Source organism: Somniosus microcephalus, chromosome 13, assembly GCF_052327205.1.
Source record: "Somniosus microcephalus isolate GS21.2 chromosome 13, FLI_Smic_1.0, whole genome shotgun sequence".
NCBI lineage: Eukaryota > Metazoa > Chordata > Chondrichthyes > Squaliformes > Somniosidae > Somniosus > Somniosus microcephalus.
In genome coordinates, this window is record NC_140999.1 from 66,069,003 (window position 1) to 66,141,091 (window position 72,089).

Here is a 72,089-nt window from a genome sequence, read left to right on the forward strand (position 1 = left end):
GCCTCTAAGTACAGTGTGTAGCCCTGATCTTGTGTGCACTGCCTCCCATGGTGGAATAGCCTGGCCAGTGTGTAGCCCTGATCTTGTGTGCACTGCCTCCCATGGTGGAATAGCCTGGCCAGTGTGTTAAGTGCAGAATGTGCAATTGATGTTCATGACTGTCCCATAGCTGCTGCATGAGGGCTGGCCATTAGGGCTTTCAGGTCCCTTTGCCCATAATGTGAGGTGCACATGCAAGGATGAGGAGGACACTGGAAAGGGTACTCACCCTGACAATCCTGGCGAGGTCATTTAGCTTTTTGCGGCATTGTACAGCGCTCCTGGGGACCTCACTGTTGGATGTCACCCTGGTGGCGACATGCCTCCAGGCTTTCTGGTAGACGCGGGCCGCCGGCTTCTTCCCATTGTCCGGAAACAAAATATGGCGTCTCTTCGCCACAGCGCCAACCAGCACCCTCAGATCATGCTCTGAGAAGCGCTGCGCTCGTTCACGGGCCTTCTCCATCTTTTCAGGCGCTATTTGGGTCCAGCAGCAGTGTTCAGGCTTAGCTGGAGGGCTGCAGTGTCCAGGGCGTGGCAGCAGACCAACTCGACCCTTCCCCCTTAAGAGCTGGCCGGCGCCAGGGTGTCTGCTGTCAATCAAGAAATGGCCGCACCTGCGCTGCGCCCGGCCTCGGCGGTATCGCTCAGCACCGCCGGCTTAGCGCCTAAAGAGAGCCGTGCATCGCCAGTTTTAGCGCTCGAGCAAACTCTTAGGGCAAAGCTAATGAATATCGGCGAAGTGGCCTCGAATTTGCGCCGGGCGCAAACTTTAGCGGCCGCCCGACTTTACCGCCCCAAAAGTGGCTATAATGAATTTCTAGGTCTTAGACTCTTATTTTCCAAGGAGCAAGTCACCTCCTTATTGCTCCTACCAAAATGCACCACCTCACTAATCTATATTGAAATTAATTTGTTGTTATTTACATGCTCATTCTGCAAGTTTATGGTAGAATTAAAAGCTCTATTTAAAAGAATTGTCAGAAATGGCTGGGATATAAAAACTGCATAATAATTCAATTACACATCGACAAACAATCCAAAAGCCCAAGGTGAGCTGAAAGAGGCATATCTATTCGTGCAATTAGTATTTAAAGTTTTCAATTTTGTATTAGCCCATCCCTCAGGTCACTATAGCAGTGGCTGCACAAGCAGCGGCTTCCTATGGTGCGGACGTGCACAGAAGTTATAATGCAACCAGACAACCAACAAATAGTGCTGTAGTTCACAGTATTAAAAAACCCAAGAACAAAACCAGGTATCCATATTGCCAACTTCAATAATTTCCATTAACAAACAAACATTGGGCCGTATTTTGCGACCCTTACGGGTGCGTATGAGATGTGTACGCGCCCGTAGGGGCCGCGCAAGCTCCGGGTTTAAGCATGCAAAGCGCGTGCGCTGAAACCTGGAACTTGCGAGCGGTCAAGAATATTCTTGACAGATCCTTCGCATTCCTGGGAGATGGGCCTCTGCGGGTGGAGAGTTGTGCCATTTGCCCAACTTCTGCCTGCTGAATGCCTGTGAAATTTTAACGCCTGGTAAAAGCAGGCATAAGGCTTCCTTTTATCATAGATCATAAAAATCATAGAAAGTTACAGCACGGAAGGAGGCCATTTTGGCCCATTGTGTCCGCGCCGGCCAACAAAGAGCGATCCAGCCTAATCCCACTTCCCAGCTCTTGGTCCGTTGCCCTGCAGGTTACAGCATCCCAAGTGCACATTCAAGTACTTTTTAAATGTGGTTAGGGTTCCTGCCTCTACCACCCTTTCAGGCAATGAGTTCCAGACCCCCACAACCCTCTGGGTGAAGAAATTTCCCCTCAAATCCCCTCTAAACCTTCCACCAATTACTTTAAATCTGTGCCCCTGGTTCTTACCAGGAGAAGAGTTTTAAATAAAAAGACATTTTAATCACTCATTTATGCATTGAAAACCCTATCCAATAAGGCAAATTTGTTTTTAGCCCCATTAACAAATTAAATTGAGAATTTGTTTAAAATATTTAATTAAATGGCATTTTAATTTTAAATATGTAATTTTATTTCATGTGTTCATGTGTTCAAGTGATCCCCATTCATACTTATAGGAGTTCTGCACGTACTGAACTCCCATAAGTATGAATGGGGATTCCCTTTGGGCTGGCCCACGTGATCCCAGGGGTGCTTGCGAACCGCATGCATACCTGGGCCTTTGCCTGCCTGTACCCAGAGGCGCCCAGGATCACAATCCTCCATACCTCCCGGGCCACCAGGTAAATGTGTAGATTTTTTTTTAAAAACCGGTCGGAGGCATCTGCCCACGGGAAGCCTCCGATGGCCCAATGTCTTCTTGAACCAACACAACCCCTCCACCATCCCCATAACATGTCAGAAATGCAGCACTTCATAAGTGCAGAAAAACAGTGAGTCACCGAATTAAACAAAAAAAAAACTGGAAAGGCTATGATTTAACAGAAATAAACATTCTTCTTCCTTCCTGGACAGAAGAGCCAATCAGACTGACTTGGAAATGTTTAATATGTCAACATAAAGATGTTAATTTTGCTTCTAATGTTTTTCCTAAAACATTCTCCACAATAATAAATCCCTGCTCTTATCACAAAAAAAAGTGTTGAATTATTATAGGTAATCCCAATTAAGTAGCAGGAAACAAACTTCATTGTACTCAATTTTTAATCTCCTATTGCAAATGTTTATACCAAATCAGAAATATGAAAGAAAGAAACAAAGTTAAGGCACATCATACCAAAGTGCGGAGTCTATGCTGGACTCCACATTCCCTTTCCAATTAATGCAAAGATATTGGGTGACCCTGTAGCAAAGAGTCATGTGCCTCTCTAAAGAATCAGGGGCAACAAAGACTTGATTAAACAGAGTCAGACCTGAAATCAGATGCTCAGTTCTGTTAATGACACAAGACTCTTCACTTCCAGGGCTATAGGATTTGCACAAGTTACCAAATGCCCTAGAGTACCAGGAGAGGTCACAGCTCCAGCTATTCTAGACCATGCCAGCTTAAAGCCAGAAGCGACTGTCCCTTGATACCAGGAAAAGCAGTCCAAGGCACCCAATCATGTGACCCAGAGCCCAATATTTGCAAGGAACCACAGCCATTTGCTTTTCAGCATTTATAACAGGAGAACATGCCAGGTTAGCAACTAGCCACCATGCTTCAGCGACTAGCCGCAGTAATCACCACCACAGGAGAGAGTCACAGGTAGAGAAAAGGTGAACTTACTGGGATGCTGAAAAGCAATTCATAGATGGTCACTGTAGCCCAAGAGGATGAATGCAAAAGTTAATGAATTACATCTGAAAGCAAATCCTAAATTCTTGCCAGCTTGCATTGCAAGTTTATTCAAGAATGGCAGACATTCCCATTGCTGAGATTAATATTGCCACAGGTCCTTAAATCCCAGTCCAACTATGTGAAAGTGGTCATGTTACTTAAATCTGCCAGGTACAAACTAACACCCAAAGTCACATTTGTTGTCCAGCTGGTTTATTTGTTCAGGTCTACAGTTCAATCTCACTACATTGGGAAGAGACAGCTCTTGGTTTCTTCATCCTGTACACTGCAGCCATCACCACCAACAGGGACAGAGCCACCGCCGTGAAGCCAATGGCTGCTCCACGCAGTAACCGAGAAGGAGACCCAGCAGCATCTATTGGGACACAAGACATTACATTTGGGAGGGTGCACAGTGTCCTATTCATAGAATAGTGTAGTACAACATAGAAGGCGGCTATTTGGCCCATCGAATCTGTGGTGACTCTTTTGAACAATCTAGTTAGTCCCACTCCCCTGATCTCTCCTTTCCCACCCCCAGTATTTATCCAATTCCCTTTTGAAGGCTACCATTGAATCTGTATCCACCACCCTATCAGGCAGCACATTCCAAATTCTAACACTTGTTGCGTTATGTTTTTCATGTCACCTCTGGTTCTTTTGCCAATCACTTTAAATCTGTGCTCTCTCGTTATTGAACCTTCAGCATTTGGAAATGGTTTCACTATCTAAACCCTTCATGATTTTAAACACCTAACAAATCTCCTCTTAGCCTTCTCTGCTCAAAAGGAGACCAACCCCAGCTTCTCAGACTCCACTTACCATTCTCTTCGAGCAGCTTCCCAGACAGACGACTCTCACCTTCCAGGACAATGATGGGACCAGGAGCACTCACCAATGTTCCCTCATTGTCATCTGTACTCCTGCGTCTCTCTATTGGGAGAAGCACATTTAGTCTCAACCTACTCATCACTTTCCAACCAGGGTACAGTGAGAAAAATATTCCTGCTGACTTGATACTGCGGCATGTTTAAAGACATTCAAGATCAGAAATAAAACCAGAGCAAGAGGTAATTCTTTGTTTACTGGAAAAGATTAAAATCGGTGAAGGAACTCACTTAGGCCACATTTGGATGTACAGTCATCCTGAGCAGAGGGGGAACAAACCTCAGCACTGCAGTGCAAGTAAACCTAGAAGGGAAAGAAGTTTAGAGTAAGCTTCATGTAGACAGATGAACCAGGCTGTTATACAAGGAGCCAGTAAAGGGTTCCATTGGCTCAGACTCCTGTTTGGTTACCTGTCCAGTGAGCGGCTGGGCAGAATCTCCATCCAGGAAAACAAAAGTCTTCACTTCAAACCGCTTGTTATGGGTTGGGAACTGCAGGCCAGAAAACACATCCACCAGGTGTAGAAGGGTCTGGTAGTCATCACCCTCATAGGGGCACTCATAAGCTGTGTGTAGAGCCAGAAGATGTAGGTAGGGTTTTAAATGAATTTTTTGCATCTGTGTTCACTATGGAGAAGGACGATGTGGACATAGAAATCAGGCAGGGGGACTGTGATATACTTGAACATATTAGCACCGAGAGGGAGGAGGTACTAGCGGTTTTAGCAGGCTTAAAAGTGGATAAATCCCCAGGCCCGGACGAGATGTATCCCAGGCTACTATGTGAGGCAAAGGAGGAGATTGCAGGGGCCCTGACACAAATTTTCAGAACCTCTCTGGCCACAGGGGATGTGCCAGAGGACTGGAGAACAGCTAACGTAGTACCATTATTCAAGAAGAGTAGTAGGGATAAACCAGGGAATTACAGGCGAGTGAGCCTAACATCAGCGGTAGGGAAATTATTGGAAAAAATTCTGAGGGACAGAATTAGTCTCCACTTGGAGAGGCAAGGGTTAATTAGGGATAGCCAGCATGGCTTTGTCAAGGGAAGATCATGTCTGACCAATTTGATTGAATTTTTCGAGGGGGTGACTAGGTGTGTGGATGAGGGTAGTGCAGTGGATGTGGTTTACATGGATTTCAGTAAGGCTTTTGATAAAGTCCCGCATAGGAGACTGGTCAGGAAGGTAAGAGCCCATGGGATCCAGGGTGCCTTGGCACATTGGATCCAAAACTGGCTTAGTGGCAGGAGGCAGAGGGTGATGGTGGAAGGTTGTTTTTGTGACTGGAAGCCTGTGTCCAGTGGGGTACCGCAGGGATCGGTGCTGGGTCCCTTGCTGTTTGTGGTCTACATTAATGATTTGGATGTGAATGTAAAAGGTATGATCAGTAAGATCGCAGATGACACAAAAATTGGTGGGGTGGTAAATAGCGAGGAGGGAAGCCTCAGGCTACAGGACGATATAGATGGGTTGGTCAGATGGGCGGAACAGTGGCAAATGGAAATTAACCCTGACAAGTGTGAGGTGATGCATTTTGGACGGACTAACAAGGCAAGGGAATACACAATGAATGGTAAGACCCTAGGAAAGACAGAGGATCAGAGGGACCTTGGTGTGCATGTACATAGATCCCTGAAGGCAGCAGAACAGGTGGATAAGGTGGTTAAAAAGGCATATCGGATACTTGCCTTCATTAGCTGAGGCATAGAATATAAGAGCAGGGAGGTTATGATGGAACTGTACAAAACGCTGGTAAGGCCACAGCTGGAGTATTGTGTGCAGTTCTGGTCGCCACACTATAGGAAGGATGTGATTGCTTTAGAGAGGGTGCAGAGGAGATTTACCAGGATGTTACCTGGGCTGGAACGCTTCAGCTATGAAGAAAGACTGGACAGGTTGGGGTTGTTTTCCTTGGAGCAGAGAAGGCTGAGGGGGACCTGATTGAGGTGTACAAAATTATGAGGGGCATAGATAGGGTAGATAGAAAGGAACTTTTCCCCTTAGTAGAGGGGTCAATAACAAGGGGGCATAGATTCAAGGTAAGGGGCAGGAGGTTTAGAGGGGATTTGAGGAAGAACTTTATCACCCAGAGGGTGGTTAGAATCTGGAACTCACTGCCTCAAGGGTGGTAGAGGCAGGAACCCTCACAACATTTGGATGAGCACTTGAAATGCCATTGCATACAAGGCTGTGGACCAAATGCTGGAAAATGGGATTAGATTAGACAGGGCTTGATGGCCGACGCGGACACGATGGGCCGAAGGGCCTCTTTCTGTGCTGTATAACTCTATGACTCTATGACTCTATGGCACCTGCAACAGGAGGCTCAGTCAGTGGTAGCACGAGGTCTTTGATCTAAAGAAAGGGACCTTTTGGTGAGAAGGGTTAGATTTCAATCAATTCCTTCAATGAAAAGGGATGAAGTAACCTTCTACATCCACCACTGGCCTACAGTGTACCAATTAGTTCACCAGTGCTCTAAAGCTGGGGTCACCCATTTGGCTTTCCTAGTGTAATAGTAACAATGCTGAAGGCGGTCAAGAACAAAAAAGTTCAGAACCAATGTAGAGAAGCTTAGCCAATGCCAACAGGGTATTGGATTGTATTAATAGAACTATTCAGTACAAATCAAAGGACACCATTCTATCACTATGCAGGCCATTGGTTAGACTGTATCTAGAGTACAACATCCAGTTTTGGTCCCCTCACATGGGTGATAGCAGCCTTGGAGAAGGTTCAGAGGTACTAAGAGAATGATTCCTAGCTTAAAGAACCTTAGCTACTCATTTATTCCTCAGCAGTGTAGACTTATGAGGCCTGATAGCAGTCTATAAAGTGCTGTATAGCATGTTTTTTTGTTTTAAAATGGATATATTCAGCATTAAAAACATTTACAACATTGTGAGCATTCCATTGGATCAAAGTCATTCTGCTACCTTATATTTATATTAAACTTTATCTCCCATAACATAAATCTATTGTACTTTAAAAATTGATCATAATACTGCCTTTAATTTCCTCTGAATAAAACAGAGCCGCAATGATCTTTTAACTTATATTTAAAATACTTAGATTTATTCACCTCCCTTTATAAAGCATTCCTTCTTTGAAATCACAAATATAGCATCCCTATTGAGATTGAGATTATTACAGTTTGACAGATTGGAGGGAGAGAACATAGGAATAAAAGTTTAAAGTATGCAAGAGTAGGCATAGACTGGATGTTGGGCAGTTCTTCCTTCCCCTTCCCCCTCCACCCTCCCTCAAAATAGGGAGCTCCTGAATACATTGCCAGCTGGTGTGGTGGGTGCTGACTCTCGGCACACCTTCAAGAGGGAGCTGAACCGTTTCCCGATGGGGCAGAGATTATATCATATAGAAGACAGGAGTGTTGAAAATTAACATTTGGTCAAGTGTGGCACATGTAATCTCCTGAACAAGATTCGATCACCTGATGCAATCATAGGGACCACAGTATTTCTTCCCTTATTGGCCCTGGGTTTTCTGCCTCTCTCAAGAGATTACATGATTAATTAGATGAGAATGGGGAAGGAACTGTCTAGTCACAATGCTCCAGTCAGAGTGTGGGGCAGGCTTGATGGAACAGTTGGTCTTTCCCTACATATTAATTTCTACAAACTTTTAAACCACCAGCCCCTTGATTCTTTTCCTTACCCATCCACCAGTAGACTCCATTGCACCTCGTGGTTTGGGGCTGGGACAGGAGTCGCCCAGCAGTCATGCAACCTCAGGACAATCATTGGGTCTGTGCGGTCCTGGACACGAACCTCCACAAACACTGTGTCCTGAAGGATACTCTGAATGGGGTAGTCACTATCCACATACCAGGATCTGTAGTTACCACCTGAAAGGCAGACAGAAGAACCAGTCACTCCCTGCATTGATACATTCCCAGTGTTTCTGTCACCATTACCCAGGGCCGGTGTACCATTTGCAATTCTCAGTTCCAGTTTCAGAATCCCATCATCAGAAGCTGGAGGTGGTGGAGGAGCCGTGTAAACCGTGACATTGATTTGTAAGCCAGTCTCTTTCCTCCCCTTGTACTTGCACTGGACATGCAGGCTGCAGAGAGACAATAGCAGGTGGAGCTTCATCCAGCAACACATCCCTCCAACCCCAACATCTCCCCACCATCCTCCTACCTGAAGGTGCTGTCTCGGGTTATTGAGCCCAGTTTCCCAGCCTGAATCATCCTCTTACCCAACACATCCGTTTCATACACCAAGGTTCCATTCTCCTCCTGCAATGAGGACACTGGTTAATAGGGAGCTGGTTCATTCAGGTGGAGAATGTTCAGCCCATCAATAGTCACCCTCTTGGTTGAGCCACAAGAGGTAATCGGGAAGCGGAAGGTCACAAGCTGGGCAGTGGTTAGTTTAGGCCTGCACTCGGCTTCTTGTCCATCTTTGACATACAGAGACGACAGGTTGAGGGCAGGAAGGGTCAGGGTCTTGGAGTTCACTATGATGAACTGACCATCCGCTGTGCACACTGCAAGAGAATTACAATTCAATTCCACTGCTCCCATTGATGGTCAGGGGCTTCTCATTCGTGGAGAAATCAGAGGTCTCAGACCAGAGACTTGAGGGACAGAGTCTCAAAAGCCACAGACCAGCTCCCAGAAGGAACAGAACTAGAATCCAAAGGGAAGCACAACCATTTAGTTTGATAGTGGAGTGAGCAAGGATGCATTTATACTAACTGGGAACAGGCCTCGGCCATTCAGCCCCTCAGCCTAGTTCCACAATTCAGTGAGATCATGGCTGATCTTTCTCCCAACTCCAGATCCCTCAACCCATGGCTAGCAGTGATCTCAGATTTAGTTTTTTAAAAATTCATTCACAGGATGTGGGTGTCACTGGCAAGGTTGGCATTTATTGTAGAAAATATAGGGACAGAGTGATCTCCTGGAAGAGTTTCGATCGCCTAGATGGGTCGGAGAGGAATTTCCCAGATTTTTTCTCCCAAATTGGCCATTGGGTTTTTTATCTGGTTTTTCGCCTCTCCCGGGAGATCACATGGGTTCGGGTGGGATGGAGAGTGATAGAAGATTTGAGGTTAGGATCAGGTCAGCCATGATCTTATTGAATGGTGGAGCAGGCTCGAGGGGCCGATTGGCCTACTCCTGCTCCTATTTCTTATGTTCTTATGTTCCCCAATTGCCCTTTAAAGGTGGTGGTGTGCTGCCTTCCATGTGGTGAAGATTCCCGCACTGACATTGTCAGTGGTTTGGTACAACTCAGTGCCTTGCTGGGCCATTTCAGAGAGCTGTTAAGAGTCAACCACATTGCTGTGGGTCTGGAGTCACATAGGCCAGTCCAGGCAAAGACAGCAGATTTCCTTCCATTAATGAAATTAGTGAACCAGATGGGTATTTTAACACAATCAGATAATTTGCCACCACACCAATGCTGCAAATATGTTGTCTCCAGCAAAGACATGCCAATCAAGGCCAACTTGACCAGCCCATCTCAAATCTAGAAAGCAATTTTGGACCATTGCCAGAACCCTTCAATCTTGACAGATGGTGAAATGCAACATTCCACATGGATTCCGTAGATGACTTCATAGTACAACCTGAAGGATCAAACTAGGACAATCAACTGCCTCAGAACCAGTCATGGTAGATGCTGCAAACTTCTCCGTAGGTGGAAGTCTAAAGCATCCCCATCATGCGACTGTGGAGCTCCTAATCAGACGCTGGATCACATCATTGATCACTGCCCTCAGAGGAAGTTCATGGGCAGCCTACAAGATATCCAGGCTGTCACACTAGACGCTTTGGCCTGGGTTGTGATTTTTTTTTTGCAACTACCATTCAAGAGATCATCATAAGGTGGGAGTTAAGTTGTGCCAATCAGCAGCAAGCTCCAACCCACATGGAAACTGAAACATTGGAGTCCAAAGATCTAGTGCAGGCCACCAATATCTATAAGCAACAGACACCCCACCACACTGCCCAACCCAAACACATGCATGAGGTGTGGCAGATATTTACTACTGCCATTTTAGACCAGAAATGTACCATTAGTAATGCCCAAAAACCACCTAATCAACGGAATCAACACGTTCGCAGAGCAATAGGGTCACTCGTTGTAGAATTTCAGCAGCAGGTTACTGTGGTAAACCACTGTTTGTATTCCACTGTGTACATGCCTGGACATGCCTCGGCTGACTCCTCCCACAAGTCCTAGTATAAAGGTGACTGCTCCCCAGCCCTTTGTATTTCTGGACCGGTCGACCACTCGAGGCAGACCTTCATTCTTTTGTTAATAAAAGCCTTTAGTTACTCTCTTAACTCTCAGTCTTTTATGAGTAATTGATAGCGCATCAATTTTATTAACAAAATTTTTATAATGGAGAAGATCCTCACACCAGCATGCCTGGACTTAGATCATCAGGAGGCGGACTCATCCACCAAGTTTACTCACTGGCTTAAGTGTTTCGAAAAATTCCTGACCGCCTCCGCAGCAATCAAATCGGACGAGGACAAACTGGATGTCCTGACCTCCAAAGTGAACCACCGAGTGTACTCGGTCATCCAAGACGCGACCTCGTACGCAGACGCTATCAAGCTCCTCAAGGACCAGTACACGCGCCCAGTGAACGAAGTGTATGTCAGGCACCTTCTGGGGAGTCGTAAACAACAACCTGGGGAATCGACCGTGGAATACCTTCAGGCACTGTCTGTGCTTGGCCGGGCCTGTGGTTGTAAGGATGCAAAGGCCGCCGTGTACACAGAGGAACTTATCCGGGACGCTTTTGTAGCGGGCCACAGATCCAATTACACCCGACAGCGACTGTTGGAGCAGAGTGACCTCGACCTCAACAAGGCCTCTGAACTCGCACTATCATTGGATGCAGCCTACCGGGGCATGGATGCCTACTCCTCTGCACCGTGGACGCCGCGGGGAATGACAGCCTGGGACACGGTAGGACCACCTCATAGCGCCGTGCCACCCCAGCCACACCCCAGCAATGGCCCAACTACTGCAGCAGTGTCCCAAGGCCAGACAGCAGTGCCCCAAGGCCAGAAATGCTACTTCTGTGGCCAGGCAAAACACCCCAGAGCGCGCTGCCCGGCGAAAAACGCGATCTGCTCGGGCTGCGGGAAGAAGGGACACTACACTAGCGTCTGCAGGGCCAAAGCCACCCCGAACCCCAGCAGCGCCGCGTGTGGGCCATGCGGGCCGCCATCTTGGGCCTCCCCGGCCATGTGCGAACCACCGGTACAGCAGCCTTTTTGGACGCCTCCAGCCACATGGGGATCATGGACGCCGCCATCTTGGATGACAGCCGGAACGCAGCAGGCCCCCAACACCGCCTCATCTGATACCCGCAGCGACACACCCACCCCTACGCTGGCATCCGTTACACTGGACCAAGCGAGACCGCACCAGCTGGCCAGTTCCACAATGGACATCAAGGTAAATGGTCACGATACAATCTGCCTTTTTGACTCTGGGAGCACAGAGAGCTTCATCCACCCCGACACGGTGCAGCGTTGCTCTCTCCCAGTCCTGCCTGCGCACCAGCGGATTTCTATGGCCTCCGAGTCCCAGTCGGCGGACATCGGCGGCTACTGCGTGGTGACACTCGTAGTAGACGGGACTGTGTACGATCATTTTAAACTTCTGGTCCTGCCCGAACTCTGCGCTGCCGTCCTGCTGGGGTTAGATTTTCAGTGCCACCTTAAAAGTGTTACGATGGCGTACGGTGGACCCCTACCCCCACTCACAGTCCGCAGCCAGCAGCTTCCAAATTGCCCGCCGCGCACCAGGTGCAACCTCTCCACACGCAGAGTCACCCCCCCCCCACTGTTTGCTAACCTCACCCCCGACTGTAAGCCCATCACCACAAAGAGCAGGCGATACAGTGCCGGGGACAGGGTTTTCATTAAAACCGAAGTGGAGTGGCTCCTGAAGGAAGGGATTATTGAGGGCAGCACCAGCCCCTGGCGAGCCCAGGTTGTGGTTGTTAAGACCGGCGAGAAGCAGCGCCTGGTCATCGACTACAGCCAGACAATAAATCGCTACACCCTGCTGGACGCCTACCCACTCCCCTGCATAGCTGATATGGTAAACCAGATCGCGCAGTACCGCGTCTTCTCGACCATTGACCTGAAATCAGTGTACCACCAGCTCCCTATCCGCCCTGAGGACCGCCAGTATACTGCCTTTGAGGCAAACGGCCGCCTCTATCACTTCCTTAGGGTTCCCTTTGGCGTCACCAACGGGGTCTCCGTCTTCCAAAGGGAGATGGACCGGATGGCAGATCAAAATGCGTTGCAGGCCACTTTCCCATATCTGGACAATGTGACCATCTGCGGCCGTGACTTGCAGGACCATGACGCAAACCTCGAAAAATTCCTCCGCACCGCCCAACTCCTGAACCTAACATATAACAAGGAGAAGTGCATATTCCGCACAAACCGCCTTGCCATCCTTGGCTGTGTTGTGGAACACGGAGTCATCGGCCCCGACCCCGACCGGATGCGTCCCCTTATGGAACTCCCACTGCCCCACTGCCTCAAGGCCCTGAAGAGGTGCCTAGGGTTTTTCTCCTATTACGCCCAGTGGGTCCCCTACTATGCGGACAAGGCCCGTCCGCTGATCAAGTCCACCTCTTTTCCCTTGACGGCAGAGGCCCGCTTAGCCTTCCACCGTATCAAGGAGGACATTGCCAAAGCCACCATGCACGCAGTGGACGAATCCATCCCCTTCCAGGTGGAAAGCGACGCGTCCGACTTTGCCCTGGCCGCTACCCTCAATCAGGCGGGGAGACCCGTGGCCTTCTTTTCACGAACCCTCCAAGGCCCGGAGACCAGACACTCCGCTGTTGAGAAGGAGGCCCAGGCGATTGTGGAGGCTGTGCGTCATTGGAGGCACTACCTGGCCGGAAAACGATTTACCCTGCTCACTGACCAGCGTTCAGTTACTTTCATGTTTAACAACAAGCAGAGGGGCAAAATCAAAAATGACAAGATCTTGAGGTGGAGAATCGAACTTTCCACCTACAATTACGAGATCTTGTACCGGCCCGGGAAGCTCAATGAACCCTCGGATGCGCTATCGCGTGGTACCTGCGCCAGCGCGCAGATCGATAGACTGCGGGCCCTCCACAATGACCTCTGCCACCCGGGGGTCACCAGGTTCTTCCACTTCATCAAGGCCCGCAACCTGCCTTACTCTATTGAGGAGGTCAGGACCATGACCAGGAACTGCCAAGTCTGCGCTGAGTGCAAACCGCACTTTTATAGACCAGACAGGGCCCACCCGATAAAAGCCACTCGCCCCTTCGAGCGCCTGAGCGTTGATTTTAAAGGGCCTCTCCCCTCCTCCGACCGCAATGTGTACTTCCTCAATATTATTGATGAGTACTCCCGTTTCCCGTTCGCCATCCCCTGCCCGGACATGACCAGTGCCACGGTCATTAAATGTCTGAACGACCTCTTCACCCTGTTCAGTTTCCCCAGCTATATCCATAGCGACCGGGGCTCATCGTTTATGAGCGACGAACTCCGTCAGTACCTGCTAACTAGGGGTATTGCCACAAGCAGGACCACCAGTTACAACCCCCGGGGGAACGGACAGGTGGAAAGAGAAAATGCGACAGTTTGGAAGGCCGCCCTGCTAGCCTTAAAGTCTAGGGGCCTTCCAACCTCCCGCTGGCAGGATGTGCTCCCCGATGAGCTCCACTCTATTCGGTCACTGCTCTGCACTGCCACTAACGCCACCCCCCATGAGAAAATGTTTGTCTTCCCAAGGAAGTCCACATCGGGGACATCGCTACCACCATGGCTGACGTCCCCAGGGCCGGTCCTACTGAGAAGACACGTGAGGACCCATAAAACGGACCCCCTGGTCGAGAGGGTTGACCTCCTCCACGCCAACCCCCAGTATGCTTACATTGCATACCCGGACGGGCGGGAGGACACAGTCTACATAAGAGACCTTGCACCCTCGGGGGCCGCAGTAACCCACTACTCACTACCACCCCCCCCCCCACGATCCGATATCCAGCCCCAGCAGACGGCAGGCCTGGGCCCCACGACCCGCTCGACATCTACGAGGACGACACGCCTGTGCCACAGCCTACACAGGACTCGACGCCGGAAGCTCCACTACCCCTGCCGTTTCCACGCCGATCACAGCGGCAGACAAGACCTCCGGAGAGACTCCAATACACTAACTTTTAATGCACTTCACCCCACCGGACTCAATTTTAAACAAGGGGTGAATGTGGTAAACCACTGTTTGTATTCCACTGTGTACATGCCTGGACATGCCTCGGCTGACTCCTCCCACAATTCCTAGGATAAAGGTGACTGCTCCCCAGCCCTTTGTATTTCTGGACCGGTCGACCACTCGAGGCAGACCTTCATTCTTTTGTTAATAAAAGCCTTTAGTTACTCTCTTAACTCTCAGTCTTTTATGAGTAATTGATAGCGCATCAGTTACTTTACCTCAAATGAATCAAAGTAGACACCAGTTCCTCAACGTATTCACAAACCTAGCTAATTCCTTCCAACAGCCCGAACTTCAGCTATTGACACCTGCCTTCAATATGATGGAGGAACAGCCCTACACCTTGATGTTCTATTTAGTTAATTACAATACCATACACCAAGCGGAATCAGCTTCACGCAGGACTCCACAGGAGGAGTTCAGTCAACAGACATGTCCACTCTGCCCCATTACAAAGAATGGGACAGCAACAAGTCCGTGGATCTTGTCCTGATCACAGAATCACAGAAACCCCACAGTGCAGATAGAGGCCATTTCGGCCCATCGAGCCTGCACCGACACATATCCCACCCGATCCCCGTAACCCCACGTATTTAATCCCCCTAACACTAAGGGTCAGTTTATCATAGCCAATCAACCTAACCCGCACATATTTAGGCTGTGGGAGGAAACCGGAGCACCCGGAGGAAACCCATGCAAACACGGGGAGAATGTACAAACTCCACACAGACAGTCACCCGAGGCCGGATTCGAACCCGGGTCCCTGGCGCTGTGAGGCAACAGTGCTAACCACTATGCCACCGTGCTGATCTACAAGTTGGATTCCTCCCCATCCCCACAAGTATTCCCTCTAGAATCGGGTCGAGGAGCGCTTTGTTATCTGGGCTGTTCCTCAGACTGTACAAGCAGAGATGGACATTCGAGCCCCGCGGGTCAAAGCAGCAACCCTGGCTGGTGCAGTCAATTTCTGGGTGGCTGCACTCAAATCTCCAGCCCGAGCCTGTTGGACAAACATCATTGCCGAGAAGTGGAGTAAGGAGAGCCCAGCCAAGAGGCAGAGAGAGCAACCAACCATCCAATACCCCATCTCAGTTACTGCAAATGGGATAATAATCTCCTCCCACACCAAGCCGCTTTATGGCCGGGCTCCGAGTGCGGCAGGAATTGGAGCCAATCCCAGTGTGGCGGGTTCCTGGTCTCACGGGTTACTCGGGGAGGTAGTTTGCATTTTTGATAAGCTCTATCTGTCAGCCTGCCTCCGCTGGTTCTCAAGGGTCAGTCTTCCATTCCTGCTCCAAATAACATCTTAGCAACTGACCCTCGGGCCCATTGCACTCACTTTCTCTGCTCTAGTGTCAGAAGTTGTGGCCTGGAGCCTCCCTACAGGATTTGACCGTCTAATGTAGGCTGATATATAATGGCTGCACCATTCTCCATCGTGTAGTGTGGCACTACCACCAGGCTAAGTGAGACAGACTAAGGACAGGTCTAGTAGTCCAAACATCATGAGGGGCTGCGGACCATCAGCAGCAGCAGAATTGTATCCCACCACAATATGTAACCTGGTGGCCCTCACTGCTTGATCACCAACAAGCCAGGAGAATAACCCTGCTTCAATGCAAGTGTAGAAGAGTGAGCCAGGAGCAGCACCAGGAATACCGGAGAATGAGGTACCAGCCTAGTGAAGCTATCATTCTACAGCGCCTTTCATGATCTCAGGATGTCCCAAAGCATTTTACAGCCAATGAAGTAGTTTTGAAGTGTAGTCACTGTTGTAATGTAGGAATGTTGAATGTCCTAACTCAGGGATTAATCATATTTCTACTTCTTGAACTCTTCCTTAACCCTGCCCCCTCAAAACAAAATCCCTAAACTAACCTTGAACAATTCTTGACAGCAAAATTGCCTTTTATAAACGGCAATTATTTGCAGAGGTCACAGCTAAACTATACAAACTCCCAGTTCTTCCCCCACAAGTGGAAACATCTCTTGACCCCATTGAACCTCTTCATAAAACCTCTAGGAAATCACTCTCAGTCTTTTCTATTCTATTTCCTGGATAGTTATAACTGCTCAGTTCTGGTAACCTTGTAAATCTTTTGCACCTTCTCCAGTGCCTCTATATCCTTTATGTAATCGAGACCAGAACTGTGCACCATACTCCTACTGTGGTCTAACCAAGAAAAAGAAAAAGAAAGACATGCATTTATATAGCGCCTTTCATGACCACAGGACGTCCCAAAACACTTTACAGCCAATTAATTACTTTTTGAAGTGTTGTCACTGTTGTAATGTAGGAAACGTTGCAGCCAATTTGCGCACAGCAAGCTCCCACAAACAGCAATGTGATCATAGAACATAGAATGCTTACAGCACAGAAGGAGGCCATTCGGCTCGTCGAGCCCATTCCGGCTCTCTGCAAGAGCAGTCCCACTCCCCCGCCCTTTCAAAGAATCATAGATTCATAGAAATTTACAGCTCAGAAGGATGCCATTTGGCCCAAAGTTTCCGTGCCGGCCGACAAAGAGCTATCCACCGTAATCCCACTTTCCTGCACTTGCTCCATAGCCTTGTAAGTTACGGCACTTCAAGTGTATATACAAATACTTTAAAAATGTTTTAAATGAGGGTTTCTGCCTCTACCACCCTTTCAGACAGCGAGTTCCACACCCCCACCACCCTCTAAGTGAAAAAAATTCTCCTCAACTCCCCTCTAAACCTCCGACCAATTACTTTAAATCTATGCCCCCTGGTTATTGACCTTTCTGTTAAGTCTGTGAATTATTTAGTTAATTAAAACAGACTAATGAGTAACAATAAAAACAGGTCTTTACTGGTTGGAGGTAGGGACTATACTGAATACAAGATTACTGCACAGTGCTTATATACCGGTGTGTTCACCCCCGGTATTACGTCTACAGCAGCCTGAGAAAGTAGTACATCTCTTAAGGTGGAACAGGCTTAAGCTCTCTTAAGGTGGAACAGGTTACATACACAACACTCCTCCCTTCTTAGCTTTATAGTCATCCCCCCCATTTAACATAACGTAATAACATATATACATATATAACTTCATGTTTAACGTAACATATCACAGATTCAGTCTCTGCGGAAAACAGTTCACAGATTCAATCTCTGTGGTGTAGTCGGTTCACGTTACTCATTCAATAGTCCTTTCATGGATTTAACAGCTTGAACTTCCGAACTGATTTGGCTCCGTTCGGAGGGACCACGTGTGTGATCTGGTAGAGGTGATAATGGTTCAGATGGGTCATCTTCTGTTTTTACTTTTCCTTTTCTGCTTCTTGGAGACTCTCTGGGCTCCATTGTCAGCTGCCACAGCTGCCAGCTGCATGCGCAGTTCCTCCTTCTCTTCCTCCTTTTTTTGTAGTAGAGCCACCTTCTCCCGATGTTCCGTAGACTTTCGGTGCTCCTCCATGATTTCTGTATGGTGGGAGTCGAAGTTACAAGTTGGGCAGGACAGGACATAGTAATATTCGGAGTCGTCCGACAGGTCAGCGAGAGGGTCGTCTATTTCCTCCATACCCAGCTGGACGTTAGCCAGCTCTTGTTCCAAATCCAGACATCTTTCCTGAAGAGACTTCTTCATGTGTACCTCTGCATCCAGCTTTTTCTGGGCTTTCAGCAAGTCGTTTACTAGTGACCTCATTTGTGATTTTAATACTTCAACTTCCTTTGGAGATTGATTGCTCGGACTATGCAGTCCCTCTACCGGAGCAGCTGTTTCAGCGGTCTGTTGTTCTACATTGACGTGAGTCAGCGTACTTTTGGCATCCAATGGCTGCTCTGTTGCAGTCGTTTCAGTCTGTGTCGTCACATCAGCCATCTCAATGACTTTTGAGAGCTCCGAACCCTTTTCCTTTGAAGATCGCAGCTCGTGTTCAAGTTTTTCCCATTTCAGAGTCTTGTCCCTCAGCATATGAAGGAGTTGGCTGACCGTTAACTCTTCTGACACCAGATTATGGCACGCACCTTCAGAACCTGAATCAGCTTTGATTCGTTCGGCCTCCTCGCGCAGATGGTTGGTGTGCTCCTGCTCCATTTTCTCCATCAGTTGCTTCTGTTGCCTTTCCAGATTCTCCCACTCTGTAACAAAGAACTTTTTTATTTCATTCATCTCTTGCTCAAAACGGCGAATCATTTGTTCTAATTGCTGTTGTAGTTTGAAATGGAGTTGAGTTCGAGCCCAGTGTCCCTCAAAAATGTGCATATCAGTAGACTTGACGGACTCAGAATTCTCTGTTAAACTATGTTGTTGTTGCTCAGTGGAATTCTGTGCTGAAACTTTGTCTTTTGCACATGGGTTGGTCTTACCATCATCAGTTCTAGAGTCTGGGCTGATTATCTGCACCGAGTTCTCACTCTTTATGGCTTTTAGCGAATGCCAGTCCATATTTATGTTTCTAAACCACTCCCGGCCTAGTAGTGGTGGACCTCCCTCCGGTAGCACATATAAGTCCATTATTTGACTTCCTTCGCCCTTGTTGGCCACTGCAACCTTTATTGTCCCGATGGGGTACACTCTCTGCCCCGTGTAGGTTGTCAATATAATCTCCGTATCCTGTAGGGGAATATGTTGGAATAACCTTCTGTAATCTTTCTTATTCATGACCGACAATGCCGATCCAGTGTCCAATTCCATTTTTACTTGGACTCCTTCTATCTGAAGAGTAACCCAAATTGTCTGGAGGTCTGCACCCTTACCAACGTTGAGTACCCTTAAGCTAGCCAGTTCAATACTGCTTGCGTCTGAATCGGACTCCTGTTCGGCCACCTTGTGTACCTTTGCGTATTTTCCTTGCGGTGACTTCTTGTTGCTGGTCTTCTTCCCTGACCTGCATACTCTAGCTATATGTCCAAGCCTACCACAAGTTCTACATTCTTGGTTTTTAAACCAACACTGGTTCTGATCATGCGTTGTCTTTCCACAACGATAACATTTAACAGAACTCACACCCAATTTGTGTGCACTGAGCTCCGGTGACCGTAGCTGCATTACTGCCGTGCCTCTCGCTGCAGCTTCGTGTGCTGCTGCCATAGTGACCGCCTTCTCAAGCGTCAGCTCATTCTCCTCGAGCAGTCGCTTTTGTGTATCCTGTTTAAATAAACCACACACAAATTTGTCTCGTAGTGCATCTGTCAGTCCCGTTCGAAACTGGCAATATTTCGCTAATTTACGCAATTCCAGCAAATATTCAGCATTGCTTTCATGCTGTAGCTGCCTTCTGTCGTAAAATTTAAATCGTTCCGCTAGCATCAGCGGCGTGGGTTTAGATGATCTTTCAGGACAGTAACAATCTCATCGAACGTCTTATCCGCCGGTTCATCTGGTGATAACAGGTGTTTCAATTGCCCGTATGTCTTCGCACCCATTAAATTTAATAATGTTAGTGCTTTATCAGCCTCACGAATTTTATTGGCCTTACAATAATTTTTAACTCGTTCAACATATATGGCCCAATCTTCGATGTCACTATCAAAGTTGCTAATATTCCCGTGTTTAGGCATTGTAGTACTTTATCAGATTTGCAATTTCTCAGATTTTTTTTTTTTTACTGCTATCCAAGATGGCAGCTTCCCGCTCTTGCCGTCGTCCTCCGCCCACAAAATGGCGGTTTTCCCGCGCTTGGCGGTCTTCACCCGTCCCCCGATGCCGTCTCCCTTCAGCCCCGAGTGCGGCCCTTATCTCCGCCGCGATCGATGGCCCGCGCTTTTCACCGCGGCTCTCGCACCTTCAGTGTCTGCCGACGCTGCGCCTTTCAGCCCGAGTGCGGCCCTTATCAGGGATTTCGATCGATGGCCCGGCTGTGCCTCGCACTTGAAAGCGGCCCGGCCCTTATCAGTGCTTGCGATCGATGGCCCGGCTGCGCCCCTCACTTCAAAGCGGCCCGGCCCTTATCTGCCGATCGCTATCGCCCTGTACCTCTCTCTTCCCCAGTCCTGTCTTCTACTCCGGTTCACAAGCTGATGGAGGCTTCAGGGTCCTAATGCCTGTCGCTTCCAGTGGGGTGGTGAGTGGTGAGGTTTGAAACCTCTCTTCAACCGCCGTGGAATAACTGCCGCAGGGTAAGAACCTGACTCGTCGCCAGTGTTAAGTATGTGTATTGTATTGAACAATTAACACAAGACTTAAACGTATAACTCAAACAGGTCTTTACTGGTTGGAGGTAGGGACTATACTGAATACAAGATTACTGCACAGTGCTTATATACCGGTGTGTTCACCCCCGGTATTACGTCTACAGCAGCCTGAGAAAGTAGTACATCTCTTAAGGTGGAACAGGCTTACGCTCTCTTAAGGTGGAACAGGTTACATACACAACAGGTAGTCACTTGGGTGAAATTTGATGTATCATTAAAAAAAGCCATCAGATGAATTCTGTCAATAAAAAGTCTGATGGCTACTGCTGTATTTGTGGCATGTGTCATTTTGCGAATAGGACTTTCACATTGAGGGCTTAGGATTACTTGCAATTGTCAGTATGCTGGACAAATAGCTAGGAATCCGCAGTGTCTTGGCCATTGCCGATGCTCAGGTAAGACGCTGCGAGGCAAAAGTGCTCGATTGGCTAGGCTAAGCAAATCTGGCCAGGATGAGTGTGTTCCTTACATCCCGGGCAGCAATGTTCTGGCGTAATGCTGCCGCTGGTTGTTGGTCCTCTGCAGGATGGTCATTCTCGCCCTCCTCCTCCTCCTCTGAGGAGGGTATGTGAGGAGCCACTTGGTCCTCAGGAATCTGCAAGCCACGACGCTGTGCCATGTTGTGACGTGCACAGCAAACCACGATGATTCTAGAGACCCTGGCTGCTGACTACTGTAGGGCTCCACCTGATCTATCCAGGCATCTGAAGCGCATCTTCAGCAAACCGATGGTTTGCTCGATAATGGATCTGGTGGAAATGTGGCTGGAGTTGTAGCGCTCCTCAGCTTCATTGGCTGGCCTCCTCAACGGCGTCATTAGCCAAGTCCTCAGTGGATAGCACTTGTCTCCAAGTAGCCATCCGTGAAGTTGGTCTGGCAACTTGAAAGCGGAGGCACACTAGACTGGTGCAGTATGAAGGAGTCATGGCAACTGCCAGGGTACATGGCACAAACATGCAAAATCTCCTTGTGGTCACACATCAGCTGAACGTTAAGGGAGTGGAAGCCCTTGCGGTTGATAAAAATACCTGGATTGCGATGGGGTGCCCTAAGGGCCACAAGTGTGCAGTCAACGACGCCCTGCACCCTTGGAAAGTCTGCCAGATGAGCTAATCCAACCGCTCGCGCCGTCACACTTGCACAATCCTTGATGAAATGGATGTGATTGCCCTCTTTGCCCTCGCGCACATCAGTTACCTGCATGATGCAAGTGTGTGCGGCCACCTGGGAAATGCCGCTGATGTCTGCTGATGATCCCTGGAATGAGCCTGAGGCAAAAAAGTTGAGTGGTGGTGACTTTGATGGCCACTGGTAATGCTTGTCCACCATGTCCTCTGGGCAGCAGGTCTTGCTGTAGCATTGCGCAGACCTCAGTCACTACCTCTTGCGAAAGTCAGAGCCGCCTTTGGCACTGCTGCTCAGTCATGTTGAGGTAGCTGACACTGTGGGCTAAAAATTCAGTTTGGGGCGCCAAGCTCGCCTGGGCGCCGGAATTACCGCTGCGCGCGGAGCCACTTGCGCCATCGGGATATTCAGTTTCAGCGCCCCAAATGGAAGCCAGCCGCTAAACAAGGCTTTAGGCGCCCCGCTTGGGGCGCTGAAACTGAATTTCGGCGCGCAAAGTGCCGCAGCGCCACCCGCTGCAGCACGGCAGGCTGCAGTACTGCAGGCCTTCCTCCCACTGTTAAGGGGGAGGTGCCTGCAACAGCGCGATCCCCGCCCGCGAGTGCCGGCAAATGAGCCCGCCACCAAGGAGAAGTGCCGGGCTCTCGGGAAACAGCCGGCAATGCCGCGGGGGGGGGGGTGTAGGAGGCCAGGGACGGAGGTGCGGGCAGGCAGCCGCCGAAAAACCGGCTGGCCGCACCTCCACCTTAACTCGCCCCACTACCGCCACAGGTAGGCCCCTGTGTACCGGTCGCTATTTGCGGCCGGCGCGGAAGAGGCGGCCGCGACCTAATATGGCGCTCGGGGCGGTAGCGGGGCGCTGCGCACACTGATGACGTCATCGGTGGTGGCGCAGCGCTACAGGCTAATGCCGCCATTAGCGCCCCGCTAAATATCGCGGTGGTTGTGGCCAGTGGCGCTAAAGCCTCTCAGTGGCCTCTTTGGGTGCAAACTGGTGGCGCAAGCAACTGAATTTCTCGGCCTGTGTCTGTAGACCCTGTTTGGGGGGTCTCCTGCACCGACGGGCTTCCAGGTGCTGGCCCCCTCTGGCCTGTGCTGCCTCAGCTGGGTGAGCAGCAGCCCGTCGCTCCTGCTGCTGTTGCAAAAAGGGTTCACCCGAAACGTCAACTCTAATTTCTCTCCACGGATGTTGCCTGGCCTGCTGAGTTTTTTCAGCATTTGCTGTTGTTATTAGGGAGAAGGCTATTTTAGATCTGGTAATGTGTAATGAGACAGGATTCATTAATAATCTCATAGCAAAGGATCCTCTGGGAAACAGTGATCATAACATGATGGAAGTTTCAGGACGAGAAACTTGGGTCTGAAACTAGTGTCCTAAGCTTAAATAAAGGCAATTACAAAGGTATGAATAGACAGTTGGCTAAAGTAGACTGGGAAAATAGATTAAAGGGTAAGAAAGTAGATAAGCAGTGGCAGACATTTGAGGAGCTATTTCATAACTCTGCAAGGTTTATTCCAATGAGAAAGAAAGACTGAGAAGGATGAACCATCCATGGCTAACTAAGGAAGTTAAGGAAGGTATCTAATTGATTGAAAAGGCATACAATGTTGTGAAAATTAGTGGTAGGCCAGAGGATTCAGAAATTTTTAGAAACCAGCAAAGGATGACTAAAAAAGAGGTAGAAGATATATTACGCGTAAACTAGCAAAAAATATAAAAAGACAGCAAGAGCTTCAACAGGTATATAAAAGGGAAGATAGTACCTAAAGTAAATATTGGTCCCTTAGAGGTTGGGGCAGGGGAATTAATAATGGGAAGCAGGGAAATGGCAGAGATTTTGAACAAATATTTCGTATCGGTCTTCACAGTAGAAGATGCTAAAAGCATCCCAATGATAATTGATAATCAATGAGCTATAGGGGAGGGAGGAAATTAAAGCAATGACCATCACTAGAGAGAAAGTATTAGGCAAACTAATGGGACTAAAGGCTGACAAGTCCCCTGGACTGATGGCCTGCATCCTAGGGTCTAAAAGAAGTGGCTGCAGAGATAGTGGATGCATTGGTTGTAACCTACCAAAATTCCCTGGATTCTGGAGAGGTCCCAGCAGATTGGAAAACTGGAAATATAACACCCCTATTCAAGTAAAAAGTAAAGAGGCAGACAAAAAGCAGGACACTATAGGCCAGTTAGCCTAACATCTGTCATTGGGAAAATGCTGGAATCCATTATTAAGGAAGTAATAGCAGGACATTTAGAAAATCATAATGGGCCAGAAATTCGTGACCAAATGCGTGAGTACGGTCTGGGTACTCACGCATCTGGCCGTTGCAAATGCCGGCGTTCAGCATGCACAGCGCATGCGGGGAACGCCGGCATTTCCAGTCCTCGGAACGAAGGGGTTCATAGGCACAGCGCGTGCGACTGCACAGGCAGCGCTTGCGCAGTGAACTTCGTCGATTTCATTCATGGATTCAGTGAGGGTAAGTCCTTACAAGTTACACGTGAAAAAAGCATGTGTAAAGTTGTTCCAAGGCTGCGGAGGAAGATATATTTTATCGTGGAGCTTCTGAAAGGCAATATTTTTGTTTGGGAAAGGGCGGGAAGTTATTTTAAGAAATTTTAAGTACGTTTTAAAGTTTAAAATTTTTTTTTAAACGGGTTTTCAGAACGGTAGGTAGAAGGAGCAATTGTGGCTGTGTGAATTGAATGTGAAAATGAGTGTTCTAAAATGAGTAATGTAACATTTCCAGCACTTTTAAGAAAGAAACTTTTCATCAGTAATAAGTAATTATGTATGTATGTCTGCATATATTCCTTTACGTATATGTATGTATGTTTTATATTCCTTTACTTATGTGTATGAATGTATGTTTTTAATTATGATTTTCCAATAAGTTACTTTCTCTGAAAGTCATAATTAAATAATACATTCATACACATAAGTAAAGGAATATATACATAACACGCAAAGGAATATATACAGACATACATACTTTCAGAAGCTCCACGATAAGAAATATCTTCCTCCGCAGCCTCTGGAGCAACTGTACCCATGCTTTTTTCATGTGTAAGTTGTAAAGACTTGACCTCACTGAAAGCATGAATTAAAGCGGCGAATTTTACTGCGCACACGCTGCCTGTGCAGTCGCACGCGTTCTGCCTCTGAACCCCTTCGTTCAGAGGACAGGAAATGCCGGTTTTCCCCACATGCACTGTGCATGCTGAAAACCGGCATTTCCTCCGGCCAGATGCGTAAGTACCCCGACCGTACTCGCGCATTTGGAAGGGAATTACTGGGCCAACATTTTACATGTCAATAAAATGAAAAATTTAACAATTGCACGATTTGCCCCCTCGCATCTGCGACTGAGAGTCCAAGGAGGTGCATTGCGCAAGAGGTCATCGTCGTACGTATCCTCACACTGTTCCCTTTCGGGAACTGTATGAAGTGGTGGAAGGATTTATGGCCGTGATTAACGCTCATTCCGTGACCGTAACCATCTTTGAACCAGCCATTAGGGTGGTTAGTCCTATGGCGTGAGGGTTTTACGGGCTCCCACAACCCATCTGAGGGGGGGGGGGCCACCCACACCCACGGACGCAAGTATCCCACTGGATGTCCACCCAGAATTTATAGTTGGAGCTCCGACTCCACTTGCCGGGACTGTCTGGAGTGGGGTTCGAAACCCTACTCCTTCTGGCCCAGCGGCGGGGATGCTTACTGCTACGCAAAAGGCCCACTCCGCACAAAAGGTGACACCCATACGTTTCCTGCGCCTTTTCCCTCCCCGTGACTGGAGCCCTATGCTGCCACTTGAAAGACCAAGCTATCATCTGCCCTTTTTGCGGCGCCTTGGACTTCTCATTACCAATGATGAGCAGGCGCTGCGCCTCCACCTCCTTGAGGAGATTGCTGAGGTCATCATCAGTTCAATTGTGAGTTCTTTTAATGCCGTGAATTGTGCTCATTCCAGCCATTTCACGTTGCTAATCGGATTGGGCCTTTGGCATAGCGGTAGGATCCCCGCCGCTGGGCCAGATCAGGGTAGGGTTTCGAACCCCGCTCCAGACAATCCCGGCAAGTGGAGTCGGAGCTCCGGCTCTAAATTCTGGGTTGACATCCAGTGGGATATTTGCGTCCGTGGGTGTGGGTGGCCCCCCATCCTTGTATAGCTTGTGGGAGCCCGTAAAACCCTCCCGCCATAGGACTAACCGCCCTAATGGCTGGTTCAAAGATGGTTACGGTCATGGAATGAGCGTTAATCATGGCCATAAATCCTTCCACCACTTCATACAGTTCCCCAAAGGGAACAGTGTGAAGACACGTATGACGACGACATTGCTAAATAAATAAATGGAATTAAAAAAAATCTTTTAGGGCTTTTAAAAGTCTTTAAATTGCTTTAATTCTGTTTAAAACTACTTCAGATTCTTCAAAATAATGTAAACGTTTTAAAAAGTTTATAAAAGTTACCAAAAGCTTCAAAAAACTTCCAAAAACCTATTTAAACTGCTGCTTTGCATGTAAAAATGCTTAGCAGCTTGGCAGAAACATTGGGGGCGTGTCCTGTTAAACTGAGACCTCAAGGGGCGTGTCTCAGTTGCACAGCGCGCTCCAGGCTTCGCGCTGGCTGCACTCCTGGGCGGCGTGACATCAAACGCTGCCCGGGATTCTTCAGATTCAAAATGGAATTCCAGGCATCCCTGGAGGTGATCGGCAGGCGCATTGGGTAAGTGCAAATCGAGACCTTGCACGCGCGGCAAGCCCCGTTCACGAATTTCTGGCCCAATAAAGCCATGTTGACTCTGTTTAATTGTATGAAAGGGAAATAGTGTTTGATAAGTTTACTAGAGTTCTTTGAGGATGTAACAAGCAGGGTGGATAAAAAGGAACCAGTAGATGCAGTGTATTGGATAAGGTGCCACATAAAAGATTACTGCACAAGATAAGAGCTCAATGGGTTGGGGGTAATATATTAGCATGGATAGAAGATTGGCTAACAGAAAACAAAGTCAGGATAAATGGGTCATTTTCCAGTTGGCAAACTGTAATTAGTGGGTGCCACAGAGATCAGTGCTGGGGCCTTAACTATTTACAATCTATTTTAATGACTTGGATGAAGGGACAGAGTGTAATTAGCCAAATTTGCTAATAATAAAAGGTAAGTGGGAAAGCAAATTCTGAGGAGGACACAAAGTGTCTGCAAAGGGATATGGATAGGTTAAGTGAGTGGACAAACATTTGGCAGATGGAGTATAATGTGGGAAAATGTGAGGTTATCCACTGGTAGGAAGAATAAAAAAAGCAAATTATTTTTTAAAATAAAAGAGACTTTCTAATGCTGCAGTACAGAGGGATCTGGGGGTAATTGTACATGAAACACAAAAAGTTAGCATGCAGCTACAGCAAGCAATTAGGAAGGCAAATGGAATGTTGGCCTTTATTGCAAGGGGGGGATGACAAAAGTAGGGAGGTCTTGCTACAACTGCACAGTGTGCTGGTGGCACCACACCTGGAGTACTGTGTACAGTTTTGATCTATTGAAAGGATGGATATATTTGCATTGGCAGCAGTTCAGAGAAGGTTCACTAGATTAATTCCCGAGATGAAGGGGTTGTCAATGAAGCAGGGTTGAGCCTATACTCATTGGAGTTTAGATGAATGAGGTAATCTTATTGAAACATAAGATTGAGGGGGCTTGAGTGTAGATGCAGGGATGTTTCCCCTCATGGGGAAATCTAGAACTAGGGGGGCACAGTTTCAGGATAAGGGGTCACCCATTTAAAATGAAGATTAGGAGGAATTTCTTCTCAGAGGGTCATGAATCTTTGGAATTCTCTACCCCAGAGAGCTGTGGAGGCGGTGTCAGTGAATATATCCAAGGCGGAGATAGACAGATTTGAGCTACAGGGGAATCGAGCGTTATGGGGAGCAGGCGGGAAAGTGGCGTTGAGGCCAAGATCAGATCAGCCATGATCTTATTGAATGGCGGAGCAGTCTCGAGGGGCCGAATGGCCTACTCCTGCTCCTATTTACGTTCAGAGAGGATTGCAGTCAGGCCCTGGAGATTCTTGTTAAGAGTTCTGGCTCCCATTTATAGACAAGGGTCCTTCCCATTGAGAGCAGGTTTGTTCATATTGGGAGGGAGAGTGAGTGATAAACCCCCAGCTGCAGGGAACTAACCAGATATTACTGTAACACAAGTAAATTAGTTTGCTTTGACTAGAGACAAGCTCTGGATCAGAAGAAAATCCCTGGTTCTGCAAGAGATTAAATCAAGGACTCATTTAGGCCATATTTGGATGTACAGTCCTCCTGAGCAGAGGGTGAGCAAACCTCAGCACTGCAGTGCAAGTAAACCTAGAACGGATAGGAGTTTACAGTGAGCTTCATGTAGACAGATGAACCAGGCTGTTTTACAAGGAGCCAGTAAAGGATTTCATTCGCTCAGACTCCTGTTTGGTTACCGGTCCAGTGAGGGGCTGGGCAGAATCTCCATCCAGGAAAACAAAAGTCTTCACTTCAAACCGCTTGTGATGGGTTGGGAACTGCAGGCCGGAAAACACATCCACCGGGTGTAGGAGGGCCTGGTAGTCATCACCCTCATAGCAGCACCAGCAACAGGAGGGTCAGTCAGTGGGAGCACCTGCAACAGGAGGGTCAGTCAGTGGGAGCACCTGCAACAGGAGGGTCAGTCAGTGGGAGCAGAAAGAACATTTGATCCAATAAAGAAATGGGATTTTAGTTTGGCATTGGAGGAAAGGGTTAGAGTTCAATCCATTCCTTCGATGAGAAAGTAGCCATCTACACCCACCCCTGGGCTACAATGGACCAATTAGTTCACCCCATTACTCTAAAGCTGGGATCACATTCAGCTTGCTTAGTGCAATAGTAACTGTTACATGGAACAATACTGAAAAAGTCGATTGAGAAAAGGTTCAGGACCAATGTAGAGAAACATGCTAAAGCCGACTGGGTACTGGATTGTATTATAGAACTATTCAGTACACATCAAAGGACACCATTCTGTCACTTTGCAAGTCATTGGTTAGACCGCATCTAGAGTACTACACCCAGTTTTGGTCCCATCATGATGGTGATAGCAGTCTTGGAAAAGACTCAAACTATGAGAATGATTACTAGCTACAAGAACCTTAGCTGTGCAGACACATTGAGCTGTGTCTACTTATCCTTGAGCAGCATAGAATTAGAGGTGGCCTGATAGAGATCTATATGGGGCTGCAAAGCATCCCTGCTGAGATTATTAGTATGACACGAGGACATGGGGAAGGTGAAACTAGGCAAGAGTCGGAATAGACTGATGTTGGTGGTTCTCCTTCCCACTCGCCGCCCACCCAGCCCAGCTTTAGAGTAGTGAGTGCCGAGAATGCATTGACGGCATGTGGTGGGTGATGATTCTCAACACACCTTTCAGGGGGGAGCTGGACTGGTCCATGGCCAGAAGCAGAGATCATATTGCATCAAAAAGGTAAGTGTCTTTGCAATTAACATTTGGCAGATTGTGGCACATAGGATCTCCTGGACTAGATTTGATCACCTGAGGCATCAGAGTATTTCCCCCGTATTGGCCCTGGGTTTTCTGTCTCTCCCAGGAGATTACGTGGTTATTGCGATGAGAGGAGTACGAACTGTCTAAATGCTACAGTCAGAGTGTGGGGCAGGCTTGATGGAAAAGTTGGTCGTTCCCTGCCCATCATTTTCTATGAATTTTTAAAACCATTAGCCCTTCCATTCAGCCTTTCCTTACCCATCCACCAGTAGACTCCATTGCACCTTGAAGTTTGGGGTTAGGACAGGAGTCGCCCAGCAGTCATGCAACATCAGGACAATCATTGGGTCCGTGCGGTCCTGGACACGAACCTCCACAAACACTGGGTCCTGAAGGATACTCTGAATGGGGTAGTCACTATCCACATACCAGGATCTGTAGTTACCACCTGAAAGGCAGACACAAGAACCAGTCACTCCCTGCATTGATACATTCCCAGTGCTTCTGTCACCATTACCCAGGGCCGTTGTACCTTTTGCAATTCTCAGTTCCAGTTTCAGAATCCCATCATCAGAAGCTGGAGGTGGTGGAGGAGCCGTGTAAACCGTGACATTGATTTGTAAGCCAGTCTCTTTCCTCCCCTTATACTTGCACTGGACATGCAGGCTGCAGAGAGACAATAGCAGGTGGAGCTTCATCCAGCAACACATCCCTCCAACCCCAACATCTCCCCACCATCCTCCTACCTGAAGGTGCTGTCTCGGGTTATTGAGCCCAGTTTCCCAGTCAGAATCATCCTCTTACCCAACACATCCGTTTCATACACCAAGGTTCCATTCTCCTCCTGCAATGAGGACACTGGTTAATAGGGAGCTGGTTCATTCAGGTGGAGAATGCGCGGCCCATTAATACTCACCCGCTTGGTCGAGCCACAAGAGGTAATCGGGAAGCGGAAGGTCACAAGCTGGGCAGTGGTTAGTTTAGGCCTGCACTCTGCTTCTTGTCCATTTTTCACAGATGACAGGTTGAGGGCAGGAAGGGTCAGGGTCTTGGAGTTCACTATGATGAACTGACCATCCGCTGTGCACACTGCAAGAGAATTACAATTCAATTCCACTGCTCCCATTGATGGTCAGGGGCTTCTCATTCGTGGAGAAATCAGAGGTCTCAGACCAGAGACTTGAGGGACAGAGTCTCAAAAGCCACAGACCAGCTCACAGCAGGAACAGGACTAGAATCCAAGTAGAAGCACAACCATTTAGTTTGACAGTGGAGTGAGCAAGGATGCATTTATATTAGCTGGGAACAGGTCTCGGCCAGTCTGCCCCTCAGGCCGGTGCCACCATTCAATGAGATCATGACTGATCTATATCCCAACTGCATATCACTTGACCCATGGCTAGCAGTGATTTCAGATTTCGTTATTTTTACTTTTTCTTAATTCATTCACAGGATGTGGGTGTCACTGGCAAGGCTGACATTTATTGCCCCATCCCCAATTGCTCTTTAAGGTGGTGGTGAGCTGCCTTCCATGTGGTGAAGGTTCCCAATGACTGACAGTGGTTTGGTACAACTCAGTGGCTTGCTGAGCCATTTCAGAGAGCAGTTAAGAGTCAACCACATTGCTGTGGGTCTGAAGTCACATAGGCCAGATCAGGCAAGGGCAGCAGATTTCATTCCCTTAAGGAAATTAGTGAACCAGATGTATTTTTAATGAATCAGGTAATATGCCACCACACCTATGCTGCAAATATGTAGTCAGAGGTAACTACCGCGACACCTGCAAAGACATGCCGATCTAGGCCAACTTGACCAACCCATCTCAAATCTAGAAAGCAATTTTGGACCGTTGCCAAAACCCTTCAGTCTTGACAGATGGTGAAATGCAACATTCCAAATGGATTCCATAGAGGACTTCATAGTACAGCCTGAAGGATCAAACTAGGACAATCAACTGCCTCAGAAACGGTCATGGTAGAAATTGCCACCTTCTCCATAGGTGGTAGATTAAAGCATGCCCATCATGCGACTGTGGAGCTCCTACTTAGACCCTGGATCACAACATTGAGCATTGCCCTCAGATGAAATTCTCAGGCAGCCTACAAGATATCCATGCTATTGCATTGGAAGCTTTGGCCTGGTTAGCGATTTTTTGTTGCTACCACCATTAAGAGAACATCATAAGGTGGGAGCTACTTTGTACCAATCATCAGCAGCAAACTCCAAACCACATGGAAATCAAAACATTGGAGTCCAAAGGTCTACTGCAGGCCACCAATATTTATAAGCAACAGTCACTACCCACCAACAACCCAAACACATGCATGAGGTGTGGCAGATATTTACCATCAAAAACCTTCCTTGCAACAGCAGTTACCTTTCCACTACTGTGGGTGTGACTGGCTATTCAATGAGAGAATTCATCAAAATAAATTGTAGCCTACAAAAGATTCCATGTTCTCAACAACTACTAGCCCAGTAACAGCTTGACAACCCAACCTGTAGTAGAGGTACAGGTACACTATCCCTTATCCGAAAGCCTTGGGACCAGCTGAGTTTTGTTTTTCGGAATTTTTCGGATTTCAGAAGGTATTATTATAAGACTGGGAAATTTGTATTTAATATAAATTGTAAAAGTTCAGGCTACCTCTTGCGACTGTTCCGTGTCTCATTCCCCTTCCTGCTTCTCTGGAAAGCCGGATATCGGCTGACTTCTACTAAGCTGGTCCACAAATCAGGTCGGGGGTCGGGTGGGGGGGGAGAAAAGAATATCGGACGGGCCGCGGTTCATGTCGGGGGGGGTCCGGGGGGTAGGTCGGGGGGGTGCGGGGTGGGTCGGGGGGGTCCGGGGGGGGGTCCGGGTCGGGGGTCCGGAGGGGGGGTCGGGGTCGGGGGGGGTCCGGGGGGGGTCGGGGGTGTCGGGGTCGGGGGGGGGGTCCGGGGTGGGTCAGGGTCGGGGGGGGTCCGGGGTGGGGTCGGGGTCGGGGGGGGAGAAAAGAATATCGGACGGGCCGCGGTTCGGGTCGGGTCGGGAGAAAAGAATATCGGACGGGCCGCGGTTCGGGTCGGGTCGGGTCGGGAGAAAAGAATATCGGACGGGCCGCGTTTCGGTTCGGGTCGGGGGAGAAAAGAATATCGGACGGGCCGCTGCAGCTATCGGACGGGCTGCTGTGTTGTTGGGTTCACTCTCCCGGTACCTCCTTCACACTGCCTGGCTCGGCCTGCATTCTCCTACCCAGGAGGGAACTCTGTGACCCTCTGCCCTGCTCAGCGTAAGTCGTGCGCCACTCTGGTCATGTCGTGCGCACGACTTACGCTGAACAAAAAAACTTTCAGTTTTTAGAGGTTTTCGGTTTTCGGAAGTTCGGATAAAGGATAGTCTACCTGTACTGCAGATTCAACACATTACCAATTCCACTGAAAGGCCAACTTTACCAGCAATGTTCCTTCAGCAGGTGTATCAACCGTCAAGACCAAACTTGCTCCTCCCTTCCAACATTAGATGAAGCACAGGTTTGAGATTTACTGTCATTGTAGACCAGACATGTACCATTAATAATGCTCAATAACCACCTAATCAACAGAATCAACACCTTCGCAGAGCAATAGGGTCACTCATTGTACAATTTCAGCAGCAGATTACTTGACTTCAACTGAATCAAACGAGACACCATTTCCTCATTCCAGCAAGTATTCACAAACTGAGCTAATTCCTTCCAATACCCCGAACCTCAGCTATTGACACCTGCCTTCAATATGATGGCGGGTGGAACAGCCATACACCTTGATGTTCTATTTAGTTAATTACAATACCATACACCAAGGGGAAGCAGCTACACTCAGGACTCCACGGGAGGAGTTCGGTCAACAGACATGTCCACCCTGCCCCATTACGCAGAATGAGACAGCAACAAGTCCGTGGATCATGTCCTGGTCTACAAGTTGGATTCCTCCCCCATCCCCACAAGTATTCCCTCTAGAATCAGGTCGAGGAGCGCTTTGTTACCTGGGCTGTTCCTCAGACTGTAGAAGCAGGGATGGACATTCGAGCCCCGCGGGTCAAAGCAGCAACCCTGGCTGGGGCAGTCAGTGCTGCTAATCTCTGGGTGGCCACACTCAAATCTCCAGCCTGGGTCTGTCGGACAAACATCATCGCCGAGAAGCAGTGGCTGGGCTCGGAGTAAGGAGACCCCAGCCAAGAGGCAGAGAGAGCAACCAACCGTCCAATGCTCCATCTCGGTTATTGCAAGCAGAATAATAATCTCCTCCCACACCAAGCCGCTTTATGGCCGGGCTCCGAGTGCGGCAGGAATTGGAACCAATCCCAGTGTGGTGGGTTCCTGTTCCCACGGGTTACTTGAGGAGGTCGTTTGCATTTTTGATAAGCTCTATCTGTCAGCCTGTCTCCGCTGGTTCCCAAGGGTCAGTCTTCCATTAATGCTCCAAATGACATCTTAGCAACTGACCCTCGGGCCCATTGCACTCACTTTCTCTGCTCTAGTGTCAGAAGTTGTGGCCTGGAGTCTCCCTGCAGGATTTGACCATCTAATGTAGGCTGATATATAATGGCTGCACCATTCTCCATCGTATAGTGTGGCACTACCACCAGGCTAAGGGAGACAGACTAAGGACAGGTCTAGTAGTCCAAACATCATGAACTGCTGCGGACCATCAGCAGCAGCAGAATTGTATCCCACCACAATATGTAACCTGGTGGCCCTCACTGCTTGATCACCAACAAGCCAGGAGAATAACCCTGCTTCAATGCAAATGTAGAAGGGTGAGCCAGGAGCAGCACCAGGAATACCGGAGAATGAGGTACCAGCTTAGTGAAGCTATCATTCTACAGCGCCTTTCATGATCTCAGGATGTCCCAAAGCATTTTACAGCCAATGAAGTAGTTTTGAAGTGTAGTCACTGCTGTAATGTAGGAATGTTGAATGTCCTAACTCATCCAGATATGTAAAATCTATGCATATATTACATACTAGCTGAAGTGCCCGGCGGTGCCGAGGCTTTTTCGAGGGAATGTTGTTGTTGGAAGAGAGAGAGAGAGCGACTGGGGGGAAGAGAGAGCGACTGGGGGGAAGAGAGAGAGCGACTGGGGGGAAGAGAGTGAGGGGAGGGGTGGGGGGAAGAGAGGGAGGGGAGGGGAGGGAGGGGAGGGTGGAGGGAGGGGAGGGGGAAGGGAGGGCGGGGGAGGGGGAGGGGGAGGGCGGGGAAGGGGGGAGGGCGGGGAAGGGAGGGCGGGGGGAGGGGAGGGGGGAAGGAAGGGAGGGAGGGGGGGAAGGGAGGGCAGGGGAGGGGAAGGGAGGGAGGGAGGGCAGGGGAGGGGAAGGGGGGGAGGGGAAGGGAGGGAGGGCGGGGGAGGGGAGTTGGGGATGGAGGGCGGAGGGGAGGGAGGGCGGCGGGCGCCCTCCCCCCCGAGGGTAGCGGCCCCCGAGGGTCGCGCCCCCCCCTCCGGAGGTGAAGACCGCCGATTGCGCGCGCAGCAGTAGCTGAGACGCGGCGTCTCTCTCGGCCGGCGGGCCCGGTTGCCAGGGCAACCGTGACGCTGACCAAGCCAGAGAGAGAGATGCCGCGTCTCAGCTGCTCCTGCTGCGCGCGCGGCCCCCCCCCCGAGGGTCGCGGCCCCCCCCCCCCCTGAGGGTCGCGGCCGCCCCCCCCTCCCCCCGAGGTGAAGACCGCCGATTGCGCCCGTTGCCAGGGTAACGCTGGACGCTCAGCAAGCCCCGGCAGAGAGAGACGTCTCAGCTCCTGCTGCGCGCGCACCCTAGCGGCGCTGGGCTGAGGCTCGGCCCTCCAGCCTTCGAGTGGGGCCGGGAGGTGCCTAGCTCGGGCGTGGGTGCGGAGGAGACGCCGAGGCTTCTGGGCCTACCTGGAAAAACGGGGAAAGGTAGGAAAATTAATGAGATTAGATAAGTTAATTACTTTCTAAATCATTTTTTTAAAAAACAATATGTGTTTTAAAAGCAACGTTTTTTTTTAAGACGCAGAAAGCGGGAAAAAGAAAGGAAAAGTTTGGAATCAAGATGGCGGCGACTCACCTCGGTTCAGAACGATAAAGCCCGGCCACACGCGCACCGATTGGCCCGGCGGCACACGCCAGCAACCCGGCGTACGATTGGTCGAGCTCGAGGTCACTCTGTCGCTAATAAGCGGATAATGAGATGCTAATGAGCGGAATGTTGAAGATTTTTGGGATACCGCGGGCGCAATTTTAGCCCGGCCGAAACGTAAATACGCTTAAAACCGTCTCGGAAGCGTAAGCTTTCTTTGGAGGTAACGCGCGCATAGGTACGCCCTGTAACTTTCGAGTGCATACCCGCAACGCACACACGATGACAGACAGATAGACAGATAGACAGACAGACAGATAGACAGATAGAAAGACAGAATGACAGAAGTACCGATTTATATATATAGATATATAAATATCTGCCTGCTGAACACCTAAAGCAGCAAGGTGGGACACAGTTATGTGGAAAACCAAGCAACTAACAGGAGGAGAAGCCTCTCAAAACATCACCATCCTCAGCCATGGTGGAGCCCAGCAGTGAATGCAGGAGACAAGGCTCAGACATTTGCAAATGTCTTCAGTCAAAAGTGCCAAGTGGATGATCGCAACTGGACTCCTCCCGAGGTCCCCATCATTGTAGATATCAGTGTCCAGCCATTTCATTTCTGTCTATGTGATCTCGCTCTCACCCTCTCTCAGTCACTCGCTCTCTCAATCTCTCTCAACCCCTTAAAACCTACCGCTCAAGAATTTGTTAACCTGTCCTAATATCTCCTTTTGGTGTTCGATGTCAAATTCTGTTAATGCTCCTGTGAAGCACCTTCAGCCGTTTTCCTATGTTAAAGCTGCTATATAAATGCAAGTTATTGATGGTGAGCAATGTGTCCTTTACCTTTGCTCTATCATTCGGAATGATAGACATTTGGGATACATCAGATGTTATTGGTTCATTAAAACAGAATGAAACACATGGAATATTTAGGAATTAATCATATTTCTACTTGAACTCTTCCTTAACCTCCCCCCCAAAAAAAATCCCTAAACTAACCATGAACTATTCTTGACACCAAAATTGCCTTTTATAAACAGCAATTATTTGAAGACGTCACAGCTAAGTATGAGGAAATGTTGAGAAGGTTGGGCCTATACTCATTGGAGTTTAGAAGAATGAGAGTTGATCTTATTGAAACTTACAAGATTCTGAGGGGGTTCGACAGGGTAGATGCTGAGAGGATGTTTCCCCTCGTGGGGGAATCTAGAACGAGGGGGAATATTCTCAGCATAAGGGGTCGCCCATTTAAGAAGGAGATGAGGAGGAATTTCTTCTCTCAGAGGGTCGTGAATCTTTGGAATTCTTTACCACAGAGACCTGTGGAAGTTGAGTCATTGAATATATTCAAGGCTGAGATAGACAGATTTTTGAGCAACAGGGGAATCAAGGGTTATGGGGAACAGGCAGGAAAGTGGAGTTGAGGCCAAATTCGGATCAGCCATTGTAAGGGTAAACTGGGAGAGCTTCTTCTCCCCGAGACAGACCCTCTGATATAAAGGGTCGATGTCCACCTTATTCCCAATCAATCACTCGGAGTCCGGAGGTTCGTTCAGTAAATCAACTTTATTCACAAGTCGACAGGGAAGACACTCATCCTGGGACGAATGCTCCCCGATCGCTGAGATCCCCTGCCTTATATACAGTTTTTGCTAAGATCCCCTGCCTTATATACAGTTTTTGCTAAGATCCCCTGCTTTATATACAGGTTTTGCTAAGATCCCCTGCCTTATATACAGTTTTTGCTGAGATCCCCTGCCTTATATACAGTTTTTGCTAAGATCCCCTGCCTTATATACAGTTTTTGCTAAGATCCCCTGCCTTATATACAGTTTTTGCTAAGATCCCCTGCCTTATATACAGTTTTTGCTAAGATCCCCTGCCTTATATACAGTTTTTGCTGAGATCCCCTGCCTTATATACAGTTTTTGCTGAGATCCCCTGCCTTATATACAGTTTTTGCTGAGATCCCCTGCCTTATATACAGTTTTTGCTAAGATCCCCTGCCTTATATACAGGTTTTTGCTAAGATCCCCTGCCTTACATACAGTTTTTGCTAAGATCCCCTGCCTTATATACAGTTTTTGCTAAGATCCCCTGCCTTATATACAGTTTTTGCTAAGATCCCCTGCCTTATATACAGTTTTTGCTAAGATCCCCTGCCTTATATACAGTTTTTGCTAAGATCCCCTGCCTTATATACAGGTTTTTGCTAAGATCCCCTGCCTTACATACAGTTTTTGCTAAGATCCCCTGCCTTATATACAGTTTTTGCTAAGATCCCCTGCCTTATATACAGTTTTTGCTGAGATCCCCTGCCTTATATACAGTTTTTGCTAAGATCCCCTGCCTTATATACAGGTTTTTGCCAAGATCCCCTGCCTTATATACAGGTTTTGCTAAGATCCCCTGCCTTACATACAGTTTTTGCTGAGATCCCCTGCCTTATATACAGTTTTTGCTGAGATCCCCTGCCTTATATACAGTTTTTGCTGAGATCCCCTGCCTTATATACAGGTTTTTGCTAAGATCCCCTGCCTTATGTACAGGTTTTTGTTCTAAGTTGTGGCTTACATCATACAGTTGATTTTGGGTGCAAATTTTTGCGACCCGTGTGCACATTTTGACCGTTTACATTAGTCCTGTGACTCCATATGTTATCTTTACCATATTCCTTAATTAGTAACTAACGGTTTGTGCACATTATTCAATTAGTAACTGACGGTTTGACCGTTTGACCACATTCCACCATACTTCCTTTTGGGACATGTACATAACAACAACTTATATGGTTGGATATATGCTCAATTCCTCAATTTCCTTCTTTTAGCCCTTTTAACCCTTTCAGTCGCCCCTTTTTGATCCTGATTATCCCTTTTAATCATTGACCGACCCGATTATTTCTCCTATTATGGTGTCCTGCCGGGGTGGTGATCAAATCCAACCCATTGGGTCACCTTGTTATTTTGTCATCCTGATTTCTATGCCCCCTACATCCTTTCCATCAACATATTATCCATCCAATTACATAGGTTATAAGCATTAATGTTATTAGTACTATACATCTGTTAAGCAGGTCTTTCTCCCAAGCCTTCGCTCGTTCGTAGTAATAGTCCGACTGCTCGATGGGAATCTGCCCAGGAGGTTTCTGCAACAATTACGTATTGTTTCACCATTTTACTTAAGCCCTCTTTTATCTCTTGCAGATCCTCTTGCAGGCGGGCTATCAAAACCCCTGCTGGATCTTCATAATTGACCAATTCGCCCCTTAAACAATCTGGCACATTTAGTTTCATTTCCTCCCTTAAGTGTACATACACCAATCTGGTGTGTCCAATTATCACAGGGATCTTTGGCTTAAAGCAAAATTTAGGCATCGTGATTACACATACAAGGCCACTATATTGGTACTCAGTTTCTGTGGTGGCTACACAATATTCCCCTTTGCCTCTATAACCCGAGCGGGTGCGGTGGTGATTGACATGTGATACTTCCAACATACACCCCTCCGTCTTATTATAGCCGCATTCATCCTTAGGGCCTTCTCCTACCGGATGTGGGCATATCGTAAGTGTACCTTTCCCATGGCATCTGTTTAGGGAGACTCCTCTCATAGTACCATTCTTCCTGATTGCAGAGGTATCAATTGGATAGTATTGGAGGCATATCTCACCCCTCACAATGTCTATGTTTGTTACCTGGTACTGTGGGTATGGAGTCGTATCTAGTCTCACCACTGGAATCATGAGTACCATGCCTATCATTGCTGCCACTTCCGCTTTGCATTTTTGTATCACTGGATATACTCTGGTCATCCCCTTGAGGGTACAAGCACTCAGAGGGCCTGGATTCTGGCTCAGGCCATAGAGCTGTGTGCTGTTAATCCAGTCTGGTACCTCACCTTGTTGTATCTGTGCCAGATTGTTTTAACTGTCCGGTAGTCCATTGGCCATAGGCATGGCACAAGTCTCTCCCTACCCCATCTTTTGCATGTTCCTCATCTCTATGGTTTAGTTTGTTGATAGTGCTAGCATGGTCTTCTATAACTTTGATTTCCTCGAGTAATTTCCTTATCGTATGTTCTCCCAACTCTGATTCTTGTTGAGCCAAACCAGTTTCTTTCTCTAAAATCTGTTGTATTACCCTTTGTAATTGTTCCACACTACTCTGGACTCCTTGTATATCTAGGGCATTAATGAATGACGTCCCCGTATTTATTCCCGTGAGTACATCGTTTCCTAAGCCCCTCTTAATTCTTTGGTGGAATGCAGCATGTCCCCTGAAACTAGTAGCCCCTGTTGCATAAGCAGCTTGGTTAATTACATTCCTTATCATATATGCATACAATTCTCTAGTTTTAGTAAATCTTTCACAATATCCTGGCCATTGTAGCATGGTTAAGTTCATTAGTACTGGTACAATTTCATGTCTCACATTATCATACAATTGTTCTCCCTCGGTAAATAACACTAGTCCATTCATAGGCCCAGGTTTCATATCTGGACATTGTAGCATCCTCGGTTTGCTTGTCTCTTCTTTCTGTGTATTGGGAGCTGCGGATGAGACTCCGAATGTGATTGTTCCATTAAAACATGGTGCTTCCTCATCATGTACTTGTCATATAATGTGAGATGTCACTTTGCTAATTTCGTGTCCCAGCAGTAATCCCACTTTCATGGTGAAGTTTCGTTGTAAATTAAGCGGAAGCCTGGTCGTCACCAGAGGTTAGTTTATCTCCAGTGTTTATTCCATTGTTCCTGTGGGATTTAAGATCAGGTGGGTTATTGCTTTATTGTTTTAAATGGGTCCAATGTTTCCATCTAACCTTTCCCCTCATATCTATACATGCGCACGTATCGCTGGACATGATAACCTCAAATGGTCCGGTCCATCTAGGTGAGAATCCCGATCTCTCTGGCAATATTTTAACAAATACCTGCTCACCCACCTTGGGTAGGGGCTCCGAGGCCCCCTGCTTTTGTGTAATTTTATCTCTGATGTCTTGTTGTTCTTTAATTTCTTGTTTGAGCTCCATCAATTGATTATCCTGTGGCGGAGCCACCAGGGGGACTCTGATTTAATGTATATAATTATCTTTAACAAATTATTAGCTACAGAATGAATCTTCACAAAGGAGGACACAAATAACCTCCCAGAGATGCCGGGGAACATAGGGTCTGATGAAAGGGTGGAACTGAAAGAAATCAGTATTTGTAGGGAAATGGTGTTAGGAAAATTGATGGGACTGAAGGCCGATAAATCCCCAGGGCCTGATAATCTACATCCCAGGGTACTTAAGGAAGTGGCCCTAGAAATAGTAGATGCATTGCTGATCATCTTCCAGAACTCGATAGACTCTGGAACGGTACCCATGGATTGGCGGGTAGCTAATGTTACCCCACTATTCAAAAAAGGTGGTAGAGAAAAGGCGGGGAATTATAGACCAGTAAGCTTGACATCGGTAGTGGGGAAAATGCTAGAGTCCATTATAAAAGATGTAATAGCAGAGCACTTGGAAAGCAGTGACTGGATCGGACAAAGTCAACATGGATTTACAAAAGGTAAATCATGCTTGACTAATCTACTGGAATTTTTTGAGGATGTAACTGGTAAAATAGATAAGGGAGAACCAGTGGATGTGGCGTATTTGGGCTTTCAGAAGGCTTTTGATAAGGTCCCGCATAAGAGATTAGCGTGCAAAATTAAGGCACATGGGATTGGGGGCAAGGTATTGACTTGGATAGAGAACTGGTTGGCGGACAGAAAGCAAAGAGTTGGAATAAATGGGTCGTTTTCCGAGTGGCAGGCAGTGACTAGTGGGGTACCGCAAGGATCGGTCCTAGGACCCCAGCTGTTCACAATATATATTAATGATCTGGACGAGGGAATTGGATGTAATATCTCCAAATTTGCAGACGACACAAAGCTGGGTGGGAGGGTATGCTGTGAGGAGGATGTCGTGAAACTCCAGTATGATTTGGACAGGTTGGGTGATTGGGCAGAAACATGGCAAATGCACTATAATGTGGTAAATGTGAGGTTATCCACTTTGGTGGCAAAAACAGGAAGGCAGATTATTATTTGAATGGCAATAGATTGGGAAAAGGGGAAGTGCAAAGAGACCTGGGTGTTCTTGTGCACCAGTTGCTGAAGGTAAGCATGCAGGTGCAGCAGGCGGTTAAGAAGGCAAATGGTGTGTTGGCCTTCGTAGCAAGAGGGTTCGAGTACAAGAACAAGGATGTCTTGCTGCAGTTGTACAGGGCCTTGGTGAGACCACACCTTGAGTATTGTGTGCAGTTTTGGTCGCCTTACCTGAGGAAGGACGTTCTTGCCATGGAGGGAGTGCAGCGAAGATTCACCAGGCTGATACCTGGGATGGCAGGAATGATGTATAAGGAGAGATTGTGTCAATTGGGCTTATACTTGTTAGATCCATGGTTCAGTGGATAAATAATTACACGGATGCTGTACATAAACAAACAACAGGTCTTTACTGGAGGAGGGTCATCTCTAGACTGGGGTACAGAGGCATGCACACAGCTTATATACCGGTGTGGTTACTGCCGGTACTACAGTATACAGGAGCTGTAAAAAGTAGTTCTGACTTAAAGCACATACACTACAATTCCTTCCTTTTTAGATGAATAATACCCTCTTAATATTCAAATAACAATTACATTTTTACATGTACATTTAATAACAAAAGTCCATTTATAGATTCAGTCTTTGGGGCGTCTTCCTGACCCTTTCGGGATAGCACCTTTCCGGAGGTTCTTGTTCTTGGTGCAGAGGCGATTCTGACCCCTTTTCATCGGGTAGTTCATCGGGTTCCGCTACTACTGGGTCTGAAGTAGATGCTACCGGTATGTCGGGTTCATCCCCAGGTACTCGAGACATGGGGTTGACGCCTTCCTGTGACGCTAAGATCTGATCAACGTGGCGTCTCTCAATGTTCTCCCCGACATCCACTGTGTACATTAATGGCCCCTGCCTTGTACATATCGTTCCAACTTGCCACTTCTCTGTTCGATAGGCCCGGGCCAAGACTGGTTGCCCTACATTGAAGCTCCTTGTCGGCTTCTCGTTGATGTGCTGGAATTGTTTGTCCTCAACATTTCTTCGCACATTTGGTCTGAGCAAGTCCAGACGAGAGCTCAACCTTCGGTTAAAGAACATCATGGCCGGGGTCTGGTTGGTAACTGCATGTGTCGCGTTTCGGTAGGCTAATAAGAAATTGTCCATCTTATGCTGTAGTGGAATTTTCTCGTCGCACATGGCCTTTATCGCCTTCTTAAAGGTTTGTACGAACCTCTCAGCCAATGCATTGGTGGCTGGATGATACGGGGCGGATGTGTAATGCCTTACCCCATTCCTTTTCATGAATTTTTGGAACTCGTCGGACACAAACTGTGGTCCATTATCAGAGCAGATCTGCTCTGGCAAACTGTTTCTGGCAAATATGGTGCGTAGGACTGCAATCGTTTTCTCTGTAGTGGTTGAAGACATCTTTATCACCTCAGGCCACTTTGAATGAGCATCCACTGCTATTAAGAACATTGAGTCCATGAATGGACCAGCGAAATCAATGTGCACCCGTTGCCATGGAGAGGAGGGCCACTCCCATGGGTGTAGAGGGGCATGTGGTGGTGCATTTTGGACCTTCTGGCATCCTAAGCAGCTCTTAGTTAGGTCTTCGAGTTGTTGATCGATTCCTGGCCACCACACATAAGCCCTAGCAAGGCTTTTCATTTTCACTCCCCCCAGATGACCTTCATGTAGCTCCTTTAGCACTCTCTCCCTTAACTTGGGTGGAATCACCACTCTGGATCCACACATCACTGTCCCCTGGCATACTGACAGCTGTTCTCTTCTGGATGAGAATGCTGGCAACAGTGAGTCGCCATGTGTTGGCCATCCCCTCACCGTCAATTCATATACCCGTGACAGCGTCGGATCATTGCGGGTCTCCTTCTCTATATCCGCGTTTGTTACTGGCAATCGTTCAATTATCGACGAATAAAATATCTCGATAGGGTCCACTGCTGATGCTTCCTCCACCGTAGGCAGTGGCAGGCGTGATAGCCCATCAGCGTTCCCATGCTGTTTCGTGCCTTTATATTCTATTTCATATTGATTCGCCCCTAGAAACAGGGACCATCTTTGTAACCGCTGTGCAGTCATTACTGGCACGCCCTTCTTAGGATTAAAGATGGAGACAAGTGGTTGGTGGTCAGTCAGCAAGGTGAACTTCTGCCCATGCAGATAATGGTTGAATTTTTTTACTCCCCACACCAGGCTGATGGCCTCCCTGTCAATCTGGGCGTAGTTGCGCTCGGCTGAGGTTAGTGACCGAGACGCAAAGGCCACTGGCCTCTCCAACCCGTCTGGGAATTTGTGCGACAGCACCGCTCCAATGCCATAGGGTGATGCATCACATGCCAAACAAATTGGTAGTGCTGGGTTGAAATGGGCCAACACCTCTTTTGATGTGATCAATTCTTTACACTTCTGGAAAGCTCATCTACGTTCGTCATCCCACTTCCATGGTACCACTGTTTGCAGTAGGGTGTTCAACGGGTGTAGTACCGTAGATGAATTTGGTAAGAACTTGTGGTAATAGTTTACCAGCCCGAGGAACGACCTCAGTTGTGACACATTTTCCGGTGCTGGAGCCTTGACTACTGCCTCAATCTTGTCAGGGGACTTATGTAACCCCTCTTCATCGATGACGTGGCCACAATACGAGATCTGTTTCTGGAAAAACTCGCACTTGTGGCGATTAGCTCGTAGCCCATATTCCTTTAATCTGGCGAGCACCTTCTCCAAGTTAGCGAGGTGATCACCGTCATTTTCGCCCGTGACCAAGATGTCGTCCAAATAACACTGGGTCCCTGGAATCCCTTGCAGGACCTGATCCATCGCCCTTTGCCAGATAGCTGGAGCCGAGGCTACTCCAAACACCAGCCGGTTGTATTGATAGAGACCTTTATGGGTGTTGATCGTAAGGTAATGTTTCGAAGCTTCTTCTATCTCCATTTGCAAGTACGCCTGGGCTAGATCAATTTTGGTGAAGCGTTTACCACCAAATAGCGAGGTGAAAATATCCTCAATTCGTGGAAGCGGATATTGCACCGTGTGAAGGGCTGGGTTCACTGTCACCTTAAAATCCCCACAGATGCGGACCTTCTTTGGTTCCCCAGGCATATTACTGAACGACCTCTTCATTACAGGGATGATGGGTGTAGCCCACTCACTCCAGTCCACTTTGGACAGTACTCCTGAACGTTCCAACCCTTCCAGCTCTGCTTCAACCGCTGGTCTGATCACATAAGGCACTGGTCTGGCCTTCAGAAACTTTGGGCTTGCATTATCCTCTATTTTAATTGTTGCTGTTATTCCTTTTAGTGTTCCTAGTCCCTCCTTGAACACTTCTTTTGGGTCAGTTAGCATTTTTGACAGTCGTACACGTGTGACGTCGTCATCCTTTTTGGCCTCCACCTTCAGTGCCTGTATGGAATGCCAATCTAAATGTATCTTCCGGATCCACTCACATCCTAGCAGTGGTGGTCCTCCATTTGGCAATACATATATATCCATTTTAGGTATTTCCTGACCTTTATATGTCACTTTCACCCTTATTTTTCCTTTGGGGTAGACTTTTTGCCCCGTATACGTCTTCAAGACAATCTCTGTAGCTTTCAAGGGTATGAGTGAAAATAGTCGATTGTAGTCTCTTTGATTTATGACTGTTAGAGCTGACCCTGTGTCCGATTCCATTTCCACTTGGACTCCGTCTATCTTGAGTGTAACCCAGATAGTCTGGTGATCCTCTATATCGGTTACATTATGTAATTTCAGACAACCCAGCTCCTTGCTTCCGGAGTCTGTGTCACTTTTCTGTTCGTCTGAACCACTGTCCATCACCTGGTGTAACTTTTTGCACTTCTCCTGTGGAGATTTCTTACTGTTGGTTTTCTTCCCAGACCTGCAGACTCTTGCTATGTGTCCTGCTTTCCCACACTGTCTGCACACTTGGTCCTTGAACCAACAATCTTTCTGGTCATGTGTTGTTCTGCCGCAGCGATAGCACTTCCCTGTTCCATAGGTCATTTAGTTGGTGCCGTATTCTTGCGGTCTCCATTGTATCTCTGCAGCACCCCTTGCGGCTGCTTCGTGTGATACTGCCATATTGAAAGCTTTGTCCAGCGTAAGGTCCTTTTCTGATAGAAGCCGTTTCTGGGTTCCTTCACTTTGTAGCCCACACACAAACTTGTCCCTTAACGTGTCTGCTAGTCCCGCTCCAAACTGGCAGTATTTCGATAGCTTGCGCAGTTCTGTTAGGTACTCAGCATTGCTTTCGTCTTTGTGTTGGTTCCTTTTATGGAACTTAAATCGTTCTGCTATCAGCAGCGGTGTGGGGCTTAAGTGGTCCTGTAGGATTTCTACTATGCTTCCAAAATCCTTGTTTACCGGCTTCTCTGGGGTTATTAGATTTCGCAGTAACCCATAAGTTTTTGCACCCATGGAATTTAACAGAACCAGTGCTTTATTAGCATCTGGCACTTCATTCGCCCTGCAGTACACCTCAATACGTTCCACATATGTCGCCCAATCTTCGACTTCATTGTCGAATGTAGAGATACTGCCACTCTTCGGCATCCTTGGTTGTGCGTTAACTATCACCAATGGCGCCTCCCGCACTTCCCCTTCTTCTCCGCTGGCACAAAATGGCGTCTCCCGCGCTTTCCTTCCTTCCCGCGCTCGCCCGTCTTCTCCGCTGCGGCTTCGGAAAATGGCGTCTCCCGCGCTCTTCCTTCTTCTCCATGGCTCAATGGCGCCTCCCGCGCTCTCCCTGCTTCTCCGCGGCTCAATGGCGCCTCCCGTGCTCTCCCTGCTTCTCCGCGGCTCAATGGCGTCTCCCCTTGCTTCGCCCCGCAGACCCTGATCAGCCCGTGATCCTTGGCTGTGCTCTGCGCGTTCTTCTCTTGATATTTGTCGACGCCGCTCAGTCTATAACCCGACTGTTTCTTACCCTCTCTCTCTCCAGTTTGCAGTATTTTTTTTTTTTCGACGCCGCTCGGTGATCAATCCCCGGCTGAGCCCTGCTCTCTTCACCCTCTTTCTTACCCCGTCGACGCTGCCCGGCTCTCTCTCTCTGCCGTCGGTCGGCTCCAGCCGCCGCTGCTCGGGAAGGGTCTGCTCTGGACCTGTCGTCGGTCTCTTACTGCCCGTTGTGTCTGCGGAACCAAGCCCGGCTCTCCACAGCCTCCCCAGCGAAGTTGGATCTCTGCCTGACTGCTGGGCGGTTGCTCGCGGTCGACGCCCGTGTTCCTGGACTCGACTATTTTTTTTCTTTTTTTTAATGTTGCAGGTAGATTCGCATCAACACTCGTCGCCACTGTTAGATCCGTGGTTCAGTGGATAAATAATTACACGGATGCTGTACATAAACAAACAACAGGTCTTTACTGGAAGAGGGTCATCTCTAGACTGGGGTACAGAGGCATGCGCACAGCTTATATACCGGTGTGGTTACTGCCGGTACTACAGTATACAGGAGCTGTAAAAAGTAGTTCTGACTTAAAGCACATACTCTACAATACTCACTGGAGTTTAGAAGATTGAGAGGGGATCTCATCGAAACCTATAAAATTCTGTCAGGCCTGGACAGACTAGATGCAGGAAGGATGTTTCTGATGGTTGGGGAGTCCAGAACCAGGGTTCATAGTCTAAGGATAAGGGGTAAGCCATTTAGGACTGAGATGAGGAGGAATTTCTTCACCCAGAGAGTGGTGAACCTGTGGAATTCTCTGCCACAGAGGGCGGTGGAGGTCAGTTCATTAAGTATATTCAAGAAAGAGTTGGATATATTTCTTAAGGCTAAAGGGATCAAGGGATATGGGGAGAAGGCAGGGACAGGGTACTGAATTTGGATGATCAGCCATGATCACATTGAATGGTGGAGCTGGCTCAAAGGGCCGAATGGCCTACTCCTGCTCCTATCTTCTATGTTTCTATGTTTCTATGTATCTTTGTTCATATCATTGCATGTACATAGCGCGGTCCCTTTAAGAATGAGACCAAACGCGATGATGTCATCACATTGATCACATGATCCTCCAGCGGCGGGAAAACGTGATGACGTCATGACGTCAGGCTGGGAAGCTGCCGTAGCCAGTCCTCGTGGAGCCAGCAAAGAGTACAGACCTGTAATGTAGTTCTCCTGTGTTTTCGTTTTAAACTCTGTTGATTAGTATTAAACATCGTTTGTTTGATAGACTGACTCGACCTCAGTCCTTTAGTTAGGAATCTAGCCATTCCTACAATCCAATGTTTGTATGTATTTCCTAATTTTATCTTTTAAGGGTCCTAGGCCTAGAAATTCAGTGGTGTTAGCGCCCACTTAGCGCCTAAAGAGGTCTTTTGCGCCGGCGCTGTTGGTAGCCTGGAATTCAGTGTAGCGCAAATGGTGGCGTTAGCCGGTAGCGCTGCGCCGGCACCGATGACGTCATCGGTGTGCGCAGCGCCCCGGTTCCAACGCGATGCCGGCCCGATGCCCAAATTCAGTTGCCGCCGCCTCTCCCGTAGCGGGCGCAAAGAGCGTTTGTAAAACGGGGCCTTGCAGCTCCGAGAGGCCGGGGCGTAAAGGTGGAGGTGCGGCCAGCCGCTTTCCCGGCGGCCGCTTGGCCGCACCTTCCTCCCCGGACTCCCACACCACCCCCCCCGCGGCATTGGTCTCTGACCCCCGCGAGCCCGGCACTTCTCCGTGGTGCCGGGCTCATTTGCCGGGGGAATCCAGCGGCGATCTCACAGCTGCAGGCAGCTCCTCCTTAAGAGAAGGAGGAGGCCTGCAGTACCCCAGCCTGCCGCAGCGTATCGGGTGGCGCTGCGACAGCTGGACGCCTGAAATTGACTTTCAGCGCCCCAAGCGGAGGCGGCCAAACCCTGCAATAGCGCCCACCTCCGTCTTGGGGCGCTGCAACTGAATTTCAGGCGGGCGCTACGGGAATCTGGGCGTGCGCTAACTTTCGGGCGCTAAAGACCTGGCGCGGCGATAGCGAATTTCTAGGCCTAGTTCCTCGCTACCAGATACTACTCCTTCCGGCAGACACATTGCTCGTCCAGTCATGAGTTCTTATGTTGTTAGTCCAGTCACCCTGTTTGGGGTGGCTCTCAGCCTCCTCAGGATACAGGGAAGGACACCCACCCATCCCTGTCCGGTTTCGGCTATGGCCTTGCTTAAGGCTATTTTCAGGGTTCTGTTCATTCACTCTACCATGCCTGAGCTTTGCGGATGATAGGGGATATGGAACTTCTGTCTTACTCCTAGTAGCTTACAAATTTCTTTCATTACCTTTCCCGTAAGCAAACTACTAGGCACTTGGTCAGAGTATTAAACAAGGCTTTAATCGACTGTTTCACAACATGGAAGTCTAGTTATCCTTGTTTACAAAATGTCCCTAAGCAAGCTGGGCCCTTGCCCGAGTATTTATACTCTCCCTGGACAGCGCCACCAGCAGGCCGCCCAGTATATTTCATAAGTCATTTCTACATGAATGGCACGATTTATGTCATTCTTCCCGCCTGAAAGATTGGAAGTCCGGCGGCTACTTTCTACTGAATTAGTTGGACTAAGAATAGATGCAGTCGTTTGAATCTCCGTCGGTGGCTGGAAGGCGCGTCTCCTCAGACCGTGTTTTGGTCCCTGGGTCGCTTAGCTAGTACCAGCGGGCTGGCTCAGTCCGTGTCGCTTTGATCGACCTGAGGGGGACTGGGGAGATCGTGGATCCGGGTGCCTTTGGATATCTGTTGGTGGCCGGAAGGCACGTCTCCTCGGACCGCGTTTTGTTCCCTTGGTCGCTTAGTTCGTACCAGCGGGCTGGCAGAGTCCGTGTTGCCTTGATCGACCTGAGGGGAACTGGGGAGATCGTGGCTCCGGGTGCGGGTCCCAACAGGTGCAGAGCTGGCTTCACCATGCCCAGTAGTCAGTGACTGACCGGTGTCCTGGCTTCGGGTGGCCATCCCTCGGGGAGCGCTCAGTTCCCCAGGGAGATCCGGCAGAATAGCTGGCAGATCCCTTGACTTCCCGGGTAGGGCGTCATCCTCAGAGGAGCGCAGGGTATCGACGTCATTGATACGGGACCCACCATCGATTGGATCCGTGGGACCGGTTGGGCAGGGAGCCAGATCCCGGAGTGACACTGTGGATTCCCGGCCATCAGGGTACCGCACGTATGCGTACGTGGGATTGGCATCCGTCAGTTCCACTTCGTCGCCGAGGGGATCACTCTTAGAGGATCGGATGAATCTTCGGAGCAGCACGGGGCCAGGAGCTGCCAACCATGATGGTAGGGATGTCCCATGAGTGGAGCGACGCTGGAACCCGAAGAATCGTTCGTGAGGAGTAGCGTTGGTGGATGTAGAAAGAAGAGACCTGATGGAATGCAATGCGTCAGGGAGCATAGTTGCCCACTGCTGGTCTGATAGGTTGTGTGACCTCAGTGCAAGACGAACCGCATTCCAAATGATAGCGTTGTATCTCTCAACCTGTCCATTTCCAATAGGATGATACGGTGTCGTTCTACTTGTGGCGATTCCACATTGGGAAAGATAACTTTTGAGTTCGCTTGACATGAAGGAGGGACCCCGATCAGACTGGATGAAATTGGCCGTACCGCAAAGGGAAAAGACCTGATCGAGGCATTTGATCACTGTGGAAGTAAGCATATTGGGACAGGGGAAAGCAAAGGGAAAGTGTGAATATTCGTCCGCCATAGTAAGCAAGTAGGTGTTTCGCGTTGAGGAAGGCAGTGGCCCCTTAAAGTCAATGCTGAGTCGCTGCATAGGCTGTGTAGCGTGTATGAGCGAGACATCCGACGGATGGAAGAATTGCGGTTTTAATTCCGCGCAAATTCTACAAGTGGAGCACGTTCTTCTCACGTCTTCCATAGAAAATGGGAGATTTTTAGATCGCACAAAGTGTAACATATGGGTAACGCCAGGATGGCATAAGTCAGTATGAAGGTCCGCAAGAGTCAAAGTTGACATGGAAGAGCAGAATGCACGCGTGAGGGTATCCGGGGCCACATTCTCTTTGCCAGGTCGATAATGTATGGTGTAGCCAAAGGCAGCCACTTCCATCCTCCAGAGCTGTATTTTGTTATTCTTGATCTTAGTGCAGTTCTGGTTATCCAGCTTAAAGGCCACGGAGCACTGATCGGTTATAAGCATGAAATGGCGACGAGCGAGAAAATGACTCCATTTACGTACTGCTTCGATGATAGCCATAGCTTCCGTCTCGACAGGAGGATATTGAAGCTCGCTACCCTGCAAAGTTCTGGACAGAAATGCAAAGGGTTGACCACCTTGATTCAAGGTAGCCGAGATCGCCACATCCGATGCATCGCACTCGACCACGAAAGGGAGATTTTCATTGATGGAATGAAGCGTGGCTTTTTCCCATTGTTGCTTGAGGAGGTCGAAAGCTGAAATAGCCGTTGCCTCCAACGGAAATGACTTCACGTGAAGCAGGGGCTGGATCTTGTCGGAAAAGTGGAGTATCCACTTCGCATAATAGGCGAACATGCCGATGTCCCGACAAAGAGAGCCGAGATTCGTAGGAGGAGGGAGCTCCTGACGCGGACAAAGTCACTCCAGGTCCGGTTTGATGACACAATTGCCCACCCAGTAGCCAAGAATGTTGACTGATGGTATTGATTTCACAGATTTGGACTCATTTAAGGTTAAGTTGCGGTGATGGAGAACGTCAAGAAATTTCTGGAGGTTGGCATCATGCTCCTTCTGGCCATGACCAGCAATGGTGATATTATCCAGATATGGAAAATTGTCCGTTAAGTTCTCCTGTTTGACTAGGCTGTCCATTGCCCATTGGAAGACGGCGGAGGAATAAGTGCAGCCATTGAGAATAAGGTCGACAAGACAAAAGCCGGAAGAGTTGGTGGTCAGTGTCGTCAGTGTCAGGAATGACCCAGGTTCTACCTCGCCTCACCACCAGAGGGCACCATGAACTCTTAATTGTTTCCTTCTTTCTTCCTAATCGTACTCACCTGTGCATGGTTATATGCCTGCTATTTAAGTGGTGCTTAGTTTTATGTCCGGTGCTCAGTCTTGAGTTTCACACTGCCTTGTGATCCTCTTGCTAGCCTGTATCTGTGCTGTTGTTATTTTGTTTGTTTCTAGTAAAGTCTACCTTTGTTTATGCAACCTAACCTCTGCCTCAGTTTGCCTTCCTGCAGTTGGGTTCACCCAGTGCCACTTGTCACAGCAAGACTGAGCCAAACATGGACCCAGCAGAGAGGGACCAATGGCCACGACGAGTCTTTGAACATCTACAACTGATCTTGGATGAACTGCGGTGCTTCGCCACGTCGTTCTCCCGAAGCCAGAAACAGCTGGAGGCCCTCGTCAATGCTTTCCATCAGAGCCAGAGTCAGGCGACCCAAGCTACTCCAGCATCGTTACCCACTCCTTCGGTTTCGCTTCCCCTCTGAAAGAACCCCGATTACCTGCACCCGAGCGCTATGACAGTAACCCGGGAGGATGTTGAGGCTTTCTAACCCAGTGTTCCCTGGCTTTCGAGCTGCAAGGTTCATTGTTTCCCACTGGCCGTTCCCGAGTAGCCTACATCGTTTCGCTACTCACCGGCAAAGCACTTACCTGGGCTACGGCCGTCTGGGAACAGCAAACTCCGGCATGTTCAAACTACCAACTTTTCACTGAGGAAATGAGAAAGGTCTTTGATCATCCTGTCAGTGGGAGCGAGGCATCTAACAAACTGCTTCGGCTTCACCAGGGGGCTTGTAACATTGTGGACTTCGCTATTGAGTTTCGCACTCTCGCGGCAGAGAGCCAATGGAATTCAGAGGCGCTCATCGCCACTTTTCGCCACGGTCTCACGGATGAAATCAAGGACGAACTGGCTTCCAGAGATTCGGTGAGTGATTTGGAGTCTCTCTTTGATATGTCCATTCGAGTGGATAATCGTCTCCGTGAGAGGCGAAGAAAACGCCGCTCCTTTTTCACCCCACTTCCGGAAACAAGAGCCTTCCCTGCTTCGAAGCCATCCGAGAGCCTCCGAGCCATCCTGAGTCCATCTTTGACTGCTCCAGAGGAGCCCATGCAGTTGGGAGTAGCTCGTCTCTCGCAGCCTGAACATGATCGCCGAATGAAAGAGGGATCTTGCCTCTATTGTGGGGAACCGGGCCACTTTCGCTCTTCTTGTCCAGAGTTGGTGGGAAAAGCCAGGGCTCGTCCAGGACGGAGGGCCCTGAGATGAGCATAACTATCCCTCCCGGCCCCACTGTTTCTAGGGTCCTGCTGGCATCTTCCCTTTTCTGGGGCAATCAACAACATGATCTTAAGGCCCTGGTGGATTCTGGGGCCGATGGTAACTTCATGGATCTGGGTTTAGCTAAACAGCTCAAGGTTCCCCTGACCCATCCAGATCACCCCCTCACTGTTATCGCCCTGGATGGAAGACCCCTGGGCTCCAGAACTATTCACCATTTTACTGCCCCCCCTGTGTTTGGGCATGGAAGGACAACATTTCAAGACCATCCAATTCTCCCTTATCCACTCTCTCGAGTTTCCATTAGTTCTGGGTTACCCTTGGTTGGCCTGCCATAATCCACGCATGGATTGGGCCGCCGGCCAGCTTAAGGAATGGGGCTCCGCCTGCCACACCACCTGTCTTTGCTCCAAGCCTCCTTCCCAGCCCCAGGAGCCCCCATCTCACTCTGAATTGTCCCGAGTGCCTCCCGAGTATGAGGATTTAAGAGAGGTTTTTAGTAAGGTTCGAGCCACATCACTTTCCCCTCATAGGCCATATGACTGTGCCATTGACCTCCTGCCTGGGACATGCCCACCTAGGGGTAGGATCTTCTCTCTTTCTGCTCCAGAGACCGCCGCCATGGAGGATTACATCCGTGACGCCCTCGCCGCTGGCTTCATCCATCCGTCCACCTCTCCTGCTGGTGCTGGTTTTTTCTTCGTGAGTAAGAAAGAAGGAGGTCTCCGCCCCTGCATCGACTACCGTGGCCTTAACAAGATTACTATAAAGAACCGTTATCCTCTTCCACTCATGTCGACGGCCTTCGAGCTCCTACAGGGAGCCACAGTCTTCACAAAATTGGATCTCCGCAACGCCTACAACCTCATCCGTGTCCGCGAAGGGGACGAGTGGAAGACGGCATTCAACACACCTACTGGGCACTATGAGAACCTGGTCATGCCCTTTGGATTGACCAACGCCCCTGCTGTGTTCCAGGCGCTCATCAACGATGTCCTCCGAGACATGCTGAATCGCTTTGTCTTTGTCTACCTGGATGACATACTCATTTTCTCCAAAACTCTTCACGATCATGTCCAGCATGTAAGGCAAGTCCTGCAACGTCTGCTTAACAACCTCTTGTTTGTCAAGGCTGAGAAGCGTGAGTTTCACGTTTCCACGGTTTCATTCTTGGGCTTCATCATCTCCAGCGGCAACATCCAAATGGACCCTGGCAAGACCCAAGCTGTCCGAGATTGGCCACCACCCACCTCTCTCAAACAGGTGCAACGTTTCTTGGGGTTTGCTAATTTCTATTGGAGATTCATCAGGAACTTCGGCACCATTGCTGCCCCTCTCAACGCCCTCACCAAAACCGCTTCCACCCGGTTCAGTTGGTCCGCTGAGGCTGCGCAGGCTTTCGAGGATCTCAAGCGGCGCTTCACGTCTGCTCCTGTCCTTGTGATTCTGGATCCCTCACTCCCCTTTATTGTCGAGGTGGATGCCTCTGATATAGGAGTGGGTGCCGTTTTGTCCCAGCGGTCTAACGACAACAAACTGCACCCTTACGCCTTCTTTTCTCGCCGACTCACTCCTGCAGAGTGAAACTATGATATTGGAAACAGCGAACTACTAGCAGTTAAGTTGGCACTGGAGGAGTGGAGACATTGGTTGGAGAGGTCTAAACACCCGTTCATTGTCTGGACAGACCATAAGAATCTGGCCTATATCCAGGAGGCCAAACGGCTTAACTCCCGTCAAGCTCGCTGGGCACTGTTTTTCAATCATTTCGACTTTGTCCTGTCATATCGTCCAGGGTCCAAGAATCTCAAGCCTGATGCTCTCTCCAGGCAATTTGATCCACCTGAGCGGGAGAGACAACCAGAACCTATTCTTCCAACTTCTCGAATTGTAGCACCGGTTCGCTGGGGGATTGAGACACTGGTCAGAAAGGCACAACAGAGGGAGGCAGACCCTGGCAACGGCCCACCAGGTCGCCTTTTTGTTCCCAACACGGCACGCTCAAGTTCTGCAGTGGGGGCATTCGTCTCGACTCACCGGTCATCCAGGCACATCCAGGACGCTGGAGTTTCTTCGCAGAAGGTTCTGGTGGCCCACCATGGAGAGGGACGTAAAGGCGTTCGTGGCAGCTTGTGCTACTTGTGCACAAAACAAGAACCCTCGATCCCACCCCCAGGGTTTGCTGCATCCTCTCCCCATTCCCACCCGCCCCTGGTCACACCTCTCTGTGGATTTCATCACAGGCCTTCCACCATCTCAAGGCAACACTGTCATTCTGGTCATCGTGGATCGCTTCTCCAAAGCCTGTCGCTTTCTGCCCTTGCCCAAGCTTCCCTCAGCCCAAGAGACAGCCGAGCTCATGGTCCAGCATGTTTTCAGGTTGTTCGGTTTGCCTCTTGACATCGTCTCTGACCGTGGTCCACAATTCGCCTCCCGGTTTTGGAGAGCTTTCTATAAGCTCATTGGAGCTACTGTCAGCCTTCCCTCAGGTTTCCACCCTCAGTCTAACGGTCAAACGGAATGGATCAATCAAGACCTGGAGACGACCCTGAGGTGTCTCGTGTCCGCTAACTCTGCGACCTGGAGCCATCACATCATCTGGGCTGAGTACGCGCACAACACCTTGCGCTGCTCCTCCACAGGAATGTCGCCATTCGAGTGCCAGTTCGGGTTTCAGCCTCCACTGTTCCAGGAGCAGGAGCTCGAGGTGGGGGTTCCCTCCGTGGAGAAGTTAGTCCAGCGCTGTCGACGGACCTGGAGGAGAGCGCGGCTGGCTTTACAACGAGCTTCTCGGCAACGACGGATCCAGGCCAACAAGTGGCGCAGACCGGCTCCTTCATTCCGTCCTGGTCAGAGTGTCTGGCTTTCTAGTGAGGATCTCCCGCTGCGGGTGGAGTCCCGCAAGCTGGCGCCCCATTTCATCGGTCCCTTCACGGTGTTGAGGAAGGTCAACCCGGTGTCCTACCATCTCCAGCTGCCTCGCTCCATGCGGATTCATCCCACCTTCCACGTCTCCCGGCTCCAGCCAGTGGCCATCAGTTCCCTGGCGCCCGCCACGAGGCCTCCCCCTGCTCCCCGCATCATCGACGGCCAGCCTGCCTACACGGTCCGTCGCCTGATGGACTCTCGCCGGGTTCGCGGGGGCCTCCAGTTCCTGGTGGACTGGGAGGGATATGGTCCGGAGGAACGCTCCTGGGTCCCGAACCGGAACATCCTGGATCGCGACTTGGTGCAGGACTTTCTTCATCGTCTCCATGGACCTTCTGGGGGTACGTCGGGGGCCGTTCCTACAGGGAGGGGTCCTGTCAGGAATGACCCAGGTTCTACCTTGCCTCGCCACCAGAGAGCACCATGAACTCTTAATTGTTTCCTTCTTTCTTCCTAATCGTACTCACCTGTGCATGGTTATATGAGACAGTTTGAAGGTCGAGAGCTGGAGAGACAGTTTGAAGGTCGAGAGCTGGAGAGACAGTTTGAAGGTCGAGAGCTGGAGAGACAGTTTGAAGGTCGAGAGCTGGAGCGACAGTTTGAAGGTCGAGAGCTGGAGAGACAGTTTGAAGGTCGAGAGCTGGAGCGACAGTTTGAAGGAACAGAGCTGGAGAGACAGTTTGAAGGAACAGAGCTGGAGAGACAGTTTGAAGGTTGAGAGCTGGAGTGACAGTTTGAAGGTCGAGAGCTGGAGCGACAGTTTGAAGGAACAGAGCTGGAGAGACAGTTTGAAGGAGCAGAGCTGGAGAGACAGTTTGAAGGAGCAGAGCTGGAGAGACAGTTTGAAGGTTGAGAGCTGGAGCGACAGTTTGAAGGTCGACAGCTGGAGCGACAGTTTGAAGGTCGAGAGCTGGAGCGACAGTTTGAAGGAACAGAGCTGGAGAGACAGTTTGAAGGAGCAGAGCTGGAGAGACAGTTTGAAGGTTGAGAGCTGGAGTGACAGTTTGAAGGTCGAGAGCTGGAGAGACAGTTTGAAGGTCGAGAGCTGGAGCGACAGTTTGAAGGTCGACAGCTGGAGTGACAGTTTGAAGGTCAAGAGCTGGAGTGACCGTTTGAAGGAACAGAGCTGGAGAGACAGTTTGAAGGTCGAGAGCTGGAGCGACAGTTTGAAGGTCGAGAGCTGGAGCGACAGTTTGAAGGTCGAGAGCTGGAGCGACAGTTTGAAGGTCGACAGCTGGAGCGACAGTTTGAAGGTCGAGAGCTGGAGCGACAGTTTGAAGGTCGACAGCTGGAGTGACAGTTTGAAGGTTGAGAGCTGGAGAGACAGTTTGTGAAGGTCGAGAGCTGGAGAGACAGTTTGAAGGAACAGAGCTGGAGTGACGGTTTGAAGGTCGAGAGCTGGAGAGACAGTTTGAAGGTCGAGAACTGGAGCGACAGTTTGAAGGTCAAGAGCTGGAGTGACAGTTTGAAGGTCGAGAGCTGGAGAGACAGTTTGAAGGTCGAGAACTGGAGTGACAGTTTGAAGGTCAAGAGCTGGAGCGACAGTTTGAAGGTCGAGAGCTGGAGCGGAACCCGGTTACCAGGACGCCAAGTTGGACAGCCAGGGGTAATGTGCAGGCCAGGTGTGTGGAAGAAACCGAGGGGAAACATGAAGAAAAACTGAGAGGAAACATCGAGAAAGACAGAGGAAACATCGAGAGAGAGACGGGAAACATCGAGAGAGACCAAGATGGAAACATCGAGAAAGACTGAGGGGGCATTTTATTTATTTTATTTTATTAATTTATTAATTAATTAAATACATTAATTTTGTTATAAGTTGTGAGTTCCTCACGATGCTCTCCCAGTGCGGCCACCCTGTAACCAGAGATTATTCTAGAAGCCTGAGTAGAAATATCAATGTAATGACTGTAGAAATTACTTTTTTTACATTATTGCGTGTTCATTTTATGTGCTCTCTTTTTATGTCTTTTATTTATTTTATGTCTGCTTTATTTATATTTAAAGTATGTATGCGTGTATATGTCGGTATGCGTTTTTTTGTGATGGCGCCGATGAAGATGGCTGCCGTCCTTGCGAGCTCCGTGCGTACCAGGCAGCTAAGTGTTCTTGCTGCTTGGTGCTCTCGGCTCGTCAAGAAGAAAGCATTTCACTGACTAGATTACACTTCTTGTATTTAGTTATGTGACCAATAAAATTGAAATTGAAATTGAAATATGCCTGCTATTTAAGTGGTGCTTAGTTTTATGTCCGGTGCTCAGTCTTGAGTTTCACACTGCCTTGTGATCCTCTTGCTGGCCTGCTAGCCTGTATCTGTGTTGTTGTTATTTTGTTTGTTTCTAGTAAAGTCTACCTTTGTTTATGCAACCTAACCTCTGCCTCAGTTTGCCTTCCTGCAGTTGGGTTCACCCAGTGCCACTTGTTACAGTCAGAGCCATTGCAATTTCCCTGTCCGAGGGGTAAATACGCAGTTTTAACTTACTGACAGCCTGCTCACTGATGAAGCTGTCAGAGCTGCATGAGTCGATTAGTGCACTCAAAATGTGTCCATTTACCAAAACCTTCATGGCTGCATGGGACAGGCTTTGGGGAAAACCAGCTGTGATGGGAGGAGGAGGAGTTTTACCCTTGACAGTTGTAACCTTAGTAGTGGCTCTTGGGGGGAAAAGCAGTTTTATAGATAGCAGCTGTAACCTTAGTAGTGGCTCTTGGGGGAGGAGCAGTTTTATAGACAGCAGCTGCAAAACTAACAGGGGCTCTTGACCGGTATACCTTAGAAAAGTGACCTTTCTTACTAACTGAGGCTCTTGACTGGCATACCTTAGAAAAGTAACCTTTCTTACTGCAATGACTGCAGGTTGCGTTACGAGCAGGACAAAATTTCCTACAGTGGAATGCACCTCCACAGAAGAAACACTTCCTTCCAGATTGCCAAGATGCCGTTAGGGCAGGGTTGTCATCAGTGAGGGCTTCTAGGGTAGGGTCGTCATCGGCTAGGATAAAGTATTCATCACTGAGGGCTTCCGCCCGAGGCCCATTGGAGGAGTCACCAAAAGTGATGGCAGCAGTCTGTGCACGCTGTAAAAGATAGGCATCTGCATTTTTTATGCTAAGTCCAAAGAACATGCCTGGTCATAGGCAGCTGCATTTTTTTTTGCTAAATCCAGAGAACATGCCTGGTCATAGGCAGCTTGTAATTTGAGGGCTTTATTCTCCAACAGATGCTGGCGTATGAAAGGAGATGCAATTCCGTTAATAAAGGAATAATGAATTAACTCCTCCTGGTACTGCTCAGCTGAGACAGCTTTGAGATTACAATCCTTGCTGAGCCTGCGAAGCTTTTGAAGGAGTTCGTCAAGTGATACCCCAGGTTGTTGTCGAGTTGTGGCCAGTAGATGCCAAGCAAAAATTTTGTTTGGGGCCTTAACATTTAGTTGCGGTAGTATTTGGATAGCGGAGTCATAGTCTACACAGTCTTCGATATAGTTAAACACATGAGGGGATACATAATTGGCAAGTATCTCTAACTTATCAGGAACATTCTCACCACACGTCCTGAGGAAGTTGCTGAAGGTACGATACCAGTGTTTCCATACCTTAGCCGTTGTAGGTGAATTCGGGTCCAGGTCAAGATGGGCGGATCGGAGTAGTTTCTCCATGATGGATTGATTACTACCTCTGGTTCCCTTCTACCGTTTAAGTTGTAGCCGTCTGTTCCCAAAACTACTCGGAGCGTGGAGCAGCAAACAGTCGATTAAATTGACGTAAGAAAACTACTAGGCACTTGGTCAGAGTATTAAACAAGGCATTAATTGATTGTTTCACAACATGGAAGTCTAGTTATCCTCCACTAGTTCCTGTTTACAAAATGTCCCTGAGCAAGCTGGGCCCATGCCCGAGTCTTTATACTCTCCCTGGTCAGCGCCACCAGCAGGCCACCCCCCAGTATATTTCATAAGTCATTTTTACATGAATGGCACGATTTATGTCAGGTACCTTGATCTGAATCTATTTGCAATGGGACCCCCCATCGCAGTATCAAATATGCAAATATTCAGGCCACAGTCTGAGCACTACAGTCTCTGGTAGGGAATGCTTCCACCCACCTTGTAAACTGGTCTATGATCACTAGGCAGTATTTCTTCCCTCTGCTGTTATTCTACCTGCTGCTATTGGTGTAGGCATCTCTGTGTCCGCCGCTGCTCTTGCTGCCTGATCAGCTAACATATTTCCTTTTTGTTGCTCGCTCTCTATCCTGCGGTGAGCTTTCATCTTAATCATTACTACCTCCTTCGGTCCCTTTGCTACTTCCACTAATTCTCTAATTATTTCTTCATGCCTTATATATCCCCCCTCCGGAGGTTATATACCCTCTCCTGCTCCAAGCTGTCATGTAATCGTGTATCACTCCAAATGCATATCTACTGTCCGTATATATATTTACTCATTTTCCATCTGCTAATTTTAATGCCTCAGTGAGGGCTACTAATTCTGCTACTTGTGCTGAGACTCCTCCTTCTAATCCTCCCTTGGCAACTGTTTCTCCATTCTCAGATACTCCTGCCCAACCAGTGTGTGGCTCTCCATTTATGTACCGGCGTGATCCGTCTACATAAAAGGTGTTCTCAGGACTCTCAAGGGATGTCTCTGATATATTTCCTCTGATTTCCTCATCTATTACTAACTGGCACTCATGTGCTTCACCTTCCGATAACATTGACTCTATGTTCCCTTAAAATCTGGACTGAGCTGTCCTTGCGTATTAATACTGCTTCCCAGCCGCCCTCCTTCTGTCTGATACAGCCTTCATTTTGCCTGTGTTTAGCAGGTCCACACAAATTTACACCAACCAGAATTTCACCATGGCCACAATAAAAGTCTGGTTTTAATGGGTTAATTAACCTCAATAACTCCAATTCAGTCCAGATCAAATTTTTTTAACTAACCAGTATCACTTGGAAAAGAAAGAAACCATAGCCACATTAACAAAGAAACAATTCCCCATGCCTTGTAAACATTCAAATTCATTTTCTTCCAGGCACATTGGCAACTGTGACTGATGTAAGATTCGCAAAATTCCCACGTTCCCCCAAGGTTATTAATAAAAGGGACCCTGCATGGACAATTTAAAAAGGGTACCCAAAGATGGCGTCCGCACCTCGTGACCAAAAGCCTGTAAGATTTTAAAAGCCTGGACTCTGCAGCTCAGAACAAGCAGCTTTGGGAAATCGAAACTTAAAATGCAGTTTCTGTGAAAAAGGACTTTGTGTTTTGGAAGCCAGACAGCAAACATGGAATATGCATTACGTCAGATCATAGACAGATCAAAACCAGTTAGGCCTATACTTGAGGCCATTAGTTTGTCCGCATAAATAATCGGAAACAGCTTATGGGAGCCATTGAGGCTGGACAGGCCGATTAAAATGCATTAATTACAATACAGCCTGGACATCAGGCCATTAGGTGTGATAAACGGCCATCTAAAACCAGTTAACTTAGATTGCTATAATCATTTAAAACAGCCCGCCAAAATTGAAACAATGAACTAACCTGATTTGGCACGCAGATAAGGGGCCATCAGAAAGAGTATAATTGTAGGCCCTTAGTAGCAATCGGGGCTGCTGTCTTCTTCTCTCTGGTCGCTCTGCTGTTGTCAGGCTTGGGGCTGCCTCTGCTCGCACTCGTGCCCTGGCCTCGTGGCGGGTCACTCCTTGCTCCCCGCAGTAAGATTCCAGCAGTCAAGGACATCCATGCCAACCGCAGGGGAGGGGAATGAGACCCGAGTCCATAGTCATCCAGGACAACCAGGCCCCAAAAAGGGGCAAGATGAAACTGAGCGGGTAGCCCAGGACTTGTATAGAAGCCATACGTGATGAGACGAGCCGAGACGAAGAGTAGGGTAGACCCAACAAAGAGCAGAGAAGGGCAGCAGAAGACGTATTAATTAAAAAACCCGAGCGCCGAGTTATAAGCTGACGCTTGGGGAAGAAAGTATCTGAAGACAGTGAGACGAAGTTGGTTGGGCGAACCCTGCAATTAAGCTGGCGCTTGGGGGAAGCCTCTCGTTGAACATTGCGAATAAACGCAGGTGTCCACGCCATGACGAATATGTTGGCATTCTAAGAATGGGTAGTAATATCTAAGCAGTAAAAACTGCTAATCGTCTCATTGACGTAACGTTACCGCCAACGACCGCCCGAGGGAGAAGAAGAGAACCCATCGTGACGAGACAACGACGGCAGCTGAGGAGAAGACAGGTGTGTCGCAGCAGCAGCTCCATCACCGCACCCTGAGACCACGTGGCGACGGGGTACCTAAAAGGACAGAAGACCAAACCTCAAAACCCTCATCCGTTAACACAGCTGGCTTTGCTTTGGATTGGTGAGCCTGAATTCTGGCCCCTCATAGCTTAATCTAGTTAGGTATAGGGGTGGGATAAGGATTAAGGGGATTGTTAAAGTAATTGTTTTTCCCTCGATGTGCCATGTGTTCCCCATTCCCTATATAAGTATATAGTTATTCTGTATTTGCCTGTATTTTATACTCATGACTTCTCATAAGACTGTTTTAATTTCTGTTTTAATAAAATCTTGGTTTACTTACACCAAACTACTTGTCTACTCGAGTCTTTCTGTATCGCCGCCTGTACCTAAGTCCGGTGTCTAGAACCCAGGGGCGTGGGAGCGATTCGAACTGCTCACCAACAGTCAGGGGCATAACTGATTAGGCGCACGTGCCACCCACCACCCCCTACACTGAAACTTATCATTTGTAAAACAATTAACAAACTTAAAACATCACACACTTGTCCATCATTCAAGACAAGTCTTCAAAGGGTTAAACAGCTATTAGCTCTCTGTACAAAAGAGTGGGTGGAGCTAAAACAAACACAACAGACATTTTCTTTCAAAGACATTTTCTTTCAAAGGCAGAAAACTTCCACACTTTTAACACACACTTTCACACAAACTGAGATTCCAACATTCCTTTTAAGATTCCTTTCACTCAGCAAATCCTGGATTTTACTTGTTTTGGACAGAACCTGATAGCATCTGTGTCGATAAAACTTTAATTTTTCCTTATTCCCTTTCTTAAATTACTGGTACTCGGGTACAATTTTGGCACCCGTTTTTGGTCCAAATTCGAGTACGTCTACACAACTCATAATATGCGGGTATCGGCGGGAGGCGCGAGCGGGAAGCTTAAAAAGGCTTCAGAGACCCAGGTAAGGCCTCAGACCGCGGGTATCGGCGGGAGGTGCGAGCGGGAAGCTTTAAAAGGCTTCAGAGACCCAGGTAAGGCATCAGACCACGGGTATTGGTGGGAGGCACGAGCGGGAAGCTTAAAAAGGCTTCAGAGACCCAGGTAAGGCCTCAGACCGCAGGTATCGGCGGGAGGCGCGAGCGGGAAGCTTAAAAAGGCTTCAGAGACCCAGGTAAGGCCTCAGACCGCGGGTATCGGCGGGAGGCGCGAGCGGGAAGCTTAAAAAGGCTTCAGAGACCCAGGTAAGGTGTACCAGTCTCCAGTCTCGGACCTCAGAGGGAAGGAGAGAGGTAAAAAGTAATCCAAGTGTGACGTCACCAGAAAGCGGGTAAGTGATTGGTTGGTGAGTATTTCTCTCTTTTAAGCTAAAACTCTGTGGTTTATAGTTTCTAAGGTGCGATATTCATCATCTAGAATTGGGGCAGAGGGTATTTAAGAATAATATTAATAAATGTAATTAATTACATAGAATGGGAGATCAGGTGATGTGTTGCTGCTGCAATATGTGGGAGCTGGTGGACACCATTGATGCTCACAGTGATCACATTTGCAGTAAGTGTTGGCTGCTCGAAGAATTCCAGCTCCGTTTTGAAGAGCTGGAGTCCGAGCTTCAAACACTGAGACACATCAGGGAGGGGGAGAGTTACCTGGACTCTGTGTATCAGGAGGTAGTCACAACAATTAGATTAATTAATTCAGATGCAGTCCGTGGCCAGGGTCAGGATGGTGTGACTAGAAGTGAGGCAGGTAAGGGGATCCAGGAGGTAGTGTTGGAGGAGCCGCAGCCCTTGCTCTTGTCCAACAGGTTTGAGGCTCTTACTCCCTGTGAGGATGGGAACGGGGACTGTGGGGAGGATGAGCAACCCGGCCACAGCACCGTGGAGCGGGGGGCCATTCAAGTGGGGGGAGATAAAAGAAATGTTGTGGTGGTAGGGGATAGTATCGTTAGGGGGATAGATAGAGTTCTTTGCAGCCGAGAATGAGAGTCCCAAAGGCTGTGTTGCCTGCCCGGTGCCAGGGTTAAGGACTTCTCCTCTGGGCTGGAGAGAAACTTGGAGTGGGAGGGGGGGGATCCAGTTGTCGTGGTCCATGTTGGTACCAACAACATAGATAGGACAAGGAAGGAGGTTCTGCTGAGGGAGTTTGAGCAGCTAGGGGCCAAATTAAAAAGCAGAACCACAAGGGTAATAATCTCTGGATTACTACCTGAGCCACATGCAAACTTGGCTAGGGTAAATAAAATTAGAGAGTTAAATGCATGGCTCAAAGCCTGGTGTGGGAGAAATGGGTTTTGCTTCCTGGGACACTGGCATCAGTACTGGGACAGGAGAGAGCTGTTCCGTTGGGACAGACTTCACTTGGCCAGTGCTGGGACTAGAGTCCTGGCGAATCGAATAACTAGGGCTGTAGAGAGGGCTTTAAACTAATTAGTCGGGGGGAGGTTTTAAGAGAGCGAAAAATAAAAATGACAGCGGAGAAGGCAATAGAGCAAGGTAGCAGTGGGGGAATTAAAAACCAGAGCATGTCAGGAAGGGACAGAATGTATAATGATAAAGGTAAAGTAGTAAAAAGGGTGAAAGCAGGAATAAATTGTCAGAAAGCATATTTGAAAGTTCTTTATCTGAATGCACGCAGCATTCGTAACAAAATTGACGAGTTGACTGTACAAATAACTACACATGGGTATGATCTGGTGGCCATTACGGAAACATGGCTGCAAGATAATCATGACTGGGAACTAAACATACAAGGGTTTTTTGACAATTAGGAAGGACAGACAGGAAGGAAAGGGAGGTGGGGTTGCTATGTTAATCAAGGATGGAATCACTGCAATAGTCAGACATGATATTGGGTCAAAGGATCAGGATAGTGAAATAGTTTGGGTGGAGATAAGGAATAAGAAGGGGAAAGAGTCACTAGTGGGCATAGTCTATAGGCCTCCTAACAGTTGCACCTTTGTTGGTCGGAGTATAAATCAGGAAAAAGTTGGGGCTTGTAATAAGGGAACAGCTATAATCATGGGGGATTTTAACTTTCATATTGACTGGACTAATCAAATTGGGCATGGCAGCCTTGAGGAAGAGTTAATAGAGTGTATTAGGGATGGGTTCCTTGAGCAGTATGTAACTGAACCAACCAGGGGGCAGGCAATCTTAGATCTGGTCCTGTGTAATGAGACAGGATTAATTAAAAATGTCCTAGTAAAGGATCCCCTTGGAATGAGTGACCATAATATGGTTGAATTCCAAATTCAGTTTGAGGGTGAGAGAGTTGGATCTCAAACCAGCATACTGAGCTTAAATAAAGGAGACTATGAAGGTATGAGAGTAGAATTGACTAAAGTGGACTGGGAAAACAGATTAAAGTGTAAGACGGTACAAGAGCAGTGGTCTACATTCAAGGAGATATTTCACATCTTTCAAGATAAATATATTCCACTGAGGAAAAAGGGGAGTAAAAGAAAAGACAGCCATCCATGGCTTAGTAATGTAATAAAGGATAGTATCCGACTGAAAACAAGGGCATATAAAGTAGCCAAATCTATTGGGAGGATAGAAGATTGGGAAGCATTTAAAAGCCAGCAAACAATAACTAAAAGATTAATTAAGAAAGGGAAGATAGATTATGAAAGCAAACTAGCAAAAAATATAAAAACAGATAGCAAGAGTTTCTACAGCTATATAAAAAGAAAAAGGGTGGCTAAAGTGAACGTTGGTCCCTTAGAGGATGGGACCGGGAAACTAGTGGTGGGGAACATGGAGATGGCAAAGACGCTGAACAAATATTTTGTATCAGTCTTTACAGTAGAGGACACTAAAAATATCACAACACAGGACAAACAGGGGGCAATGGGATGGGGTGGGGGGGGGAAGCTAAAGACGATTAAAATCACTAAGGAGATGGCACTCAGTAAAATAATGGGACTTAAGGCGGATAAATCTGCCGGACCTGATGGCCTACATCCTAGGGTCTTGAGAGAAGTGGCAGTAGGGATTGTGGATGCATTGGTGATTATTTTCCAGAACTCCCTATACTCAGGAAAGGTCCTGCCAGATTGGAAAACTGCTAATGTAACACCCTTATTTAAGAAGGGAAGTAGACAAAAAGCTGGAAACTATAGACCAGTTAGCCTAACATCTGTGGTTGGCAAAATGTTGGAGTCCATTATTAAGGAAACAGTAACAGAGCATTTGGATAAACATAATTTAATAGGACAGAGTCAGCATGGTTTTATGAAGGGGAAGTCATGTTTGACAAATTTGCTCGAATTCTTTGACGATGTAACATACAGGGTGGATAAAGGGGAACCAGTGGATGTAGTGTATTTGGACTTCCAAAAGGCATTTGACAAGGTTCCACACAAAAGATTACTGATCAAGATAAAAAATCACGGGATTGGGGGTAATATATTGGCATGGGTGGAAGATTGGCTATCTAACAGAAAGCAAAGAGTTGGGATAAATGGTTCATTCTCGGGCTGGCAATCAGTAACTAGTGGTGTTCCGCAGGGGTCAGTGCTGGGACCCCAACTCTTTACAATCTATATTAACGATTTGGAGGAAGGGACCGAGTGCAACATATCCAAATTTGCCGACGATACAAAGATGGGAGGGAAAGCAGTGAGTGAGGAGGACATAAAAAACCTGCAAAAGGACATAGACAGGCTAAGTGAGTGGGCAGAGATTTGGCAGATGCAATATAATGTTGGAAAGTGTGAGGTTATGCACTTTGGCAGAAAAAATCAAAGAGCAAGTTATTATCTAAATGGGGAAAAAGTGCAAAGTGCTACAGTACAAAGGGATCTGGGGGTCCTGGTGCATGAAACACAAAAAGTTAGTATGCAGGTGCAGCAGGTGATCAGGAAGGCCAATGGAATCTTGGCTTTTATTGCAAGGGGGATAGAGTATAAAAACAGGGAAGTCTTGCTGCAGTTATACAGGGTATTGGTGAGGCCACACCTGGAATACTGCGTGCAGTTTTGGTTTCCATATTTAAGAAAAGATATACTTGCTCTCGAGGTTGTTCAGAGAATGTTCACTCGGTTAATTCTGGAGATGAGGGGATTGACGTATGAGGAATGGTTGAGTAGGTTGGGCCTCTACTCATTGGAGTTCAGAAGGATGAGAGGCGATCTTATCGAAACATATAAGATTGTGAAGGGGCTTGATCAGGTGGATGCGGTGAGGATGTTTCCACTGATGGGTGAGACTAGAACTAGGGGGCATAATCTAAGAATAAGGGGCTGCGCTTTCAAAACTGAGATGAGGAGAAACTTCTTCACTCAGAGGGTAGTAAATCTATGGAATTTGCTACCCCAGAGAGCTGTGGAAGCTCCAACAATAAATACATTTAAAATGGAGATAGACAGTTTCCTAGCAGATAAGGGAATTAGGGGTTACGGGAAGTGGGCAGGGAAGTGGACGTGAGTCTAGATTCGGATCAGCCATGATCCTGTTGAATGGCGGAGCAGGCCCGAGGGGCCGTATGGCCTACTCCTGCTCCTACTTCTTATGTTCTTATGTTCTTATGTTCTATGCGCGAGCCACTAAAATGATGGCCTTTTCTTCCTTTAATTCTGTTTCCTTAGCCCACCATTCTCTTTGCTTTACCGGTGGGTCGTTCGGTTGCCAATCATTTTTAACCATTTTGTAAATTAATCTTTTATTTTTTGTCCACTAAATCGCGTGCCAGAGACCCCACCGGTTCCCACTGGAGTTTTTCACTTCCCATGGTTAATTGTTGTCAGCGGTACATCCCTTACTTTACTCTCGCAGAGTGAGACCGTACTTGTAACCACAGTTGTCAGCAGTACGTCCCTTACTTTACTCTCGCAAAGTGAGACCGTACTTGTAACCACAGTTGTCAGCGGTACGTCCCTTACTTTACTCTCCCAGAGTGAGACAGTACTTGTAACCACAGTTGTCAGCAGTACGTCCCTTACTTTACTCTCCCAGAGTGAGACAGTACTTGTAACCACAGTTGTCAGCGGTACGTCCCTTACTTTACTCTCGCAGAGTGAGACGGTACTTGTAACCACAGTTGTCAGCGGTACGTCCCTTACTTTACTCTCGCAGAGTGAGACGGTACTTGCAACTGGAGTTGTCAGAGGTATGCTTAAACTTTCTGCACTAATTGCAACAATTTTGTTCGGGTAATTTGTTGTCAGAGGTATGCTTAGCACTACTTGCAACTCATACCACGCCTATACTTCCACGCGTTTCACGCTAACCCCAAGACCGCTTGACTTATCGATTCAAACCTTTTAGTTCTTTGATTCCAAAGGGGGTGGTGGACACGAGACGGTGTTGCCTTGCCCTAACTGTACGTGGTATTTAAAAGTACTCACGTTTTTGGCTCAGTTTCACTCAGCCGTGCCTCCCATCTGTGTGGACCCTGTTCGTGATGCCAATTGTTGTGGAGTATTTTAAACCAACACTTGACACAAGGTTTTTAGATCGATGGTCAAGTTGTCTTTATTGCACCAGTGGGGAGACAGCCTGCTTTGTCTTAGCCAGACTTCTCCGTCTCTTGTTACCCAGTTCATGTCCTTATATACATCCATCATTCCTTCCCACGCACTTCGTGGGCATTGGGCTTTTACCAGGGTGTACACATCCTTCTCATGCATATTGTGCACCTCAATCATCCCTTCTAACTTTGACCAAAATTCTGGGTTTCCGTTTGTCGGTTTTAACTGGGGAAGTTGCTGCAATATGGCCTGCTTTTCCAGTGGGCTAAAAGGTTTATGGGTTTCAGTTCTTTACTTGGGTTTATCATCCCCTTTTTTCATCTTTCCCTTGTGATACATATTTAACAGTAAATGGGGCCATTTTTGCCGCTTTTTCCTCTGGTCCTAACTTTAATCCTTCAAGGTCGGGGTATATGGGCTTGTACCCCGGTGGATACAAATCCGGGTTATGGTTTACTGCCCATTTTTGTTTGTCATCTATGTCTTCCTCTTCACTTTCCTCATCACCATCTTTACTCACTTTCTTTTTCTCTCTACGTCTTTGGAGTAACTGGCTAGCGGAGGCCAGCATCTGTTTTCGACCATCATTTTCCTCCGTTAATTTTTTCATTTCCTCATTTGCTCGCTTTAATCTTTCCCTTAATTCTTCCATTAGCTTCCTTTGTTCCCCTTGCTCTTGTCTACACTGTGTTGCTAGAGCAATTTGTTTTGATACATCTTCCCGTGCCTGCTTGCACCTAATGTTCCATTTGCTTTTCCCCTGGGTGTAAGTCTGTTCATTGTCTACACACACAACTATGGCCTCGTCTCCCTTACTGCCCTTTTGTTCCATCCACCAGTTATTTCTCCATTTCGGTTTGTGTCCTGACTCATAGCCTTTCTTAATCATCTTTTTCTTAACCTGTTCATATTTGTCCCGTACAAACTCGTACGGGAGTTTAGATCTGTTGACGTCCTTTTTGTTCACCATCCTTTTAGGATGGATTTGCTAGTTCCCCCCTCATTTGCTACCTCTGGGACTCCCCCGGACCTTCAGGGAGTTTTCCCTGCTTGCGCGGTTTTAACTCCGCCTAGATTGGATTTTCCCTATATCCAATTCTATATAACCCGAGCTCCTCAACTTATTCAGACATTTTCATTTCTACAATGTCCTAGCAGGCACCCAAGTTGTTTTACTCAGGTATCCGGACTCCGCCTCAGATTAGTTGGATCTCCAGCCTTGGGCTTCAAAGCGAGGAGACAATGTCTCTACTCAGCCCATCCGGTAGATCCTGCCGACTACACCAAGTTGTAAGGTAAACTGGGAGAGCTTCTTCCCCCCAAGACGGACCCTCTGATATAAAGGGTTGACGTCCACCTTATTCCCAATCAATCACTCAGAGTCCGGAGGTTTGTTCAGTAAATCAACTTTATTCACAAGTCGACAGGGAAGACACTCATCCTGGGACGAATGCTCCCCGATCGCTAAGATCCCCTGCCTTACATACAGGTTTTGCTAAGATCCCCTGCCTTACATACAGTTTTTGCTAAGATCCCCTGCCTTACATACAGTTTTTGCTAAGATCCCCTGCCTTATATACAGTTTTTGCTAAGATCCCCTGCCTTACATACAGGTTTTGCTAAGATCCCCTACCTTACATACAGGTTTTTGCTAAGATCCCCCGCCTTATATACAGTTTTTGCTAAGATCCCCTGCCTTATATACAGGTGTCGCTAAGATCCCCTGCCTTACATACAGGTTTTGCTAAGATCCCCTGCCTTACATACAGTTTTTGCTAAGATCCCCTGCCTTATATACAGTTTTTGCTAAGATCCCCTGCCTTATATACAGTTTTTGCTAAGATCCCCTGCCTTACATACAGGTTTTGCTAAGATCCCCTGCCTTACATACAGTTTTTTGTTCTAAGTCGTGGCTTGCATCATACAGTTGATTTCGGGTGCAAATTCTTGCAACCCGTGTACAGATTTTGACCGTTTACATTAGTCCTGTGACTCCAGATGTTATCTTTACCATATTCCTTAATTAGTAACTAATGGTTTGTGCACATTATTCAATTAGTAACTGACGGTTTGCCCATTTGACCACATTCCACCATACTTCCTTTTGGGACATGTACATAACAACTCCTTATATGGTTGGATATATGCTTCGTTCCTCAATTTCCTTATTTTAGCCATTTTAACCGTTTCAGCCATGATCTCATTAAATTGTGGAGCAGGTTCGAGGGACTGAATGGCCTGCTCCTGCTCCTATTTCATTTCCTATTTCTTATGTTCTAAACTACATAAATTCCTAGTTCTTTCCCCACAAGTGGAAACATCTGTCTACCCCATTGAACCTCTTCATAAGACCTCTAGGAAGTTACCCTCTAGCGAAAAGAGCCCCAGCCTATTTCCTGGATAGTTATAACCGTTCCGTTCTGGTATCCTTGTAAATCTTTTGCACCTTCTCCAGTGCCTCTATATCCTTTTTATAATCGAGACCAGAATTGCGCACCACTCCTACTGTGGTCTAACCTTTCTTGACCACCGGATGTCCCAAAGCACTTTACAGCCAATGAAGTACTTTTTGAAGTGTAGTCACTGTTGTAATGTGGGAAACGCGACAGCCAATTTGTGCACAGCAAGCTCCCACAAACAGCAATGTGATCATAGAATCATAGAATGGTTACAGCACAGAAGGAGGCCATTCGGCCCATCGAGCCCATGCTGGCGCTCTGCAACAGCACTCCCACTCCCCCACCCTTTCCACGTAGCCCTGCAAAATTTTTCCTTCAAGTACTTATCCAGTTCCCTTTTGGAAGTCATGATTGAATCAGCCTCCACCACCCTTTCAGACAGTGCATTCCAGATCATAACCAATCGCTGCGTAAATAAGTTTTTCCTCATGTCGCCTTTGGATCTTCTGCCAATTACCTTAAATCTGTGCCCTCTGGTTCTCGACCCTTCTGCCAATGGGAACAGACCCGGGTTCGAATCCGGCCTCGGGCGACTGTCTGTGTGGAGTTTGCACATTCTCCCCGTGTTTGCGTGGGTTTCCTCCGGGTGCTCCGGTTTCCTCCCACAGTCCAAAGATGTGCAGGTTAGGTTGATTGGCCATGATAAATTGACCCTTAGTGTTAGGGGGATTAAATATGTGGGGTTACGGGGATAGGGTGGGATATGTGTTGGTGTAGGGGTTACGGGGATCGGGTGGGATATGTGTCGGTGCAGGCTCGATGGGCCGAAATGGCCTCTATCTGCACTGTGAGGTTTCTGTGATTCTGTGATTCTGAGTTTATCTCTGCCTACTCTGTCTAGATAATGAGCAGGTAATCTGTTTTAGTGATGTTGGTTGTGGGTTAAATATTGGCCAAGACACCGGGGAGAACGCTCCTGCTCTTCTTCAAAGTAGTGCCATGGGATATTTTACGTCCACCTGAGAGAGCAGACGGGGCCTCCGTTTAATGTCTCATCTGAAAGGTGCCACCTCCGACACTGGTACTATACGTTTGATGTAACATTTCTGCTTTTCAATTCTATTCTAGAAATTAACCCCAGAACGTTGCATGTTTTATGACCTTATTAACCTTTGTTGCTACTATGATTTGTGAAATAAGGCCCCAACTCCCTTTGCCCCTATATCCCCCCATGGTGTAACTAATGTCGGAGGGTGTGTTCGCCTGAACCGTGACTAGACACCAAATATTTGGACAACAGATCAGTCCATTAAGAAATCACACTAGTAGGGCCTTTGTTCTTCCAGTGATTCCTCCCAGCCATCC

At 48.1% G+C, this 72,089-nt stretch overlaps 1 protein-coding gene across 1 annotated transcript; it reads right to left on the bottom strand.

Moving 5' to 3' along the window:
* Positions 1-3,556: 3,556 nt before the first annotated feature.
* Positions 3,557-33,523, bottom strand: LOC147108382 (zona pellucida sperm-binding protein 4-like). The gene is made up of 10 exons (XM_086004257.1): positions 33,295-33,523; positions 30,205-30,377; positions 30,035-30,132; positions 29,821-29,954; positions 29,547-29,736; positions 8,153-8,301; positions 4,628-4,782; positions 4,448-4,520; positions 4,152-4,262; positions 3,557-3,705 (listed from the first exon to the last, which is right to left on the bottom strand). The coding sequence occupies exons 1-10, from the start codon at positions 33,521-33,523 to the stop codon at positions 3,557-3,559; spliced, it is 1,461 nt and encodes a 486-aa protein (XP_085860383.1).
* Between the last annotated feature and the right edge of the window lie 38,566 nt (positions 33,524-72,089).

Coding starts and splice junctions, on each gene's coding strand:
- LOC147108382 (XM_086004257.1), bottom strand. CDS start 33,523: ATGGAGCATTGGACGGTTGGTTGCTCTCTCTGCCTCTTGGCTGGGGTC. Junction 29,737..29,820: donor GGAACTGAGAATTGCAAAAG/GTACAACGGCCC, acceptor TCTGCCTTTCAG/GTGGTAACTACAGATCCTGG. Junction 4,783..8,152: donor AAATGGTACACCGGCCCTGG/GTAATGGTGACA, acceptor CTCTACACACAG/CTTATGAGTGCCCCTATGAG.